A 72,089-nucleotide genomic window follows, 5' to 3' on the forward strand; every position below is an offset into this window, starting at 1 on the left:
ACTCAATCAAAATAATCTGGCCGAACAGAATTAACGAATAATTAAAATAAGCTATAGAAATCACAATCAATTAATCAATAATCATGTCCACATTCAACCCCAATCATGCATTCATGGATCCCCTAAACCCTAGAAATTAAACTACTCACTCATATTAGCAATAAAGAAAGCAATTAATATTATTGAAAACATGCTCAAAACAAAATAATAAAGCAAAGTAAGAACTAACACCTAAATGAAGAACGGAAGAATGAACGAAAAATTAAAGCTTTGATTGAAAATAAAACCAAGTGTTTAACAATTTGAGAGCATAAAACTAAGCTAAGAATAAAACTAATTGTTGAAAATTAGATGTCTTCTAAAAATAATAGGGCTTAGTATTTATAATTTGCCCAAAATACAACTCAAAAAAAGAAATAAAACTCGCGAAAAAGCGCAGGAGGTTGGTGTCGCCCGATCGGGCAAACGGCCGCCTGATCGGGCATTCTGCTCGACAAACGGGGTCGATCGGGCGAAATTCCGCCTGATCGGGCAGACGGCCGCCCGATCGGGCATTCTGCTCGACAAACGGGGTCGATCGGGCGAAATTCCGCCCGATCTGGCGGATGAGAAATGCTCCATATGGCTTCCAGGATGGCTGCCCGATCCGGATTGGGCGAAGCAAGCCCGCCCGATCGGGCGCGCGTTGAAACTTGTAGAAGTATTTTTCTTCGACCTGTTTTCTCATTCCGCCCTCCACTCAAATGGCGATTTGCAAAATGCATCGTCCTTCACTCAAAGCACCAAGTCTAACTCTCGGGGCTTGAACATAGGCATCCTAGGCTCCCAAGGGTCGACCATAATCATCCCGAACCTACTCGGGATCCGTGTAGTGGGCTATATCATCGCGAAACGAGCCTAAAAAGGCTAATTTCTCATCAAACAGTCCTGAAACTCAAGGCACACTTACAACACATATTAGTACTAAAAACGGCTCCTAAGAGCTCATTTGATGTAGAAAAGTACCAAGGGACGGGGGTAAAAGCTCTATATAAAACACACATATCAAACTCCCCCAAGCTATATATTTGCTTGTCCCTAAGCAAAGAAATCATCCATGAATACAAAAATCAACTTCACCCCAAACATATTTCAAAACAATGGATACAATTCAATGTAAATTCAACGAGCATGCATCAATGTCAACCAATCAAATCTATCCAACCACAAATCCTCCCTAACAAATCGTCACGCAAAGCGAAGCACAAGTGCACAATGGAATTCAAGACTAGTGCTCACACACTCTTCATTCATTTATGTGGCGGGTAAAAGATGTACCCGTTCACTCTCCTCCCAACATATATGTGAACAATGCCCATTCAAACTCATAACACTCGTGTGTCTAAAAGAACATGCACTCAACCTAGTAGTCGACTCGAAATGTGTCATGTCATAACTTGCATTGATAAACAACTACTTTCATATTAATATGACTCTATGCACAAAGGTCGGAAGGTCTTCAAAGCTTGTAATGTTAGGCTTAGGTAGGGGTGCGGTAGATTTGGGTAAAATGTGAGCTTAAAGCCTTGGATTTGGGGAGCATAAATCCTAGCAAAACCCATGATCAACCACAAGTGATGACCACAACTCTCCCACTCAACACATGATGAACAATCAAATGAACTACACCATACCTTTTTCTTGCCTTTTTCATCTATAAAACCGATAACTCACAATGATGAGGAATTGAAATACTTGAATGACACAATGCTTTGAATTTTTCTGAAATAATGAAATTTTTCTTCTTTTTTGCTCAATTTCTTTTCTCATTTTTTTTATTTTTTTTTATTTTTGGAAAACCTTCACATCTTCACATCTTCTCATCTCTTTCACTCTTCATTAGATTTTTTTTTTCTTTTTCAAACAACAAACAAGATAAGAAGAACTCCCTTTTTTCAATACTCACTTTGTGTCAAAATGTAGCACACTACAACTCCCTCACCTCACTACTATTAGCTCCCCCAAGCTAGGCTTGGGACTAGTAACCAATGGGGCTTTCATGGGCTTGTAATATGGCTAGTCACTTAATAAAGGGCACAAGCAACAACATGGGTGGAAAAGAAGGGAACAAATGTATCTAATTTCATCTGAAGGCTACCTAAATAGAAAAAATGCCTTCGTCCTCCTCAATGTGCATGTATATGAGTCATAAAACATTACTAACAGTTGCAAACCAATACTCAAAATCAACGAGACGCCAGGAAGCTATCACACATTCCTAACCAAGTCAACTAGCCAAGCACCAAGTCCACAAATAGTTGGTCAAAGTTGACTCATGTCAAGGCATCAAAGTATTCAAATATCGAATCATGGCTAACATATCCACATTGCTCGTCATCAAATACCAAGAATCAAAACAATTTTCAATCAAGGGGCACAAGGAAGCATGATTTTGTATTCATCGGAACGTATTTTTTTTGTTTTTTTTAAAGCGGTAAAACTAACCTATAAAGCAGTAAACACACCAAACTAAGAAAATACACAAAATAACGAAAAGAAAACATGCCTAATATTTACAAGGAGATGAAACACCCCCCAAGCTAAATCAGACAATGTCCTTATTGGCTTAAGGGGTACCGAACCATCACCATCAAGATCATCATCACTGATGGCCCTGGCCATCATCATCATCCATATCACCACTACGACCACGATGACCGTTGGGCCCCTCTCCATACCCCCCGTAGTAGTGGGTGGGTGTGAAAGTGCCCATGGCACTAGGAACTCCATATCCCTCCGCGGGATAGCTGAACAAGGAAGGGTGCTGGGCATCCTGAGGCACATAGCCCTGCCTGACGAAATGAACATAGATAGGGAACATAGCTCGCTGGTGATCACTCTCAAAGTGATCAAATCTGATCTCTAGCCTATCCAAACTCTCCTCAATAGAGCGTCGCTCCCCCTCCGGAGCTGGGCCACTCTGCGGCCTCCCCTCTCTCTCACGACGGCCCCTCCGAAAGTAGGTACGGGGCTCGGGCTCAAACTGATGGGGCTCGGCTAGGGCTCGGGCTGAGGCTCCTGCTGGTGCTCTATGTGCTCCCCCACATATAAGTAGTGCGCCTGGCCGGGTCTAAAGAGGGTGCGGCCCTGTGGGTCAGAAAAGGTGAAAAGTCTATCCCTCCCAAACATCCAGTACATGGCACCCGGGCGGAATAACCCATGCTCGCCTTGAAGGCGGCGGAGATTAGCAAAATAACCCAAGTTCGGCAAATTACCACCCAACACCGGTGTCTGGTTGGCCTCAACAAAGTTTACCGTGGCAATGGCGATGTGAATTATTAACCCACCAATGGTAATGCGGGTCTTATGTGAACTAGTGGCCACCGAAAGGAGGTGCGAAGCCATGTGGTGGGCCAAATTCATCTTGTACCTCTCCTCTCCCTACAGCACATAACCACCAAGGATTTCTAATTCAGTGCTCCTAATGTTTTGTGGTTCATCCCTCCCAAAAATAGTGAATCCGAAGAACCTGAAAAACGCAATGGGGACGGGGTGTTGAACCTGGGAAGCATGAAAATGTTGCATACTAGGGGGTACATCATTCCCGGTTAATTTGCCCCACATAGCAAAGTTGTTATGGGCAGTCCCAGGTTTCCTTCTGGGTTCAGTTGATAGGCCAAAAACCGTACCAAAATCTCAAATACTTAAATGGACATCACGATTCATCAATCGAAAGTGCACAATAGTGACGTCCCTATAACCATTCCTATCTAACCGCAAAGAACTCGGAAATTCAAGTGTTAACCTCCTAAAGGTTTAACGCAGCATACTATACATGTCTTTCATGCCAACACCATAAAAAACCCTTTTAACATCATGCACTATTCCCATATAATTCAAGGATTTTTGACAGATAAAGCGTGTAGGAATGACCTCCCTCAATTTGAGGTGGGCGAGCCGATCCTGTTGCCACTCCGGATCGGATTCGAATTGCGTTGGCGGCGGTGGTGGTGTTGGTTTGGGAGCCCGGCTTGTGGATGCCTCTTGTTGGTTCCGTGCGGCTATGGTGCATGCCCTCTTAGGTCGATTTGCCAGTGTAGGAGGTGAAAATATGAATTTTTGGAATTTTTGGGTTTTTGGGGAAAATTGGGGTTTTTGTGGAGATTGGAGAAAGATGAAATTAAATGGGTGGAGGTTGTAGAGGGTGGTGAGAGGATGAATTTGATGTAAGGATTGATGAATTTGGTGGAGGAATGAGGGAGTTATGAAGGTTTGAAGGTTTTGGAGTTTGGGGTTTAATGGAGGAAAAGAGAGAATTGAAGAAGAAGATGAAAAATAGAATGAAGGAAGTAGGGGAATCCGTGTAATATGTTCCGTGAAATCGCAAATCGCCCGGTCGGGCAGGGCTTCGCAAGATCGGGCGAAATAAAAACCTTTTCGGAGAATTGATGCGAGCCCGATCGGGCACGATCGGGCGGTTGCAATTTGATGCCAAAACCCCTTCTTCAAACCAGATTTCATCCTCTAGCATTCCTGTGACGTCATCACTATCCGCCAGATCGGGCAGAAGTTTGCCCGATCGAGCTTTCTACTAGCCAAACAAGTTAATTGGGCCACTTCTGCCTGGTCGGGCGAAAATAAAACTGCTTTCTTCTTTTTGTGGGCACCCGATCGGGCAGAAGTTCGCCCGATCGGGCTTTCTACTCGCCAAACAGGTCGATCGGGCCACTTCCTCCCGGTCGGGCGAACTTGCATTTCTCTTCTTTTTTCGGTGCGCGCCCGATTGGGCGGTCCTCGCCCGGTCTTCACCGGGCGGTTTGCAAAGTACTCCGTTTGAGCTATTTTTCGCCTTTTCGAACTTGGAGCCTTAAGCCTGCACACCACTAAACACCCAAACAGTAAAATTCCCTCTTCTCACCCCTCCAATACCAAGAATTATACTAAAAACACACAAAAGAAAAGAAAAAGGGAAAAATTACACTACTAAAAGCGATAAAATACGGGTTGCCTCCTACAAAGCGCTGGTTTATTTCAAGGTGCCGTTCGACCTCATTACCTCAAATATGCACATCATGGGGCGGAAGGATTGAGGTGTTGAACCTCAACCACTCCTACAGTGGCCCATTCATGGTACAACTACAGACGTTGCCCATTGACCTTGAATCGCTCACCATTACAGTGTTAGGTTATGATACATATGAACAACATAAATCATGAGGAAAAACCTTAATGCCAGGAATCATATTAATTGCTAATAATCATATAATTAATCTAGGATGCATACACTTTGTAGCGTGCCCTCCCTACCTGCGCCTGAACCGAACAAGAACAAGTCTTTAGGACTCCAAGTGTCGTCTCTCCGTAGAAAGTCCACAACACGTCCGGATCCGCCTTAAGATTGACCAACTAGAATCGCCCTTAAGGTACTATTATTTTCGGCTAAATAGGGCAAGAGTTTTGAATGATTTTTTTTGCCTAAAAATCCTTGCTTTGAATACTTGAAATCTCGTGTGTAAATTTGTGACCCTAGGCACATATTTATAGTGTATGGAAAAGGATTTAGAATCCTATTAAAATACCAATTAATTTAATTATAATCCCTTTAGGACTCTATTAAATAAATTCTATCTACTAGGATTAGGATTTAATCATAGAACGAATTCTAATAGCTTTAGGATTCGTATCGCACACAACCGCACACGAGCACGAGCACCGCACAGCCCGCGCAAGCCTCGCGGCCCACGCGAGCTGCACAGCTCGCAGCCCACATAGCTCGCGCGCGCGCCATGCCTTGCTGGGCCTGGCCTTGCGCTGGGCCTGGCGGCTTTGGCGTGTGTGTTGGGCGCTTGGCTTGCTGGACGCAGGCCTGGCTTCGTGCTGGGCCTTCGTCTAGCAAGTCTCGTCCGATGCTAATTCGTACGATGCGCTTCCGATTAAATTCCCGATTCCGGAATTTATTTCTGATACGAACAATATTAAACATTTCCGATTCCGTAATTAATTTCTGTTTGGAACAAATATTTAATATTTCCGTTTCCAGAATTATTTTCCGATTCCAAAAATATTTCCGATACTGACAATATTTCCGTTTCCGGCAATATTTCCGATTCCGGAAATATTTCCATTTCCGATAATATTTTCCGATACGTACCATGTTTCCGTTTCCGGCAACATCTACGACTTGGATAATAATTTTATTTCCGATACGATCCATATTTCCGTTTCCGGCAATCATCGTTTCCGAAGTATTCATTTACTTGCCTTTGACTATCTCAGCTCCCACTGAAACCAAGATCCGTCGATTCCGAATATCCATAGATGGAGTATTTAATGCCATTAAATACTTGATCTGTTTACGTACTATTTGTGTGACCCTACGGGTTCAGTCAAGAGTAAGTTGTGGATTAATATCATTAATTCCACTTGAACTGAAGCGGCCTCTAGCTAGGCATTCAGCTCACTTGATCTCACTGAATTATTAACGTGTTAACTAATACTTAACCGCATTTATTAGACTTAACATTAAATGCATACTTGGACCAAGGGCATTATTTCCTTCAGTCTCCCACTTGTCCTTAGGGACAAGTGTGCATTTCCTAATTCCTTTGTCGCTCGATGCTTGCTCTTAAACATAAGGTAAGAGTTGTCATCCTTATTATGTCCAGAGGTGTTTCTCGGTTTTAGATTTCAACTGATCAAATAAACAGATAATCATAGCCTATGATTCATCTGAGCACGGCCATGCATTTTATAGTTTCTAGCTCTCCGAATGGCCTTGTACAACTTTTAAGCATCTCATCCCGATTTATGGGAGGACAATCCCAATCCTGCGATCTTGAGATTAGACTTCGTTTGATAGGTGATTACTTGAGCGTTGCCTTTATAGCCTCCTTTTATGGGGCGACGGTTGACAACGTCAAAGTAAGCAGTTCTCAAACAAGTAATCTAAAATCACTCAGGTATTGAGGATTAGTGTCTAATAATTTTAATGAAATTTACTTATGGCAGATTTTCATCTCTTACAGTAAAGTTTCATAGGTCTGTCCGATACTAGTCTTCCCAAAGTAAGTATCTATGCAAATGATTACGACATTGCCATGTCCACATAGTTCAAGAAACAGAACTACTAGTCATCTTGCATTCCAGTCGTCTAACGTTTTCTATGCGTCCATCTTTATAGAAAACTCCGACCAGGGACCATTTTCAATTTTTGACATTCAAGTTCACTTGATAGACATTTCTTAGTCACAGGAGTGGTCTTGACAGTCTATCTTGAATATATCGTCAAATTGAAAGGACTCATCATTTAATACTAAACCAAGATTAAATGGAATATGAAAATACATTTCACATATGATAAATGTTCAACCCTAATGTTTTACGACCATGGGCCTCAAACCCATCTTTAAAACAGTTCATGGGATTCAAAGCTATGCTTGATTTCCGGTGCTACAAGGTGAGTGTTGCTTCTGACTTGTTGCATAGGTTTAGTTATCATGCTTCGCCAATCTTAATATCTTTTTTATCGAATGTTCTTCGAGATATGATGATAAGATCTTCTGAGTATGTTTATTTTGTGATCCAGTCTTTCTTGCTACATTGGTGGTTCTACGCATTTCTCAATGAAGAACTATCAAGTCAGCAGACGCGGGATCTACCCAAGTTCAGTGAAGAACTCTTTAACATAAACAACCATGTTTTATTGCTTCTTAGGCAATAAGTACTTTTACTTCAACTGTATAGGTTGCTAGTGATGCTTTGGTTGGATTTACTTATCCAAGCAGTTCACAGATATGTGGAAGACTTTCCAGCTGTATCTTAGAACATAGACATTAATATTTAATTTCCCACGCAATAACTCATGGTCTCCAATCCATGTTGCCATTTCAAAACACGATGCTCTATAGCTCGTCCTTGCCAATGGTTAACTCCAAAGGGATCTTGCTTGATCCTTTGCCAGTGTTTATGCGTGTAGCATCAACTGTTTAGCATATCTTTATTTCCTTGAATCAAGAACTATTCCTATGTACCTTTTCAAGTACCATAAGATTTTCTTGATCTCAATCTAGTTGATCTTCACTTAGATCAATAGAGATTGGTATATGTTCGTCATGCCTGAAGTCATACGATACGTTTTTGGCGATCCTCATATTATATCATATATGATAAACTCTTTTGCAGAATAATTCTCAATTGAATTTTATCCATATAACTTTAGCTCATTCAATTTCAGTAGATACTGAATCCAGCTAAATTCTTTGACATATAATATAGGTTAAGAATCTCACTTAGATACTTTAATGTTTAACTTAGTAAATGCTTATACATAGTTCAAACATTCATTACTTAGATTTATTCATATGGATCGAATATCTCCAATGGAGTCTTTCGTGTTTGATTTAGTAAATGCCATTACTTAATCCAAAACAATATCATAAGATCTTTGTAAATAGATCTTAATACCCAGTATGTACTAAGTTTCGCCTTGGTCCATCAATGACGAATAATTTCAAACCTAAGTTATTAGCATTTGAATGTTATTTCATAATAGAGAGATATGTGTGTGATACACATAGGACCAATTAATTTTTTATATACTCCCACTAAACTTCTTATACATCTATAAGAATCATGTACATTTTATGAAACAAAATACTTATTAGCTTCACTAAAATACAATTTTAATTCCCAATTTGCTTGCTTAAATCTGTATTTAGATTTCATAAGCTAGCTTTTCTTTTCAAGTATTTATTTGGATCCACAAATCCTATGACATACCATGTGTTGTGGGATCTTTTACGGTGATGACTGGTCACGCGTTCCTCGGAGGTATCAAGTATGACCTGGCACGAAATTCAGGCAACCTGCAAAACAAGAATATTCCCGTAGGAATATTCCCTCTGATGCTTAAGTAAGTATAAGCTAGAGAGAGAAGTAATTTGTAGAGAGAAGGTAGAGCAATGATAGTTTTAGGTTGGTGGGAATGAATTGATTGCCTCCTTTCCTTGGGATCTGAGCCCTATTTATAGTGCTAGGGTTTTTTGGAAGCTGGTCCTGCTTTTATTCGACAGTTACTTAAGATCAAGACACATGTCTTGCGTAAATACTGGGGATTGAGTTGAGTCTGGCGGGCTTATTAAGTGCTTTGGCTTTTTGTAATCAGTGGAGATGGGTCCCTTCTGAGTAAGAGGGCCTAAAGACCTTCTGGAAGGCCTTTTTAATGGGCCATTACGGTTTACCTTAGGTGGCGTTTATTTTAGGCCACATCATTTGCCCCTCAAGGAGGATGCCCCTCGCCCATGTGGGGTAGGCTGCTTGTCCTGGGAACGTGCCACATGTGAGGGCTTTTTAGAGCTCAGTTTTTCCTTTAAAACCTTCAGAACTTCTTTTATTTTTCTTTTGTTACCACAGAGCAATTTTCCTAGAGAGAGAAAGTGAATTTCGTTGTGCCAAAGATCTGCTTGTGCTTGCGTTTGAGTGTTCTTGGATTCTTTGTTCGGTGTTCTTGAGGATTTAGAACATTTTGTCAAGACTTCTCATCAGTTTGATCATTTTCTGGTAAGTTCTCTATCAAAACTTCTTGTTTTCTGCATGCTTATGGGTCACCTTTCTTTTATCGTTTATAGTGTCCTGAGGAGGCGTCCTGGGGGTTATGACGCCCATCTCTTTCTTTCTTTTGCTAAAGTCAGACGTCCTGTTCCTTATACAGGACGGCATGGCTCGAATTAGGCAAACAACCAACGTGCGTGCAAGGGCTGCACCGCGAGAGGGGGACGATAGGGTTCCTTTTTCGAACCCGTCCCAAGGAGGTAGGAGTGGAGTCCGTTCCTCTCGTAATACAGGAGACGGGGCCGTAAGAACGACACATTCTCCTAGGAGAAGGAAGAACGTGGCTTGCCGTCCCCGTGTTCCACGCGAGGATTTTGAAGATGACTCCTCTAGATCTTCGGACGAGGAGTTTGCAAAAAACCTTCCTCCTATGGTCCGGGGGAAGGAGGATGTCAATTTGTTTCCTTCTGACATCTTTCCCAGCATGAAATGGCTGAGGTATCTGAGGGAGCAGGGACGTGACTTTGAGCGTTTTTCTGCTTCTGCCCCCAGGTTTTAGTCTTAGGAGCCCTCGACCCCATGATTCCGTGGACCAACTCTCTCAAGGGGAGGTAGCTGTCTATACTGCTGCCTTTAGATTGGGTCTTAGATTTCCTTTGCATCCCTTTGTGATGGACGTCTTGGAGGGGTATGATATTGGCCTTGCTCAATTGACGCCTAACTCTTGGGCAAACGTTTTTGGATTTATTGCCAAATGCGCTTTGAGCGGCATCACCCCTTCCTTTCCTGCTTTCCTTCGTCTTGTAGTTATTGCCCCTTCCTCTCGTTCTCCCAGGGATGGTTCACCCTTTACAGCCGTCGGGGATATGAGACGGTGGTGGGTAAGACTTCTAGTTGGGTTTGGTGGAGGAAGAAGTGGTATATTGTTCGAATGGAAGACCTCTCTCTTTCAAGGCGTCTTTCTAGGTGGAACCGTCGGCCCCGTTATTTATCTAAAGATGACGCCTTCCCTCGCCTTTCGTCAAGGGATTGGGGACTAGTAAATCCCTTGTTCCAGGCCGAGATGTATCGGCTGTCGTCAAAGAGCCATGCCTGGGTGCCTAATGCTTGGCTTCCCCATGTAGGCCAGTTCACCAATATAGTCTTTCTTTCGGCCGTTGGTCTTTGTTCCTATTTGAGTAGAGGTAGTTTTCCATAGACTTTCACTCAACATCGTTTTTCTTTTCTTTTCTTTTTTTTTTTTTTTTAACTAACCCTTGGTTCTGTAGATTCTGCCATGGATTGTTTATCCTCCGAGGACAAGGGCGTAATGGACGTACCCGCTTGGCTGTCCGAGGTATACACTGAGGACATTCTCAAGGCCGTGGAGGCCAAGAAAAAGGACTCCTCCAAGAAGTCCGACGAGGGTGCCTCTGGTGACGTCGCCAAGGTACTTTTTATTTTTTGCTTTTACTATGCCTCCGTATTCCTTTCAGATTTCGATTTGGTCGTTGACTTCTTACATTTTTTAGGAGCCCACTTCGTCAGCTACGAAGAAGCGTCCTGCATCTTCAACGGTTGCTCCTAAGCCAAAGAGGCCCTTCTTTAAGAAGATGGGTACAGCCGATGCTGCAGCAAAGCCGTCGGTATCAAAACTGTCTGCTCCTCTAGCTGGGGGAGAGGTTCTCCTTAACCAGGCGTCTATTCCTCCATCTGAACATAAGGAAGTCTCTCCCCATGTGGACACCGAAGGGGATTCCGCTGCCAGAGCGGCTGCTGACGAAGTAGCAGCTGAACAGGCTGAGGCTGCTGACGCCACCACCTCGTCCAAGGAGGACAAGGGTAAAGGAAAGGAAGCTGACGCTCCTTCTACTGATAATGCCTCCATGCCTCCTCCAGCTTCGCCGATTGGTTAGTGTTTCTATACTTTTAATCTGTTATGTCAAGTCGGTATTTGCATGATGTTTGATATCTTGACGTTTGGTTTAGTTGATATGTTCAAACGGATGCGGCGTGCCGAGGTGGCGAGCATCCCCCCTTCTGACGGTTTTAGCTCAGAGGCGAAGGATAAGATCCTTTCGGACGTGTATGCGGCCATTCTTGAGGAGTATGTGAGGTCACTCCCCGGGATTGACTTGGGGTTCTTTGGGTCCATTCAGTCCCTCGTACTTGATGTGAGACACTTATTCCTGGTTTTCTTTTTTCTCTTTTATTATTATTATTATTATTATTATTACTTTTTTGCTAACTCTATTTTGTTTTCGCCAGCTCTTCATCCGCTGTGCCGAGAGTAGGAACTACCGTTTCGATATGCATAATGAGATGCTCAAGCACAAGGACCAGATTGAGAATCATGAGCAGTATGCTGAGAAGACGGCCAGATTGATCAACTTGGACGCGGACAAGAATATTAAGACCGAAACGGAAGCTCTGAAGAAGGCTGAGGAGGACGCCCAGAATTATGAACAGAAATTGCTGGAGCATGAGGAGAGACTGGCCGTGCTGAGAAAGGAGTACTCCTCCGTCTCGAAGCCTGTGACCAATTTCTCATCCAAGGTGAACGTCCTGGAGGGTCAGCTCAAGGCCATGCAGGCGGAGATTGAAGCCGTGCGCAAGGAGGCCGCGAGCTCTTTCAAATTGGGCGAAGATTCCATTGTGGAGAGCGCCCAAAGGGCATGGGATCAATCTATGGATGGGAAGGACTTTTCCTGGTTCAAACGTCGTATCTCCTACCAGATGGCCGTTTCGACGGCTAGACGCCTAGGCTTAGATCCACTGAGTTCGTTAGCGACGGGGAGGAGGACATGAAGGAGGAAGAAGTGAATTCCCCTGAAGGACAAGACGTCCAGGACGGGAGTTCTATTGCCCCTCATCCTTGAGCAGCTTTTCATGTAGTTGGTTTGAATGACGCCGTGGGCGTTTGTAACAACTTTGATGCGTTTTGGCATTTATTTGATTTGGTTTGTTTGCGCCATGAGCGCATGTATAAACATTTTGTGCCTTCCTGCACTTGTTTTATTTTAATTCCATTTCAGTTCGTTACCGATTTCTTGGGAATTCTTTATGGGTCCATTTGATGGACGGGAACCTCAGTGTTTTAGGTGATCAGCCTAATTTGAGGCGTTAATCTAGGCCACTTCTCAGGCCGTCAATCGATTAGTATTTTTAGACACCTTCCAAGGAGGAGGTCTTATGTCTGAATGTTTGCTCTTGTTGAGTCTTCTTTTTTTTTTTTGGACGCCTTCCACGGAGGAGGCGTCATGTTGGATATCTGAACCCTTTGTGTTTATTAGCACTGGGTATCGTTTATTTAGTAGATATTGACGCCACTATTTAGAGATTGTTTTCTTGTGGGTTTCTTCACCCCTTAGTGTTTTTGAAGGGTTTAACTGAGACTTTGCATTCGTTAGGTAAGAAAATATTCATTTACTAAATTGCAAACTAAATTCACCGCGTCTTAGGCGGGCATTTACAGGCCGTTTTGTGGGCTCTAGTACAATAGCTAGGCCGTTTTGTAGGCTCTGGGTACAATAGTTAACCTAACGATATTCTATTTTTAGCCACTTTCTTCAATCTTGACCGTTTCTATTTGGACGGGTTTAGTCTCCTTGGCGACTTGCGGTTCATCTTCATGCTTTCTTTTGCCTCTGACTTCGACAAAATCTTGCTTCCATGCTGACGGGTTGAGGGTCGTCAGATAACAGTCCCTAGCCTGTTGCTGATCTCCATGTATGGTGCATATCACTCCATCATTGCACACAAACTTCAAAAGCATCAGGTGGGTGACGACTACAACTTTAATCTTGTTCAAGGTGGGTCGTCCCAAGATGACATTGTATGCAGTCAAGTCTTTAACAATCAGGAAGTCCACCTCCATCTTTCGTCCATTTTTCCTATCCCCAATTCGAACCGGCAGAGTGATGACGCCCACAGGGTGAATGATGCTCCCTCCGAAACCAATGATGGGATAGTGAATTCTTTCGATGGTTTTGGGATCATGCGCTAGGCGATTGAGGCATTCTAGACTCATTATGTTGGACGAGCTTCCCGTGTCTATTAGAATGCGTTTGACTCTCATGTTGGATATCTTGAATTCGACCACAAGAGGATCATCATGCGGAGTGGCTATTCGTGCACCATCTGACTCACATATCTCTATCCGTGGGAATGGATCCATGGGTGATTTTGCTGACAGCAGTACTTGTCCTAGGCGGCGAGCATAATCTTTCTGTCCCCTCATGGTGGGTCCTCCAGCGGTTGGTCCTCCAGATATGACGGCTACAAACCCTCCGTCGATGTGCTGTCCCTTGGTAGGTATGGCAGGTGACTTGTTCTTTTTGTATTGGTTTTTTCCAAAGCCATGAGCATTCTTCTGTAAGTAGTTCTTGAGGTGTCCTTTGGAGGCTAGGCCGTCTAAAGCCCTTTTCAAGCTTCTATAATTCTTAGTTTCATGTCCTATGTCTTCATGGAACTGGCAATATAACTTGGGATCCCGACTCTCAGTAGGAGATTTCATGGGGAAAGGCCGTTCAAGGTCAAACCTTGTCCCGACGTCTTTTAGTATTGTGAGGAGATCTGTGTTATACTCAAAATATTCCCTTTCCTGCGGACGTTCTCTCTTGTGCCCAGGAGAAGTGGTATCATGCTCTTTTGAGAGGGCCCAAGTGTCATTTACTCGTGGGGCTTTTCGGTCCACTTTATCTTTCTTTCCGGAGAAGTCTGTTGTTTCTCCAATCCTTCCTTCCTTTGACGCGCTGCATATTTCTATTACATGGATAAATGCTTCGGCCTCGTCCAAGACTTCGGCCATAGTCCTCACACTCTTCTTAACCAGATCAAACTTAAAGGATCCCTTCTTCAGTCCTCTGATAAAGTTATCAAAGGAGACGCCATCGGGCAAGTCTGGGATCTGTCCTGCTTCTAGGTTAAAACGCTTCACATAGCTTCTTAGGGACTCGTCTTTCCCCTGTTGGATCCGTCCAAAATGCATGCTTGTTTTCCTTTCTTCCTTGTGTGCCATGAACCTTGTGGAGAACAAAGTTTGTAGTTCGTTGAAAGAGGCAATTGATCCTGGGGGCAGCCGTTCAAACCACTTAGACGCTACTCCTTTGAGAGTGGCTGAGAAGTATTTGCACCAAGTGGCTTCATTGGTTCCTTGAACATACATGTGATGGCGGTATGCGACTAGGTGCATATCGGGATCGGTGGTCCCATCATAGGCTTCAATTGTAGGATTTTTTACCTTGGGTTCCTTCGGGGCGTTCATGATCTCATCGGAGAAGGGGGTACTCATGTGCCTTAGCGTCAGATTGTTAAACCCTTGCTGGATATGATAAGTTGGTTTACGGCGGTTGGATAGCAGGCGGGGGCGCATGCTTACTCTGTTGGGCGTCATCTGGGTCTGTCCTCGTGTAGCGGGGTAAAATGGTGGGTCTTCCATTACAGGGGTGGACCCGGTGTCTGATAGTTCAGATTCAGCTTCATAATGTTCATGACGCCTTGAGGCAGGCCGTAAGACGGCTGGTGGGCTTCCCCTAGACGATGGTCGTATGACCGGGTCCCTTCGAGGTAAGAAGGTAGGGGGGTCGCGGCCGTTTCCCGAGTGCTCAGGCACAGGGCTAACTCCCCTGCTATCTTGTGGACGAGAACCTTCTCCAGCCCTTCATACGTTGGATCTGAGTGGCATCCTGCTTATCCGATTGACGCCTAGGCTGAGGGGTCTCTGTGCAGCCGTCCTCTCAGCGCTGTAGATTAGCATATTTTTCCGAATTTCATCTTGCAATGTAGTGCTCATCTGTTGTCGAAAGGTTTGATTCATTTGCTGTTGGAATCCTACTAAGATCTCGCGTAAAGAGCCTACCGAGACCGGCAAGTATAGATTCTCATCTAGCACGGTGTCTCGGACGCTGGGGCTTAGATGGCCGCCTGGCGGAAACGCCTCGGTTATTGGTTCTTCTTCTACAACCACCTCAGCCTCCTGCACCCGACGTGGTGTGTTTCCTGCATTTGCGAGTCGATTGGCTTCTTCTATGTGCCGTTGGCTCCTTTTGAGGGGCCGCCTCTCTTCTCCCTCACCAGTGTACTCTCTGTCAGAGTGTAGTTCGGCCATGACACTGTACCTCCCCACAGACGGCGCCAAATGTTGTGGGATCTTTTACGGTGATGACTGGTCACGCGTTCCTCGGAGGTATCAAGTATGACCTGGCACGAACTTCTGGCAACCTGTAAAACAAGAATATTCCCGTAGGAATATTACCTCCGATGCTTAAGTAAGTATAAGCTAGAGAGAGAAGTAATTTGTAGAGAGAAGGCAGAGCAATGATAGTTTTAGGTTGGTGGGAATGAATTGATTGCCCCCTTTCCTTAGGATCTGAGCCGTATTTATAGTGCTAGGGTTTTTTGGAAGCTGGTCCTGCTTTTATTGGACAGTTTCTTGAGATCAAGACACGTGTCTTGCGTAAATACTGGGGATTGAGTTGAGTCTGGCGGGCTTATTTAGTGCTTTGGGCTTTTTGTAATCAGTGGAGATGGGTCCCTTCTGAGTAAGAGGGCCTAAAGACCTTCTGGAAGGCCTTTTTAATGGGCCATTACGGTTTAGCTTAGGTGGTGTTTATTTTAGGCCACATCACCATGTACATAGTTTCTTCCAACATTTGATTGAGGAATTCGTTTTTGTCATCCAATTGCCATATGTACCAATATGCAATCATTGCTTGAATTATAGACTTAAGCATTACGATTAGGAAAAATTACTTTAAATAATCCAACTTTTCGACCATTTTACGTCAATAACCCAACATTTGGATTATTATCTAATAATCCAACATTTGCCCCCCATTAACTTTAGTTGCACCCAACCGGTCACCAACCTAGAACAACAGGTTACCGAGCTACGTGGCATTGTACTATTTGTCCATTATAATATTTATATTTCCCTTTAAAATTTCCCAATTTTTTGTACCTTACCCCTCTTCCTGTTTCTCTAACTAATTGTCAGAAAAAATGGATGAATTCACCATTAAATCTTAAACGCAGCAACAACATCATCATCATCTTCATCGTCGTTATCATCGATATTCAATTAACTAAAATCGCATCCCCAAAAAATTATTATTCTGAAAATAAACAAAAATTAAATCAGAAGAACATTGAATAAATTCTTAATTACCTGAACAACATTTTTGGTAGAATCAGAAGGAATCTGCCATGAAAATTCGAAATTGGAAGATTTTGGGTTGGCAGTAACACACCTAGGATTAACTAGTGGGCAACCTCTAATTTTCCTGCAATAACAAATCAAACTTTAGCAAAAAAAAATAACTTTAATACTTTTCAAATTATAAAAATGGGATAGAGAGAATAAATTAAAAATTACCCATTTTCCAACTCAATTGTCAAGTTTTTGGACTGAGAGAAAAGAGTGGTAGGAGAGACAAAAGGGGTTCGTGATTGCGAATTTAGTGAAGGCAGCGCAAAAGAGGATAATGGAAATGAAAGAGGGAAGGTGAGAGAAAGAGAAGGGCTGAGTAAATTGGTTAGAATAGAGCGTTTGGTGGTGGTGGTGGGGATAAGCTGGGGAGGAAGAAGATGAGTTATCGGATACAATATTAACCTTGTTAATCGGTTTCAGGTCATATGGGTTCAACTAAAGTTAACAGGGGGTAAAGGTTGGATTATTAGATAATAATCCAAATGTTGGGTTATTGATGGAAAATCGCCGAAAGTTTGGATTATTTAAAGTAATTTTTCCTTACGATTATGCATGAGGTTTCAACACAATCCACGCCGTTAATTTGCTTGTAACCTTTAGCAAGTAATCTAGCTTTTTGTGTGAACACAATTCCATGTATGATGGTTTTCATCCTTAAAACCAATTTGCAACCAATAGGTGTTAACATATTCTTGCAAATCAACAAAATTTCAATTTTGTCATCAAAACATTGAGTATGTTTTTATGGCCTTTAACCAATTAAACATTAAGTCTATATATGGCCTCTAACCATTTTAGGAAATCTAGGTTTCGTCATAGCTTTCTTACAAGTCACAAACTTATTAATCTACATGATAATAGTTTGACTGAAAGTTGTAGGTTTCTTCACTATCTAATAGAAGAATCGCATAGCTTCAGTGACCTGAACTCCATGATTCTTCACTATCTAATAGAAGAATCTCATATATAGTTTCAGTGACTTGAACTCTATGCCTACTTGGGTATAGAACATCGATCAAACAATGGAATATCAACAGCCACTTGAAAGTCCTTTGAATATTTTGTTCTCCTTGAAGCACTTGTAAAGTCTTCTAAGAGATGTCTATTCTTTAAAAGTCACTTCTAAAGTCCTTAAAGAATACGTGTTCGGATTTTCTAAAGAACTTCGAAAAGCCTTTGGAATGTCCATTTATGTTTGTTGTTCGCCTCGAAAACTTTCGAGGTCTATTTTCTCCCACTTGTCATTTTGGAAACGAATCTCCAAAAGGACATCATTTCGAGCAAACAAACATTATGGTCTCAAAAAATTCGTGGTAGAAACAATACCCTTGTGTCTCATTTGAATAAATCACAATGAAACATATATCTATACTTGGGCCTTAGTTTGTTGAATAACAAACACTAAGCTCCCACAAAGTTTAGCAACTCTTTAGATATATAACTATGAAAAGATATTCTGAAATTACTTTCTAATAGCTTTGACGAATTTGGTTTAGTTTGGTGGTAGTTGAGCATTTTGTTTTAGAAATTATAGGAAAAGTCTTTATGATTCATCATTGATCGAATCAAGTACTAATTGACTTTGATCATTCCAACGTAGATATTTCATATCTTATGGAGTTCGATCGTGAAATTACAACGCACAATCATTGATGATCATATTTGGTCTTAAAGTAATCATCGTCATGATCTAACCTAGATCTTTATGATTTCTTGCCAAGTGGATTTTATACTTCTGAATCTTTGAACTAGCCAAACAGATTCAAATTTATATCACTCAAATCTAGGTGAAATAATAAAGTCATAAAATCTTTCTTTAGCTTTGTACTCTATTGTCTAGGCGTTCTAACAATAGTTCATATCTTTTGTTACTTTCAACAAGTAAGACTAGCTTGTCTTGAATTGATCTAGAAATCAATCAACTTACAAAAGTCCATCGAAATAGAGCTTATGAATGTTAACTTGTTGATATGCTCTAAGCAACAATGACAAAGATTAGTGGAACTCAAATCAAGGGGTTGATTTGAACCTAGGAAAGTTTTTATTGTTAAAGAGTTGTTTGTTCTTAATCAAGCATATTGACTCAGACCATAAATGACCATTTTATTCAAATAAACAAACAAACAAGCATTGTTTTCGTTCTTCTGAATGTGAGTCTTTCTGTGTTTGAAGCAGAAATTTAGGTATGCTGATTATGGAACAAAATATCCATTAAGTTTCATCCTTTGAAAGGACTTAAAACAAACTAGATGACCCTAAAACTAATGTAGCATTGCCATGCTTCATTTCCCACTTGCAGGTCATTAGTGTAGCCTAGCTTCCATCATTTGAGTTATTACCAAAGTAAGAACCTCAAGCGGTATATGATACCAAGGAAGTTTGATTGCTAGGACACTTTTCTTTAAACATAAACTTATAGGTAGAAATGGAATCGTAAATTCCTTTCATTTGTTCCTTGTTTTCCTATTTCTTGTACCCTTTCTTATAGTCTTAAGAATTGAATTCTTTAGTTTCGACTTTTATACATTGTTTAGACATGTCCAATGTCAATTCAACAAAGTTATTACCATTTAATTTATGTTGAATGTTTTGTTTCAACTAGATGATCTTACCAGAAGCTTCTAAAGTTTTCTAAGCATCGATCTATTCGAATGTCTAGGGTCTAGACTCATTCGAGAATTAAATGGAAAAAAAATTTAGGTTGTTAACCATTGGTAAAGCTGAGCGTTTAAACTCAATGCTTTATGATCTCAAAACTACATTGTATTTGGAATATACAAGCACCAATCGGTTTGCCATTCGACTTTGATACTCGAAAACAACCATGAAAGTCGCTAAAAGAAACGTACATTTTAAATTGCTCATTTTCTCTCATTTCCGTGAATCGTTCTTGGATTCACTACCAATCGAGGAAATTTACTGTTACCTTTCCAAAAGGATTTACTGCAGTGCAAGATATTTAATTATAAACAATAATTAAAACATACATTGAAGCATGCAAAGTCTAAACATTTATCATGAGTAATAACTTGAAAATTAAAGCATTCATGCAATTTAAACAAGTCATTAGCATTTTATTCGAATTTCTTGTTCCGGCAGGTGTGAATAAAATAATTCCAAGACCCTAAAATCATTGAAGAATTAAGCACATTATGTATTTTGACTCAATTCTAAAATATTTTAGGTAAGCAAAAGCCTTTTGCTAATAGCCTAGAAACTACTCTTGGTTGATAGGTACGTCTAAGAACTTACTAGGTAAACCTATTAATTTTGCCACGACATAAAAGGACTCCTTACTTATATCGTTGAGTTTCACCAAAACTAACATGTACTCACAATTATTTGTGTACCTTACCCCTTTAGGATCAATAAGTAACACCTCGCTGAGCGTAAAACTATTACTAGATTGATGTAAAGGTTATCCAAGTAAGTGTTATTTTGGCATGGCACCTTTTAACTCAATTTTTAAACTTTGGAACTTAAGGCTCTTACTATGTTGGTTAGATTTTAAGTGAACTAAAATCCTTAATCATGCAACATAATCCAGCCACAATCTTATGCATAATTAAGACATATTTAAAGCAATAAATAACTTAAAGCATGCATAAGATAAATGTGATTTAGTATGGCCTGACTTCATCTTGAAGCTTTAACTTCAAAGTCCGTCTTGAAAATGGATTGGAAACTCCGTCTTGTATTTCACCATGGGAGGCACCATTTTCTTCAAATAGGATAAGCTATAATTAAACTAATTACAACTATTTGATGGTACGCAGACCATATTTGAATTGAAAAACAAACTTTGGTGCATTAGACCAATTACATTCAAATTAATGGTACGCAGACCATATTTTCTATCCTATTTGGGCCATACTAGTCACTTCATAACCTGCAAAACAGTACATATACAATATATACCATTCACCCATTCATTATCATGAATAGCCCACATAGCTGGTTAGTAAAACACATTGTTATGCATCACATAAATATTTACAGCAATTAATCAAGGGCACCAATAATCTACCAATTATCACTAGTAGAAAAAACCCCTGTTGCAGCCCCCTTGTTGCAGCATACATGTATTAATACGCTTTAACAACCAGTCGGTCAACGCGGGTCAAACTCTTTAAACAGTTGTTGCAGCGTACAAATTAATTGCCCCCTGCAAAAATGTTTGTTCCAACGTACATTGTAAAAGCCCCCTGCAATAGCCCTTTCTGTTGCAGCGTACGTTGTAAAAGCCCCCTGCAATAGGTCGTTGTCAAAAAAATTCAATGCAATGGATATTTGGTTAATTCACACCAACATAATCTCAAAAGGCAAGAGACCAAATTTTCAAAGTCCCGCGCTCAGCTCCGTTCTTCAATTCTTCCCTCAGCTTTCCCTGCTGGTGGGTCTCGTCGGTGGTTCTCTCCCTCTAGCTTCCTCGTTGGTGGTTCTCTTTTCTCGACGATGGTTCTCCCCATCTAGCCTCCTCGTCGGTGGTTCTCTTTTCTCGTCGGTGGTTCTCGCCATCTAGCTTCTCCGTCGCTGAACCAGCTAGCTTGCTCGGCCGGTGGTTCAGCTCGTGTCCTGTTCTTCGTCAATCTTTTCACCGCGGTAAGTAATTATCTTCCCTGTCCCTTCTTGATTTTCGTTTTAAGAATTAGGGTTAATTAGGGTTTGTTCAATTTGTTTTTTTTGTTTTTGGTGATATTAAGTGTTGTTTAAGGTAGGAAGGGGCTAATTAATGATATTAAGTGTTGTTATTGTACAGTGTCGAGTCTGAAATATATCATCTGACTTTGTATACTACTGTAAGATATTGAAACCCCTATGTTCATGGGTTCCCATTACTGTTCAAAGCTTACTCTCTTTCTATTATCAATTTTGGTCGAAGTCAACTACAGCTCAATCTTCGCTGCTATTTGCGAATATGGTACTCGCAAGCTCAACAAATTGTATAGCTATAGCTTAACTTCCCCTGTTCAGAATTTCTGCCATGGCGTTTTCAACGAACATGGGTACTTTTTCGATTGATTTTTTTTGCTGATTTTGGTTGTGGGTTTTGTTGGTTGTGATTGATTATCAACTTGAATTGTTGTTATTGTTGGAGGATTAAATATGAGCTAAATTTCTCTTGCAAAAATGCTGTTGGGTGTTTTTATTTTTATTTTTAAATGTATACATGGATGTGGTCTATATTCTGAATTAAGTTTAATTTAAACAATGGGTTAATGTTAACCCCCTTCGTCAATCTATTCTTTGATGTTTTATTGATAAAGAAAACATATTTATCTGCTTACTAGCCGGAAGGCATGCTTTCATTTGTCAAGAGGAAGGTTTACAGGCCATTTATATACAGTAACCTATAACATATTAGGCCTCATAAGTCTACTTGGTAATAATCTGAAATGTTTAACATAATTATTACGAGTAAACTTTAAGAAAAACTTTTTTAGTAGAATACTAATATGTTGAGGCAACCTAAAAGAGAAACTTAATAATTACCTTGGATAGATCAAGATGTTGAGTGGAGATTTTCTAAGATTACAGCATATGTAGTGAACTTGTGTTGTGCATTTGAAAGCGAATAGAAGTTGAGATGACTTGATCCCCTAAGCCAAAGGCTATAACTTATGATAGTGTGGTTAATTGAAGGATCTCTCAAAAAGGATCCTACTTAGAGTTTAAGGGTTATGCTTTCTGATAAATAGGATTTAAGTCATGTTTGCACAGAATCAAGGGATTCTGAACAAAGGTTATAATCAATTACCAATCATTAAAGGTTATAATCAATTAGCAATCATTTAATTCATATTGCTATTTGACCTAAGGAAACATCCAAGTAGTTGAGTGTTGATATTGATATTTATATAAACACTGTATGATTGTAGTGAACCTCTTCATTAAGCTTGAAAAGAACTTGGACTAGACTCTAGAGTTCCCGATTAGAGCGATGGTTTTGAGGTTTTCTTGTGAGTTGTGAGGGATCATGAGGCAGGGTTTTGATACCTAAGATTCTTCTAGAAATGATTTGAGGACAATTGGTGTTAGGACGCTCAGCGTATATGGATGTTCGGTACTAGCTCAGATATTTCTTTTGAGGATTCATGGAGTGATTGATGGTAACTAAAAGTGGACACTAGTAGAAAAAACACTTGTTGCAGCGGGCTTTTAGACCCCTGTTGCAGCGTACATCGTATGCTGCAACTGGGGGGCCTGCAACAAGTCTGGACTTGTTGCAGCGTACAATGTTCGCTGCAAAAAAGTACTTTTTGCAGCGTACATACATATGTACGCTGCAACAAGTGTCAAAAATTTGTCCAAAATCTTGACTTGTTGCAGCGTACAAATTCATGTACGCTGCAACAAGTGCCAAAATTTGGCCAAAATCTTGACTTGTTGCAGCGTACAAAATCATGTACGCTGCAATAAACCCCCCCTGTTGCAGGGTACATCTATTTGTACGCTGCAACAAGTGTGAAATTTTGTTAAATTTTACACCCTTGTTGCAGCGTACACATATATACGTACGCTGCAACAAAGCACTTTTGGCGGGAAAATTTTAATTTTGTTTAGGATACCCAGAATGCCTTGCACCAAATATAGAAACCTGTCACAACAATAATAAAATATCGCAACCTGTATAACAAATATAAAAACAATAATTGTTGTTTTGTATACATGAAACCAAAGTGCACGTACATTTAAATATATGTTCCAATTTCATTGTACGCATACATTTTAATATAAAAGATTGTTCTATAACATCTAAACCAACTCGATCAAGCGCGATCTGGTAAAAAACTTAGCCCATTGCTCACGAACCACATCAATTTCCTCACTCGCATAAGGCGCATTCCTCAGAGTATAGACCTTTACAAAAACAAAATTTTCAATTAAGCATTAAATTAAATGCAAATTTAATATCACATTTTAACATTCAAGCACTAATGACAATGTCCTAATAGTCTAGAATACGAGTCAAGAGTAAGGAAAATGTCATTTTAGCCTAAATATGACCTATAACGATCCAATGAGCCTTAAATGTGCATAAGTATATTGAAATGAGTTTAAAAAAGTTCAAACTATTCATATTAATCATGTAATAAGAATAAAATGAGTCCTTAGGTTCGTTAGTTCAAAGTTGGGAGCGTAAATGTCATTTAAGCTCTAAATATGACCTATAGCAATCTAATGAGCCTTAAATGTGCATAAATAGATTGGAATTAGTTTAAGAAAGTTAAAACTATGCATATTAATCATGTAATAAGAATCAAATGAGTCCGTAGGTTCTTTAGTTCAAAGTTGGGAGCGTAAATGTCATTTAAGCTCTAAATATGACCTATAGAGATCTAATGAGCCTTAAATGTGCATAAATAGATTGGAATTAGTTTAAGAAAGTTCAAACTATGCATATTAATCATGTAATAAGAATCAAATGAGTCCTTAGGTTCTTTAGTTCAAAGTTGGGAGCGTAAATGTCATTTAAGCTCTAAATATGACCTATAGAGATCTAATGAGCCTTAAATGTGCATAAATAGATTGGAATTAGTTTAAGAAAGTTAAAACTATTCATATTAATTATGTAATAAGAATCAAATGAGTCCTTAGGTTCTTTAGTTCAAAGTTGGGAGCGGAAATGTCATTTTAGCTCTAAATATGACCAATAACGACCCAATGAGCCTTAAATGTGCATACATGATGGGAATGAGTTTTAGAAAGTTAATTATATGCATATTAATCATTTAATAAGAATCAAATGAGTCCTTAGGTTTTTTAGTTCAAAGTTGGGAGCGTAAATGTCATTTTAGCTCTAAATATGACCTATAACGATCCAATGAGCCTTAAATGTGCATAAATAGTTTGGAATGAGTTTTATAAAGTTAATACTATGTATATTAAATATGTAATAAGAATAAAATGAGTCCTTAGGTTCGTTAGTTCAAAGTTGGGAGCGTAAATGTCATTTAAGCTCTAAATATGACCTATAGCGATCTAATGAGCCTTAAATGTGCATAAATATATTGGAATTAGTTTAAGAAAGTAAATAATATGCATATTAATCATGTAATAAGAATCAAATGAGTCCTTAGGTTCTTCAGTTCAAAGTTGGGAGTGGAAATGTCGTTTTAGTTCTAAATATGACCTATAACGACCCAATGAGCCTTAAATGTGCATACATAGATTAGATTGAGTTTTATAAAGTTAATACCATGCATATTAATCATGTAATAAGAATAAAATGAGTCCTTAGGTTCTTTAGTTCAAAGTTGGGAGCGGACATGTCGTTTAAGCTCTAAATATGACCTATAGCGATCTAATGAGCCTTAAATGTGCATACATAGATTAGAATGAGTTTTATAAAGTTAATACTATGCATATTAATCATGTAATAAGAATAAAATGAGTCATTAGGTTCGTTAGTTCAAAGTTGGGAGCGAAAAATGTCATTTTAGCCTAATTATGACCTATACTGGCCAAACAAGTCTCAAATGTGCATAAATAGATTGGATTGAGTCTTGGAAAGTTAAAGCTAATCATATAAATCATGTAGTAAGTTTGAAATGAGTTCTTAGGTTCATTAATTCAAAGTTGGGAGCGAAAATGTCATTTTAGCCTAAATATGACCTATATTGCCAAACAAGTCTCAAATGTACATAAATAGATTGGATTGAGTCTTGGAAAGTTACAACTAATCATATGCCTATTTCCACCCATCCAAGAACAACCTATGCCTATTTCCAAAAAAGAAAAAGGGAGGGAAAGAAAAAGAAAGATAATACAAGAGCATGTTAAAGACCAAAAAATAAAAACAAGTAGAAACTTAGCCGATTTTCATATTAGCTTTATGACTTATTTTTTCCCCACATGGAATCCTTCTTCAGCTAATTCCATTAATTAATTAAATGAGAAAACAAATTAAATAATTAACCAACACCAAAGTACATGCAAGAAACAAAATTAGATGTCTTACTTTTTTCCTCAACCGGCTTTTCCTTGCTGCCTCACGGTTCTAAGCAAGCCTTCGTAGAGTCTATAATAATAAATCTTTAAAGATGTTACAAAAATGAAGCTACAAGATGTCAAATAGCATGAAAAGAGAAGAGTGAACAACTTCTAACCTTATGATCAGTCTCCTTCGATCTGTCACTCGAATGATAATGACATTGCTTCTGCCCCCACCGTCTCTGAGCTTCCATCGTCACGAAATACAACCAGGCCTTTATTGAGTTTGTCGTCCCAAGATTCAAGTTCAGCCTCTCTCCAAATGCTAGCTCCATTCCCTGAAACTGCCAAAATGCTAGCTCCTACAAATGGCTGCCCCCAACTAGGTGACACATACTTCTTCAGGGAAGACAGGGACATTAGTGTTCCTGTAAAGATAACAATACAATATTTAGGTAAGATAACAGCTGGAATTACCAAAATGGCCTGCAATATATATATATGGGGATTTTGAACTACATATTGGAAATCTACAAGTAAAGAATTTGGAAACAGATGCAGAGATTGTACTTTTATATCACAAAAGAAGATTAGTACGTAAACCTGGAAAATCTAGATTGGTCAAATAGACAGAACAAATTAGGCTACCATTCTTTGCTTAGAGTGATTAAATACAAAACTCTGCCCTTACAAATTAGACCACCTACACTAGGCCCATTTAAATTCCTACTACCCAACACAGCAACTGTCTCCAAACTCCAAAGTCTAACTGTTCTGCATAGCAGAATTATACACAATTCACAAACATACCATGCGATAACCGGCAGTTAGCACCATATCGACATCGTTGTTGAAGGAAGAACTTGCATATCTGCACTTTGTGGTCTACCATCAGTACATAAAGATAAAGAAAATAAAAGGCAGTTAATTTTCTTCCTCTACATCTCAATTATCTAGGATTTTCAAGAGAGTAGAGTAATACAGAGATACATGAGCACTCGTGCAGTCATGCTTAGTGATTGCAGTTATATTCTAATACTTGTATATATCATATACGTCAGTGTTAAAATTATCATTTGCCTTTAGTTTTATGGTTACTCCAATCTAGATTGCAAGCAAGAAATATGAAGTATTTAGGTTTAATTCTAAACCCACTGGTTAAAAGTATTTCAGCTTTGTTAGGAGTCCAGCTTGTGAAGCACATATAAAATCAGACTAAACTCCCATCTGTATCCAGCATTCCAGCCAGAAAAACTGGGAATCCTAAGACTCCTAAGGACACTTCCCTCCCTAAGGCCAAAGAAACAGAACCAAAACTTCGCGAAACCCTATAGGATCTTGCCTGAAACTTCTCTGCTCCAAGATTTTTCCCTTAAACGAAAATCAAAACGAAAATCAAAACGAAAATCAAAAACGAAAATCAAAACGAAAATCAAAACGAAAATCAAAAACGAAAATAAAAAAACAATAATCAAAACGAAAATCAAAAACTAAAATTGAACCCTAATCTGAAAACGAAAATAAAAAACGAAAATAAAAATTGAACACACCATAGCAAAACCACCGGAACCACGACGCCGAGCAACCGCCGGAACCACGACGCGACGGGGAGATGCTGAACCCCCGGCCGACCAAGAATATAACCTTTCAGTGACAGGCCGCGCGAGAATTGAACGGGATGGGGGAGATGAGGCGAGAACACCACACACCGGCGAAGACAGCGACGCAGGGCTGAGCAACGCTTGGGTTCGACGGCGACGTAGGGCTGAGTTCGACGGCGACGCAGGGCTGAGTTCGACGGCTGAGTTCGACGGTTTGTTTGGATATTTGTTTAAGGGAAAAAGCTTGGAGCAGAGAAAGAACAACGTACGTTTGAGCCCGCTCGTTTGAGCGCGGTTTGTTGCATATGAAAGTAAAAATTTTTGAAACGCGGACTTGTTGCAGCGGGCAATAACATGTACGCTGCAATAAAGTCGGGTTGTTGCTGCGGGCTTTTATTTTGTACGCTGCAACAAACACATTTTCTGCGAACAACTAAAATGTACGCTGCGATAACCCTTTAAAGGGTTTGACCCACGTTGACCGACTGGTTGTTGAAGCGTATTTATACATGTACGCTGCAACAAGGGGGCTGCAACAGGGGTTTTTTCTACTAGTGGGAAGGTGTTGTTTTGAGGAAATGTACTGGAGTTGCAAACCTTGGATCCCTGAAATGGAAAAGTATTGAGAAACTATATAAGCGATGTTGAAAGACATCCTGAAAGGTGATGTGAGACATTCTAAGCTCTCTAGTACATAGAGATGGTACTAGGGTTCTTGGACACTTCAATTTCTTGGGCTAGATCCAGAGGTCAGACAACGAAAAACGAAATATAACAATATGTCAGGTCATAAGAGTGAGATATAGGCACAGTAAAAGAATTGCCTATTGATGCAACTACTGGCAACGTGACATGAGTCTGTCCCATGTTTGCGACTTTGTGGTATAAACTCATGTAGTGCGCGATAACACTTGAAGTTTAAGGACATTGAAAGGAAATGCTAAGCAAAAACTTCCTTACAGGCAATCCAGGATGTGTTTTTTTGTTACAGGCGATCCAGACGTGTTCAAGAACAACGAGTTTAGGTTGCTTAACTGCTTAAGCCATGAGAGTGGTAAGTGCTGACACATCCATGTTAAAATCTTTCTGAGAAAGGAGAAAGGCATTACTTAGGTGAATTATTCTACTTATAGAAATTGGAAGAACAAATCGAAGTGTCCAAAATCCAAATACTCACATAAAATAAAACATCCAAAACCTAGGTATCTATGATTTGTTCCTGTCTATCCACTGTAGTTAAAATACAGGAAAAACCCCACAACACTTGTACTTTGATTAATGATAAAATGCAGCTTATACGTTTAGTTTCTTTGAATTGTAAAAATGATCCCTAGAGTTCCCCCAAACACTTCAGTAGGACACACATGTCTCTTTTGGCTGCTTAATTGGTGGTCCTGATGTCCTATTGAAGCGTTATGAGGCTATGATGAAATTAAAAGACTGCAATTTTACTTGCCAATATTTTTTTTTCACACTTATACTTACAAATCTAAAATCTCTTTTATGTCCAAGTTGGAGCTACTCTGGTTGCTATTTGTATCTTGTTGGAAATCAAGGTCGGATGTTCAGTAATCTAACCTGCATAGGGCATACTTATTCATATTCCCCAAAGCCATTTTCCTTGTGAGTTCCTTTTTTTTTGCCTATGCATTGAGTTAATATTGATGGTTAAGTGCAAAGCAGAATCAAAGTTGATATTGTTTGTGGTTAATATGCCTTTTTTGTTGGATATTCATAGGTTGACATTACATATGGTTTTTATTTCTTGCTGTGCAACTGCATTCCTTTAAATGAAGTATGGGTCAATTGGCCATGAGAAGTGAAGTAAGAGAGGGACTGGAGACAGAAAAAGGGTGGATAACGGAACACTACCTTCAGGATTATATTCTGCACATTCATATTTCTCCAAAGCCATATTCTTGACTAGGTTCATGTTATGCATTTGTACATAGTCTATCTTTGGTTACGTTTTCTCGTTTTACCTTAAATTCTCAGGATCTTTCAGTTACTCCAGAATAATAGCAAAAATGTTACAGTATAAATTTGCAATAGAGAGCTTTATTTATTGTCAAGCAACACAGTTAGGTGCCCTCAAGAGTTCCCTTGAACACTTCAATGGACACACCAATTATATAGGCCCTATCCAGGGGTGGCTTTTGTCTGCTGAAGTGTTTGGGGGAACTTTAGGTGGTGCTTGACACTGTAGCACGATGTTTATTAGATAAAAACACTTAATATTTATAACTTTTTTGGGCTGCAGACTTGGGGGAGACTTTATGCTCCCTGAACTTTGGTAGTTGAGTCAAGGGAATCGAATATGGTCCAGCTCGCAAGCAGACAAATTTTTCTGAGCTCCTCAAGTATAAACATCTAGTATGTTCTATGAGAATTTTTTTGAATAATATTGTTGTTGAGTTTTGCCTGCTGTTTATGCTCGTATTTCTTTCAACAGGCTAAGAAATCAAAGCATGATGAAAAAGAAGCAAAGAAACTGCAGGACAATGTATAATCTTTGCAGCTAAGACTTTCTGACATAGAGCATATCTGCAGAAATCTCCAAGAGAAGGTACTGTTGCTACTCTCTCTCTCAAGAGATATCTGCAGTCTGCTTGGTCAACTTGTCCTAAGTTGACATTGTTTGCAGTAATCGATCAAAAGTTTATAAATATAAACTAAATAACTTCCATATTTGGTTGGTTGCTTTTTTATTCTGTTCTGTGAGATATTGGTGCATTCCCGTTGTGTATTAGCTAGCAATTGACCCCCTTATGTGATTATATCATAATTCATGGAAGTAACCTAATACCTATAAAAATACCTGCATTGTGTTGCTTCATTGTACTCCGACTAGCTTGTTTTATGATGATTGTTTCAAGATGATCTTGCATGGAGTATGTGATGATTGAGAACTTCATACTTATTTCTTATTTTAGTTTGTTGGCTTCAACTTACTAAAATTTATGTATTTTAAGGTTTTTGCTACAATTTTCCTATTCTTCTTATCCAAATAAACAACTTGCTGATGCTCACGTGTCTTAAAAAATCACCATGATACAGAAGCTGATTTCTTGATCCGAAAGGAGTAAATCCATCTGTAACTTGGTTCATTAGCTGCTTTTGACTTTGTTCTGCATGTACTTGGTTGTCTTTACCTGTGGTTTATATAAGTGAATCAACCTGCCAATTTCCTGTTCTAACCTTATCTATATGTGTGTTTTTTTTGGGTGGGAATTTATTAGTTTATGCAGATGGAAGATCTGTCTTGACATTCTATAAAACCAATGGAGTCCCATATATGATGTTGCTGCTATCCTAACGTCAATTCAGGTAACAAGTTAGCCTTAAGGAATTTCTTGGGATTTTAAGCACATATTTATAATTAGTATCTCTTGTTTATAGTAGTAATTAGTATCTTCTTTTACATGATTGTGATTCACTGAAGAGTTCATTTTGATCCATGTTGAGAAAGAGCAAAAAAGTGTGTTGAAATGGTTTTATTCAATAAATATTTAAAGAGCTATAGGAGAGTTTCATCTTTTGAATCCTCGTTCTATCTACTGCTTTAAGGAACTCCAAGTATAGAGAGGTGTTCTTTTATTCTTAATACATGATTAATATGCATAGTTTTAACTTTCTAAAATTCATTCCAATCCATTTATATACATTTAAGGCTCATTGGGTTGTTATAGGTCATGTTTTGATCTAAAATGACATTTACGCTCCCAACTTTGAACTAAAGAAACTAAGGACTCATTTTATTCTTATTACATGATTATTATGCATAGTTATAATTTTCTAAAACTCAATCCAATCTATGTAAGCACTTTTAAGGCTCATTGAGTCGTTAGAGGTCATATTTAGAGCTAAAACGACATTTTCACTCCTAACTTTAAACTAAAGGTCCTAAGGACTCATTTTATTCTTATTACATGATTAATATGCATAGTTTTAACTTTCTAAAACTTATTCCAATCTATGTATGCACATTTAAGGCTCATTGAGTCGTTATAGGTCATATTTACTTTTAACTAAAGAACGTAAGGACTATTTGATTCTTATTACATGATTAATATGCATAGCTTTAACTTTCTAAAACTCATTTGAATCTATTTATGCACATTTAAGGCTCATTGGATCGTTATAGGTCATATTTAGAGCTAAAACGACATTTTCGCTCCCAACTTTGAACTAAAGATCCTAAGGACTCATTTTATTCTTATTACATGATTAATGTGCATAGTTTTAACTTTCTAAAACTCATTCCAATCTATGTAAGCACATTTAAGGATAATTGGGTCGTTACAGGTCATATTTAGAGCTAAAATGACATTTCCGCTCCCCAACTTTGAACTAAAGAACCTAGGTACTCATTTTATTCTTATTACATGATTAACATGCTTAGTTTGAAGTTTCAAAAACTCATTTCAATCTACTTATGCACATTTAAGGCTTGTTTGGTCGTTATAGGTCATATTTAGGCTTAAATGAGCATTTTCACTTCCAAATTTTAAATAAAGTACCTAAGGACTCATTTTAAACTTACTAAGTGTTTTATATGCTTAGTTTTGACTTTCTAAGACTCATACCAATCTATTTATGCACATTTAAAGCTCATTGGGTCGTTATAGGTCATATTTAGCATAAAATGACATTTTCGCTCCCAACTTTGAACTAAAGAACTTAAGGACTTATTTTAAACTTATTACATGATTAGTATGTTCAGTTTTAAGTTTCCAAGACTTATTCCAATCTACTTATGCACATTTAAGGATTGTTTGGTCGTTATAGGTCATATTTAGGCTTAAATGAGACATTTTCGCTCCCAAATTTGAACTAGAGAACCTAAGAACTCATTTTATACTTATTATACATTTAATATGCATAGTTTTAACTTTATAAGACTCATTCGAATCTATTAATGCACATTTAAGGCTAATTGGTTCGCTATAAGTCATATTTAGGCTAAAATGATATTTTCGCTCCCAAATTTGAACTAAAGAACCTAAGGACTTATTTTAAACCTTTTACATGATTAATATGCTTAGTTTGAAGTTTCCAAGACTTATTCCAATCTATTTATGCACATTTAAGGTTTGTTTGGTCGTTATTGGCCATATTTAGGCTAAAATGAGCATTTTCTCTCCCAAATTTGAAATAAAGAACCTAAGGACTCATTTTAAACTTATTAATGTTTTACATGCTTAGGTATAACTTTCTATGACTCATTCCAATCTATTTATGCACATTTAAGGCTCATTGGGTCGTTATAGGTCATATTTAGCCAAAAATGACATTTTCGCTCCCAACTTTGAACTAAAGAACCTAAGGACTCATTTTAAACTTAGTACATGGTTATTATGTTTATTTTTAAGTTTCCAAGACTTATTCCAATAAACTTATACATATCAAATTTTTGTTTTTGTAAGGTCTATACTCCGAGGACTGCGCCTTATGCTATTGAGGAAATTGATGTGGTTCGTCAGCAATGGGCGAATTTTTTTTACCAGCAAGTATTTATTATTGACCTGAGGAAGCTTGATCGAGTTGGTTTAGATGTATAGAACAATCTTTTATGTTAAAATGCATGCGTACGTTGAAATTGGAACGTATGTATGTTTAAATGTATTAGTACGTGCACTTTGGTTTTGGAATATATACAAAACTATAGTTATTGTTTATATATTTGTTATACAGGTTGCGATATTATATTATTGTTATGACAGGTTTCTATATTTGGTGCAAATTCCCTAAACAAAATTAGAATTTTCCCGCCAAAAGTGCTTTGTTACAGCGTACATATTTATGTGTACGCTGCAACAAAGGTGTAAATTTTGGCAAATTTTCAGACTTGTTGCAGCGTACAAATAGATGTACCCTGCAACAAGTGGAGTTTTTTGCAGCGTACACTTCTTTTTACGCTGCAACAAGTCAATATTTTCTCCAAAATTTTGACACTTGTTGTAGCGTACATGCATATGTACGCTGCAAAAAAAGTACTTTTTGCAGCGAACATTGTACGCTGCAACAAGTTCAGACTTGTTGCAGGCCCCCCAGTTGCAGCATACGATGTACGCTGCAACAGGGGTCTAAAAGCCCGCTGCAATAAGGGTTTTTTCTACTACTGTATATTCAATCCTTATTAATTCTAATCAAGTTGTTTTAACCTTAAAGGATTTGTAGACCTAATCAAGAGTTTATGACTAAAAATTCTCCCACTTAAACCAATAACTTTATATGCTTTACTAATTTTAAACATAAAAATGTATTTCTAGTCTAACCGGAAACATACAAGTTTAATTAAAATTTAAAGCTCATATAAAATTATAATCGAATCCATTAATTTATTTTCAGTTGAATTAAACGAATGTAAATTAATTCAAGGTTTAATTTTAGTAAAATAATTAGTATAAATTAAAATTTATAATAATTATAATAATCAAAATTAAATCCCGAGAAAACAATTTAAATTATTAATTTTAAAATTAATTAAAATTATTTCCGAACTGAAAATTCAAAATTAAAACCATAACGTGTCAATAGTCGCAAGACGAGGCACTTGGGCTTGCGCCCAAGCCCCATCGAGCCACGAGGCCGCATTTCCCCTCGACTGACCGTTGCACAAGGCACGAGTAGCAGCAGCCACGCGCAAACGCAGCAAGCCAAGCCACGCTTGCGCTTAGCCTGCTCGTCCGCATCGCATCGCAGCAGCTCTCCCTCGCGAGGCATCGCTCGCTGCACGCGAGCCATCACTCGCTGCGCGAGCCAGCGCTCGCTGGCGTAGGGCAGTGCGCGCTGTGGCGCAGCTCGCTTGCTGCCCACACGCGACTGCTCGGTGTGAGGGGGTCGAAAAAGCACGAGGCTAATGCGTGACCTCGTCCCTCGTGGGTGTGACGATTCTTTTTATTCAATCAAGTGTAATTGGATTTCCTGTGAGTTTACACCCAATTGACTAGTAATATAGGAGTCGCCATTCAGTTTTTAACGACAATGAGAAAAACTGACAAAACCCAGTTATCGTGACAAAAAGGGAGTGCAATTATGTTTGACCACGACGGCCGTAGGTTCCCTTGTGATCCCTGGTGTGGGGATCTCTCAACATACACCCGCAAGGTAGAGATTGAGGGTTTGGGGGACTGTAACTACCGAGAGGAGTACTCGCTCGTCGATAACTCCAGAGGCAGGATATCCTTACTGGCTCAGCATAAATAATTGAAGGGACATGCGTTAACTATTAAACTAATCTGAGTTGATTTTAGCAATATGCAACATATAATACTAGATCGATCGCGATTCTCTGATTTAAATAGCATTAAGGGACCTAGCATGATAATCCAATTTCCCTAAAATATTATATTTGTTAGGCGTGGTAGAACAATCAGATTTAGTTAGTTTAACAGTTCATAAAAAGGGCGAGGAAAGCAATTAAATCATCGAAAAGGGACACATTACGACGCACCCTTGAGAGGTGTGTCACGATTCTCAGAAAACTAACCACTTTGACTTTGCTATTTCTCCTTTTTATTTAACGAATCTCGAATTATGGGACAGGATACGTTCTGTTCGATTTATGGATCGATTGCGACAGAACGCGTGAACAATTTCGCAGCGTGAGGCTTAGGCTAAGGGTTGGAGTCAATACTCAGAATATGAATTGTGTGTGTGTCCTTTTCACGTCGAATTTGGGGCTGTATTTATTGGGAAGAGTTTGTGGAAAGATAGAATTGCAGAGTTCTAATCCACAAAGAATTAGGAAAAAACACGTACCCAGGTAATTCCAGCGCCCAGGCCTGGGCGCCGAAGATTTCGGCGCCCAGAGCCAGGCGTTGAAAATAGGGTCTGGGCTGTTTTCTTAGTCAGATTCAGATTCCTGAAATCCGTAGTGTTTGAGATTTAATCGAGTCTTTTGGTGCGTATCAATTTCATGACGGAATGCGTCTGGGCCCGTTACGAACTCTAGGCTCGTTAGGATTTTAATTAATGGGAAGGCATCATAGCCCCCAATTGCTATGATGTCTTCCCATTAATGATGCTTTTTAGATTTCGATTTTAGATGCCCGTGTCATATGTCTGAGTAGGGTGAGCCTTGGTTAAGTGCCAAGTCCTATTGACAATGTCTGATTTTTTTTTTTTTAAAAAAAAGGGGATTAGCAAGCATTTGAATTACCATGATTTGGTTCCCTGAGTTCGAAGGAACGATGGGGTGATGTCGTAGAACAATCCTCTTTATTGCAAGCTTACTGCCTTTACTACTTGTCGGCGACTATGACTGTGTCTAGGGGTGAAAGAAGGTCTTTAAGCGAACGACTATGTCTAGTTGTGAAAGAAGGTCTTTAAGTGAGTTAGTTCGCTTTAGGGAGGGTCAAGTCGAGTATTTTAGAGGTCATGGACGCTTGCGCTAGCCCCCATTCAATTGAGGCAAAGCGGTCTTTTGAGTCTTGGCTAAGTGCCTAGGAGTGTGAGTGCTCCTTCTGGCAAGGGTACGTGCCCTTATTATTTTTCCATGTGTGCTCATTTTGGCATCTTGATGATTTGGATTCTTCTTCGTGCTTTCAATTTTTCTTTCGACTTGGATTGCAAGTAATTAAATTTCGATAAGGGACTTCTATTTTTATTCTTGTTTTTCTATAGGCTTTAATATTGGTTGGACCGAATCATGGATTGCCTACGTATCCGCCTTAAATAGATTTAATTTAGAATCAGGTCTTGCGTAGTTCTTAGCCTAGAAAATGGTTTCTTAGAATGCCGATTTTAAACAAGTACGTTCTGAGGTGGGATCGTAATGTTTGAAATAGGATGAGATAAGTGAAGTTCATCATTATTTTAATCTGCTGCTTTGCCGTAAGACAAAAATTTGTTTTATTATTATTTTTTAAATACATGTATTTTTTTTTGTGGTACGTATGTCTGAATACGTGTTGTACCCCCCAAGTGTTCGTTATTGTTCCGTGTATGAGCGGATAACATGACGAGCACTTCTAGACAAATTTTAGCAAGCAGAGAGAATCAGCGCCCAAGCTTGGGCGTTAAAGATTTCGGCGCCCAGCTGTGGGCGCTGAAAATTATTTCTGGGCGGATCTTTTTTGGTGCGCTAAATGCTCCTTTTTCTTTTTAGACTAACTTTAGAGGCGCTTTGCAAAGTTTGCTTTTTTATTATTTATTATTTTTTGTACTTTTCATTTATTTTCTTTTTTTATTTGTGACTCAAGACGGTTTGAAAGATGGGTTGAATGAGATAGGATAATTTGTATAGGTATTGGTCGAGCATGAGGATTACATCTGCTAGGACTCAGAATTTGCAGCCTCAAACTAGTGTCATGAGTTTACATCAACCAAGGCCAATGAGTAGCATGGGGACGGCTCAAGGGTATATCAACAGGATGTATTCAAACGGGTTATATGGTCATTATGCTAACGGTGGTGCAGGAGCAGGTTTTGGAAATAACGGGTATGACGCACGTGTCAATGGCCGTGTGTGGTTTGCGGTTGACAAGAAGTTCAAGAACAAGAGTCGAGGTAATGGTTTCTTGGGTTATGGCAATGAGAACATGGATGGGTCAAATTAGCTGAACAGGGACCCCAGAGCGAAGGCGTCTAAGAGCATAAGGATTAGAAAGGGTAGATATCGTAGAATCTTATGATTTGGATTGGTTGACTCGATTCTGTTCCTTTGTTTACTTGGGTAAATGTTGCACTTTGGGATGTACGGGCTAAGTATTTCATGGCTCTTTTCTCTTTTTTTCTTTTTGCTTGGGATTTCTCCCCAACATAAATCCTTCAATCAATTTTTTGTTTGGGCTAAAAGGTAAATGGTTGTGGTCTTTGAGTCACGAGGCGAGACTGAGTGAGCCTCGTTTGGTAGGCCTATAGAGGGCCTTTAACTTAAGTAGGCCTAGGGTGGACCTTTAGCTTTAGTGGGCCTAGGGTGGACCTTATAAATTGTCTTACTTTGCAAGCGTATTTAGTCGTTTCTTAAAATGTGCAAATAGCGTTGATTCAAAATGTTGTTTTTACCTTATTGAAATTTAACGAAAGAATTCCATCGAAAATAATTGTTTGCTTCTTTTCAGATTCCAATTTTCGGGATTTAATTGGAAGTTGTGATTTAGACTCGAACTTTCATTAATTTTTCTGATTATAACCCGTGTTGGAATACAAGGAGGTGGCCTAGACTCAAAATAATGACGTGGCGTAAGCCTATAATACTTGACCAAGCAACTTTCAGGTTTAGATTTATTGGACCATAACTCTCGTTGGTTGACACTTTAGATTTTAACCCTTGGGTGTTCATTTGTCATGCGCCATTTGCTTAATATTGGCAAGGTAGTCAGTTGGGGAGATCGAATTTTTATTTTTGCAAGACTAGAATCATTAGTGCGGCTTCCCTCTTAGTGTGTATTGCTTTACCCCAATGGTAGCCCTATGGCATGCAGATTTGGGTATTTTCATGGTTGGTCATGTTGCATTCATGGAAAATCTTTTAGTCCGTACTTAGTAGTATTTCAAGGAGCGAGTGGCTCAAGAGGACTATGATAGTCGTGACCCAATGTGATCATAAGCCTCGAGGCCATTAATAATTTTTTGCCAATGGTATTGATACCTTAGGTTCACTTTGGGGGTTGTGCGACCATGAGGAATGATTTCCAGAATGTGACTGTTTCCATTTTGCAAATACTATAGTATATTCTTTTATTGGTGAGAGAGTATTGAGGCCGTAGACTCTTAGCAAGGGATGATAATTACATATGGGTGCTTATTGATTTAAATGTGAGGAAGGGAGACTCAATATGGTTTAACCTTTTAACTTGCAGAACGACACCGAGCATTAGGACTGATTCTATGGATAAGACAACTAAGACTTAGGATTTGGATTGTACTTTGGCATAGCCTAGTCTAGACTCGGATTTACTTTTTATTCGAACATTATTTTTCCTTAAAAACTTCCTTTGGACATTATTTTTGAATACTTTGCCCATGTGAAATTCATAATTATTAGCATGTTCGGTTTTGATACCGAGCATTGTCGTCGTAGAAGGCCTAACAACGACACAAAGAGTTATTTATTTTTTATAAGTCGCTTCTAGAATCGAGTGCTATTTCATACGCCCTCGTAGCAATTTTTTTTCACGAAAAGTTTTTTTTTTGCTACGTATTTTCTTCATGCGTGGGCACCGAGGCTGTTGTGCCTGACCAAAAGACCAGGCAGCAATTTCAGCGCCCATCTATGGGCGTGAGAAATTTCGGCGCCCAGCCAGGGGCGTTGAAAATGGTTCCCTGGCTGGTTCTCGTTTTCTGTTTGTGTCTACTTTTGTTTATGCGACTTCGATTTGCGTGCTTGCCTAATAACCTCCTTTACGCGTTGTGCAGCGTTTGTGGGATTCGTTACAGGCCATCCCGAGCGTCGCTTATTTTTGTGGGGATCATTCGGGTTTGCAGAACACGTATTTCGGTATAACTCTTTGGCAAATTAGTCTATGAATGTTTGGGCAATTTTTAAGGTCGTTGGTTTTCTAGCACTATTTGTCTAGCATTATTCGTACACACAATCATAACATAGTCACATAGTTCGCTATACATAACTACATTACAAACATGGATTTGAAAATTAAATATGTCACGTAGTTTATGATAGGCTTCTATGGGTAGTATTTGCGCCTGGTTTGGTACCGCTTCTATCGTAGATCCAACACATGCCCCGGTCGAGGTAGTGTCTTCAACAGACGAATTTCGCTCAAGAGGCCAACCCACAAGTGCAAGCCAAGGGGGCATGCAGGCGAGAGGGACCTAATGAGCGAGCGATTGGGTTCAGGATAGGTGTACTACCTGCACAAGTACCGAGTGGGCAACATGCGCGACGTATGCACCCCCCTATTGGCGAAAAAAGGTATCCTTAGTCCCAACTCCCGAGGGAGCCGAGATTCGTTATGCGGTTCTGCCCGTTCACATTAATATGCTGATTTTCAGGTCGTCCCAACTTCATGGGGAAATAAACGCGGGGTAGGATCGTTTCACCCTTCGGCTATTTTGATTACCTACAAGCACGAGTATTTCCTTCACTATCCCCAGCAGAGTCGCCACTGTGAGGGGGTCGAAAAAGCACGAGGCTAATGCGTGACCTCGTCCCTCGTGGGTGTGACGATTCTTTTTATTCAATCAAGTGTAATTGGATTTCCTGTGAGTTTACACCCAATTGACTAGTAATATAGGAGTCGCCATTCAGTTTTTAACGACAATGAGAAAAACTGACAAAACCCGGTTATCGTGACATAAAGGGAGTGCAATTATGTTTGACCACGACGGCCGTAGGTTCCCTTGTGATCCCTGGTGTGAGGATCTCTCAACATACACCCGCAAGGTAGAGATTGAGGGTTCGGGGGACTGTAACTACCGAGAGGAGTACTCGCTCGTCGATAACTCCAGAGGCAGGATATCCTTACTAGCTCAGCATAAATAATTGAAGGGACATGCGTTAACTATTAAACTAATCTGAGTTGATTTTAGCAATATGCAACATATAATACTAGATCGATCGCGATTATCTGATTTAAATAGCATTAAGGGACCTAGCATGATAATCCAATTTCCCAAAAATATTATATTTGTTAGGCGTGGTAGAAAAATCAGATTTAGTTAGTTTAACAGTTCATAAAAAGGGCGAGGAAAGCAATTAAATCATCGAAAAGGGACACATTACGACGCACCCTTGAGAGGTGCGTCACGGTTCTCAGAAAACTAACCACTTTGACTTTGCTATTTCTCCTTTTTATTTAACGAATCTCGAATTATGGGACAGGATACGTTCTGTTTGATTTATGGATCGATTGCGACAGAACGCGTGAACAATTTCGCAGCGTGAGGCTTAGGCTAAGGGTTGGAGTCAATACTCAGACTATGAATTGTGTGTGTGTCCTTTTGACGTCGAATTTGGGGCTGTATTTATAGGGAAGAGTTCGTGGAAAGATAGAATTGCAGAGTTCTAATCCACAAAGAATTAGGAAAAAACACGTACCCAGGTAATTCCAGGGCCCAGGCCTGGGCGCCGAAGATTTCGGCGCCCAGAGCCAGGAGTTGAAAATCCGTAGTGTTTGAGATTTAATCGAGTCTTTTGGTGCGTATCCATTTCATGACGGAATGCGTCTGGGCCCGTTACAAACTCTAGGCTCGTTAGGATTTTAATTAATACGTAACTCTTATTTCCGAATCATATTAGGAACAGGATTCTCGCAGTTTTCTATCTCATTTAGGATTTATGTTGGAGTGCAACACCTAATTCTGACAGGTTTCTATCTTTTATGACTTGCCACTTTTAGAAGCTACCCATTTACGGCAGTTAATATTTTTAGCAGGTTTCCATAAATAGCGGGTTTCTATAAATAGCAGGTTTCGGGTGAAACGAGAAGGGTGATTGAGATTCGTTATTTTATAGGAGATGCGTTGTCAAGTGGAGATTTATGTTTTCATCATCGAACCTTTCCCTTTCGGGAATGGGGACAAAAGTAGGTGTCTACACTCGCAGTGCCTTGACCATAACCCATCGCTCATCGCATAGCACACACGGCCAGCACCTTTGCCTCTCGCGCGCACCATGCTATGTTACTCGCTGCATTCGTAACGCATGGGCGACGAGCTCCCTTGCTCGTCGTCGCGTGCCCGCACTATACAACACCCCTTAAGGGTAACACGTAGCGTCCTTTGATTTGTGTGTGCAACATTTATGAGCGTTTTTCATAAAAATTTAAAATTTTTAATTCAAAATTAATGACAAATTAATAAATCATATTAATTTCATAATTTTAGGGAGAAAAATCGAAGATTTATTAATCAATTAATTTCCGATTAACATGGATTCAAATCTAGGTCATAAAAATTTAAAATTTATCACAAATTAACAATTTTTATGGTGTGTTTTAATCATGGATACTTACTTAAATTATTAATTAATTATGAAAATCAAATCAATTCTAAATTATTCGAATTTCAACAAATTAATCATAATTACAAATTAGGTTGTATAATTAACAAGTCTAGGCATTCAAATTTGTTAAACATATACAGTAGGTCAATAAAAAATTCAAGATTTATCAACAAGAATCGCAAATATTCAATTTAACATCTTAAATTTACAAACTTTTGCGTTCGAAAAACTAAAACCTCCAAAAAGTCATAGTTAGGCTTCGAATTTGGGTATTCTGGGTTCGGCCAAAAATAGTTTTTTTGTCAAAATTTTAAAATGCCTTTTACATGCGGAATTGACACAAAAATCACTCGATTTTTTTTGTCAAAATTTTAGAATGCCTTTTACATGCGGAATTGACACAAAAATCACTCGATTTCTTTTGTCAAAATTTTAGAATGCCTTTTACATGCGGAATTGACACAAAAATCACTCGATTTGGATGAGTAACGAATAAACTGTCGAAAAACTGCGTACATATAATTAAATAAACGCAATTTGCAATTAATTAACAATTACGAAAATTAATCACCCCTTTTTAATTCTTTGCAAATTTGTAAATTTTAACCATGTTAAGCAATTTATAGATTATGCAAATAATAATAGGCTCGTGATACCACTGTTAGGTTATGATACATATGAACAACATAAATCATGCGGAAAAACCTTAATGCCAGGAATCATATTTATTGCACAAAATCATATAATTAATCTAGGATGCATACACTTTGTAGCGTGCCCTCCCTAGCTGCGCACGAACCGAACAAGAACAAGTCTTTAGGACTCCAAGTGTCGTCCCTCCGTAGAAAGTCCGCAGCACGCCCGGATCCGCCTTAAGATTGACCAACTAGAATCGCCCTTAAGGTACTATTATTTTCGGCTAAATAGGGCAAGAGTTTTGAATGATTTTTTTGCTTAAAAATCCTTGCTTTGAATACTTGAAATCTCGTGTATAAATTGGTTACCCTAGGCACATATTTATAGAGTATGGAAAAGGATTTAGAATCCTATTAGAATACCAATTAGTTTAATTAGAATCCCTTTAGGACTCTATTAAATAAATTCTATCTACTAGGATTAGGATTTAATCATAGAAGGATTTCTAATAGCTTTAGGATTCGTATCGCACACAACCGCACACGAGCACGAGCACCACACAGTCCGCGCAAGCCTCGCGGCCCACGCGAGCTGCACAACTCGCAGCCCACATTGCTCGCGCGCGCGCCATGCCTTGCTGGGCCAGGCCTTGCGCTGGGCCTGGCGAGGCTTTGGCGTGTGTGTTGGGCGCTGGGCTTGCTGGACGCGGGCCTGACTTCGTGTTGGGCCTTCGTCTAGCAAGCCTCGTCCGATGCTAATTCGTACGATGCGCTTCCGATTAAATTCCCGATTCCGGAATTTATTTCTGATACGAACAATATTTTACATTTCCGATTCCGGAATTAATTTCCGTTTCGAACAAATATTTAATATTTCCGTTTTCGGAATTATTTTCCGATTCCGATAATATTTCCGATTCTGACAATATTTCCGTTTCCGGCAATATTTCCGATTCCGGCAATATTTCCATTTCCGATAATATTTTCCGATACGTACCATGTTTCCGTTTCCGACAACATCTACGACTTGGATAATATTTATATTTCCGATACGATCCATATTTCCGTTTCCGGCAATATCATCGTTTCCTGAGTATTTATTTACTTGCCTTTGGCGCTCTCAGCTCCCACTGAAACCAAGATCCGTCGATTCCGAATATCCATAGATGGAGTATTTAATGCCATTAAATACTTGCTCCGTTTACGTACTATTTGTGTGACCCTACGGGTTCAGTCAAGAGTAAGTTGTGGATTAATATCATTAATTCCACTTGAACTGAAGCGGCCTCTAGCTAGGCATTCAGCTCACTTGATCTCACTGAATTATTAACTTGTTAATTAATACTGAACGCATTTATTAGACTTAACATTAAATGCATACGTGGGCCAAGGGTATTATTTCCTTCATACAGTTCTCTACTTCAACGGACCCAAACTTGCTAACCATGGTCACGGTGAACGGCCCAGACCATCTAGACTTAAGTTTTCCAGGAAATAACTTAAGTCTAGAATTAGACAATAGAACCTTGTCGCCCACCGCGAACTCCCTATGAAGAATGTGACTATCGTGCCATCGCTTCGTCTTTTCCTTGTAGATACTGGCACTATCATAGGCTTGCAATCTAAACTCATCTAGCTCACTCAACTGTATTAGTCGCTTTTCACCGGCTAGCTAGCGTCCATGTTGAGTTGCTTGATCGCCCAGTAAGCCTTATACTCAAATTCTACCGGCAAGTGGCAACCATACACCAACCGATACTGGGAAGTACCAATAGGTGTCTTGAAAGCAGTTTTATACGCCCACAGAGTATCATCAAGCTTGTCGCTCCAATCCTTCCTAGACTTTTCCACCACTTTCTCAAGTATAGATTTGATCTCTCGGTTGGAGACCTCAACTTGCCCACTCGTCTGAGGGTGGTAGGCTAGTCCTGTACGATGGTAGACCTCATATTTGCGCAGGAGCGCATCCAGATGCTTCTCATAGAAGTGTGAACCCCCATACAGATCAAAGCCCTTGGTACTCCAAATCTGGGGAAGATGATTTTCTTGAATAGGGAGATGATTGTCTTAGCATCATTAGTAGGCGAGGCAACGGCTTCTACCCACTTGGACACATAATCTACAGCAACAAGGATATACAGATTACCCTTGAACGATGGGAATGGTCTCATGTAGTCTATCCCCCACACATAAAAAATCTCTACCTCAAGAATCCCATTCTGTGGCATCGCATGCCTCCTCGAGATAGTGTCGGCCCTCTGGCACGCATCACAAGCCATAATAAAACCCTGTGCATCCTTGAACATAGTAGGCCAGTAGAAACCGCACTGCGACAACTTAGCATTAGTCTTCGAAGGTCCATGGTGACCTCCATAAGCTGAAGAATGACACCTATTGATAATACCATGGACTTCCCATTCTGGAACACATCGCTTATACAACCCTTCAGCAGTTTCACGGAACAAATAAGGATCATCCCAAAAGTAGAACCGAACATCATGTAGGAACTTCTTCTTCTGTTGATATGTAAGATTGGACGGAAGAATACCCCCTACAATGTAGTTCGCATAGTCTGCGAACCATGGTGAGTGACTGGAAAGTGCAAGTGATTATCCGGAAATGAATCACCGATTGGTGTAGACACTTTACCATCATCATACCTCAATCTAGACAAGTGGTCTGCAACCACGTTCTCAGCCCCTTTCTTATCGCGGATCTCTAGATCAAACTCATGTAGCAGTAGTATCCATCGATTAAGCCTAGGCTTGGCTTCCTTTTTAGAGAACAGATACTTAAGGGCCGCATGGTCAGTATAGACTATCATCTTGGACCCAATCAGATAAGTGAGAAACTTGTCCAAGGCATAGACTATGGCTAGAAGCTCCTTCTCCGTAGTAGCACAATTAACCTGAGCTTCATCTAAGGTCTTGCTATCATAGTAGATAGCATGCAAGACCTTTTCCTTTCTCTGAGCCAAAACTGCCCCAACGGCGTAGTCACTTGCATCACACATTATCTCGAACGGGATGTAACACCCTAATAATTCCTTGCTTTTTATAAAACATTTTCCGACTTAAAACACAGGAATTACCAAGATATTACCGCCACCGTGATAACGGCTAAGGATATTTACCAGAATTACGCAGCGAAATTAACTAACTTTCAAAACAAATTAAATAGTTAATGGTCATTAAAACAAACTGGAACCATCAAGGCCCAAAACCAATGTAATAAATATTTCAAAATCCATTAACTATAAATAGTAGCAATAGTAGTAACGATAGTCATGACTATAAAAAGAGTTTATAAAATACGGAAGATTAAACTCTCAACACGAATCCCATGATAACTTCTCCCGCAAGTTATCTCTACAAACCTACTTTATTAAAATTCTACTCCCCAACAACGCAAATGCAATTGATGGATCATCAAAGGGTCATTAAGGCAAAGGCCATGACCAGAAGACATGAAGCACGAAGTCAGCAAAAGCTGAGTACGAACAAGCTAGAATAACATTCTATCCTAACATTCTTCACTCGACGAATTAATAATCCACATGCAAAAGCCATTCAATAAACAAATAAACATGGAGACAAGACTCAACAACTAACACAACTCTCGACTCATAGTTTAATAAGAAAGTAGCATCGAACGGGTAAAATAAAGTATCCTCAAAAGGAAAGAAAAGGGTGATGGGAGCCCACCATACACCAAATAATAACAAGTCGGACTCCTACCGACAGTCAGACCATACCGACGGAATTCCAATGCACAACGGCCAAAACGAAAGAATGAAACAACGTCTTGTATCATCCAAGGAGTACAGGTTCTCCGACCAGACTCTCGCCATTGTTCATACTCAAGGTATATACGTTCTAAGAGTTTTGAAGCTCATTCGGGTTACACTTTACGTTAATTAGTATGTTATGATCAAGGCGACTCAAGACTCTACACAAGACATAACATGCAAGCAATTAAGCAATTAAACAATTCAACAATGACACTTCATTTTTAATCCTTTATGACTTGTGATCACACATACACTCAAGTGAAATTACTCCCATTGTTCCTTCTCAAAAACACTGTTTGAGATAACCCGACATTGCCTATTAACAAGCGGGGTGTGCCCTTAGCACGAATTGTCCTTAGTTCAATTCACATAGAATCTCTAAACATATTCTACCCCTTGGTAGAATAGACAATGCACTCTGGCAATATTCAATAGGCTCAACATATGCTAGACATCCTGTACTATAGCATAATAATAATAATAACTTGCATGCGCAATACTCATTAATGCAAACCAACTTGAATAACATGTTTGACATAATTCAACGATTATAAAAGTCCATAACATGATAGTTCAACATAATCTATAAAGCATAATTCAATTCATAACATGCTCGTTCACATAGATTCAATAATAATAATAATCACATGCTTGTCTACACATCAAACATGAATTCCCAATATATAAGTTCACATGATTCGCATTCAATACACTTCACAAAGTCCTCAAGTGATGGGTGGTCACCCTAGTCTTGTACGTACCTGGAATACCTAAGTACGGGGGCCACTGTGTAAATCATGACTCACTAGAAATCAACTCTTATAAACACAAAGGAGAAACTTCATTATTATTCATGTTTACTAAATTTCCAGCAACTATATAAGAAACTAAAACCCTTAGTTTAAATAGAAATTAATCGTTATTCATTAAATTAATAGTCTCAAATAGTCAATTCAAGTCCTAGTATAAAATCATTGACTTTTTAGTTTTAAAACCATTAAAAACCAACTTTTTAAAGCTTATAAACAATCTGAAAATTTAAGTTGATTCCCATAATTTAAATCGTCATTAAATTATGTGAATCAATCGCCTAATCAATTAGAATTAAAACCCTAATAATAGGTCATCATAAAAACCGTGTTTTGACCTTAAAAATTGACACTTTATTAATTCATTAAATATGAAATAATTTCAATCATCAAAATCAATCTCTTTAATTTAAATACGACAATAATAAAAACGGTGTTCATAACCGTTCCAATCAATTTAAATAACCCAAATAATTAAATAATCATAATAATTAAAACAATTTAAAAACTGAAAATTAAAGTTTAAAAAGTATACAATTGATTATCACCAATAAACAATGCACACACACACAACAATTGATGTGTTGTGTACGTGGGGCGTCGAGCAACAACACTAACAGCACCACGCCGCACAGCAGCACGTGGGCAGCAGCGCAGCGACGCAACGAGGGGCGAGAGAGGGAGTGAGCGTTGGGCGTTGGGGCACTCAACACAATAGCAGCGAGCACGAGGCTCTGCGGGCTGCGGGGCGAGACGAAGAAGGAGTGCGGGCACGTGCAGCGCAAGGCCACACAGCAGCAGGTACGCGAGTGCTACGCTGCGGCTGCGAGGTAAGGCGAGGGCGACGGGTGCGCGCACGAGGCTAGGCACACTTGTGACTTGGGCTGCAAGCAAGAGGGACGGACGAAAGGGGTGTGAGGGTGCCGCAAGGAGAGAAAAAAAGAGGAGAGAGAGGGAGTGCTGAAAATTTTTGTGAGGGTTTAATGAGAGGGTGTATTTATATTTTTCGCTCCCACATGGGCTAGGTTTTGGTAGTTTGTGTTGGGCTTATTTCCGGGCTCAATTAAAATTAATCCTTGCAAGCCTTGTTGGGTTTGATCATGGAAATTCAACTGGGCTTTAATTAAATTAAATTCGTTTTCAAAATATGACCCAACAAATCCCGATTAAATAAATTCGTTGAATCTATTTAAAAAAATACGGTTTTCGTAATTAATTAATAATTAAATTAATTAAAAATAAAATGCATTTGATTCTCATTAAATTGAATTAAATTTATAAAAATACTTTATAAATACGACTAAATACTTTATAAATATAATAAAATATATTTATAATTATAGAAAAATACGAGGTATTACAGTCTACCCTTCTTAAAAGAAGTTTCGCCCCAAAACTTGGGAACGAAAATCACAATTTCAAAATCTATACTTGAGACTTTATGAGACTTTAGTGCGTTTTCTTCGTAAAAAGTTTTAGTTGTTGTACTCTTTAAGTAATTCAACATGACAATAAACAGTGAAACTTCACTGAAAACAACAAATTAGACATATCGTAAGGGGCAAATTCTACCGCACTCTACCCCCCTTAAAGAAAACGAGTTACGGCCCCGTAACTCAACTAACCTCGGGAAAACGCTCGGGATATTTCTTTCTTATTTCTTCCTCGGCTTCCCAGGTAGCTTCCTCGGATTCTAGGTTAGACCACAACACTTTGACAATCTTAACATCCTTAGTCCGTGTACTACGCACTTTACTATCAAGGATTTTGACAGGTCTTTCCTCAAATGTCAAACTTTGGTCTAACTCTATGGTCTCCGGTTGCAGTACATGAGAATTGTCCGGGACATACTTTCTCAACTGAGATACATGAAACACATTGTGCACTCTATGCAAGTCCATGGGCAAGGCTAATCTATACGCTACTTTCCCTATCCGTTCTAGGATCTCATATGGGCCTATATACTTTGGTCTTAGCTTTCCTTTCTTCCCAAATCTCATTACACCCTTTATTGGTAAAACCTTTAGCAACACTTTGTCGCCTATTTGGAACTCTTCATCCCTACGCTTTAAGTCTACGTAGCTCTTTTGGCGATCTTGCGCGGCTTGGATTTTGGATTGAATAGTCCTAACCTGATTCATACTGTCCTCTATCATTTGGGGACCTAGTACAACGGTTTCACTGATGTCATTCCAACATAATGGATTTCGGCATTTTCGCCCATACAAGGCTTCGAATGGTGCCATTCCAATACTAGCATGATAGCTATTGTTGTATGAAAACTCAATTAGATCTAGGCTATCTTCCCATCCACCTGAAAATCAATCACACAAGCTCTTAGCATATCCTCTAAGGTTTGGATAGTCCTTTCGGTTTGTCCATTTGTGGCTGGGTGAAATGTTGTACTCATTTACAATGTCGTACCAAAGTTCTTCTACACACTCTTCTAGAAATTCGAAAGGAACCTAGAATCCCTATCTGATACGATATCCTTAGGAACTCCATGTAATCTCACTACATGTTTGATGTAAGATTTGGCAAGTTGTTCCATTTTCAAGGTTTCTTTCATTGGTATGAACACTGCCGACTTAGTCAACCTATCCACTACTACCCAAATACTGTCATTTCCACTTTTCGACTTGGGTAAACAAGTGACAAAGTCCATTAAGATACAGTCCCACTTCCAACTCGGAATCTCTAAAAGGTTGGACCTTTCTTTGAGGTCTCCTATGCTCAATCTTAACCTTTTGACAAGTCAAACATCTTGCCACAAATTCAGCCACTTCATTCTTCCTTCTTGGCCACCAATAGACCTTTTTCAGATCCTTATACAGCTTGTCACCTCCCGAGTGAACAGAATATGGTGTATTGTGACCTTCTCTCATCAACTTTTCCTTTAGTTCACTACACTTTTGAGGCACGCACCATCGTCCTTTGTACCTCAAACTTCCATCATCGTGGATCTTAAAATCCATCTCTTTTCCTTGCGAAATCTTTTCCTTGATCCACTCTAACTTAACATCACCAGCCTGATTCTCCCTGATTTCATCAAATATCGACAGCTGGATGGTTAAGGAATTCATCATTCCCTCAAGACATTCACCAATCACTATTTCTATATTCAATCGCTGCATATCCTTACACAACTCGTTAGCAACTACTAACGCATTCACACTATGACTTGATTTCCTACTCAAGGCATCTGCAACTACATTGGCTTTTCCCTCATGGTACTGAATATCCAGTTCATAATCCTTGATTAACTCCAACCACCTTCGTTGGCGCATATTCAAATCCTTCTGTGTGAAAATGTACTTCAAACTCTTATGATCCGTGAATATCCTACATTTCACACCATACAGATAGTGTCTCCATATCTTCAATGCAAACACTATGGCGGCTAGCTCTAAATCATGGGTAGGGTAATTGGATGTTAGGTTATGATACATATAAATCATATATAAATCATGCGGAAAAACCATAAAGCCAGGAATCCAAATTAATTGCCACATAACAGTTAGCATAATTTAGGATACAAACACTTTGTAGCGTGCCCTCCCTAGCTGCGCCCGAACCGAACAAGAACAAGTCTAGGACTCCAAATGTCGTCCCTCCGTAGATAGTCCATAGCACGTTCGGATCCGCCTTAGATTTAATTAACTAGAATTGCATCTAAGGTATTATGAATATTCGAATATTTGAGGCAAATATTATTGTTAGTTTTAATCCTTAAAACTAGGTGAATAATTGAAATTATGTGTTCATAAATTGTGAATGCCATCACATATGTATAGGGTAGGAATAATGGAATTAGAAGTCTACTAGGATTCAAGTATTCTAAATCTATTAGAATTAAAGTTTACTTAAAACTAGTAACTTTAGGAAATTAATCTTTTAATCTAATCCTAATTGCTTAAGGATTCGATGCATGCACAAACTTCAACACACACACAAGCACGACCCACAAGAGAGCAGGCCATGCCCGCGCGTGTGGAGAAGCCCGCAGCAGGCTCGCAACCCACACGCTGCTCGCAGCCCAAGCGCTGCTCGCGGCCCGCGTGTTTGCTCGCAGCCATGGGCGCGCTGGGCCTGGCCTTGCGTTGGGCCTTGCGTACCTTTGGCTGCTCGCTGCTCATGCCTTGCGCGCTGGGGTTGCTAGGCGTGGGCCTGGCTTCGTGCTGGGCCTTCGTCTAGCAAGCTCGTCCGATGTTTATTTCGTACGACGCGCTTCCGATTAATTTTCCGATTTCGCAATTCATTTCCGATTCGAACAATATTTAATATTTACGATTCCAGAATTAATTTCAGTTTCGAACAAATATTGAATATTTCCGATTCCGGAATTATTTTCCAATTCCGATAATATTTCCGATTCTGACAATATTTCCGTTTCCGGCAATATTTCCGATTCCGGCAATCTTTCCATTTCCGATAATGAAGGAAATAATGCCCTTGGTCCAAGTATGCATTCTATGTTAAGTCTAATAAATGCGGTTCAGTATTAATTAACAAGTTAATAATTCAGTGAGATCAAGTGAGCTGAATGCCTAGCTAGAGGCCGCTTCAGTTCAAGTGGAATTAATAATATTAATCCACAGCTTACTCTTGACTGAACCCGTAGGGTCACACAAATAGTACGTAAACGGATCAAGTATTTAATGGCATTAGATACTCCATCTATGGATATTCGGAATCGACGGATCTTGGTTTCAGTGGGAGCTAAGATCGTCACAGGCAAGAAAATGAAAACTCCGGAAACGATGATATTGCCGGAAACGGAAATATGGATCGTATCGGAAATATAAATATTATCCAAGTCGTAGATGTTGCCGGAAACGGAAACATGGTACGTATCGGAAAATATTATCGGAAATGGAAATATTGCCAGAATCGGAAATATTGCCGGAAACGGAAATATTGTCAGAATCAGAAATATTATCGGAATCGGAAAATAATTCCGGAAACGGAAATATTAAATATTTGTTCGAAACGGAAATTGATTCCGGAATCGGAAATATTAAATATTGTTCGTATCGGAAATGAATTACGGAACCGGGAATTTAATCGGAATCGTATCGTACGAATTAGTATCGGACGAGGCCTGCCGGACGAAGGCCCAGCACGAAGTCGGGCCATCGCCCAGCAAGCCAAACGCGCGCCCATCCAAGGCAGCGCCCAGGCCCACCGCACGGCAGGCCCAGCGCGCGCCAAGGCCATGGCCTCGCTGCGTGGGCTGCTGCTCGCACGCACACGCATGGGGCGGCCCATCGTGGCTGCCGTATGTGTGTGTGAGTTTGTGTTCATGCACGATTCCTAAAACTATTAGAATTAGTATATGATTGAAATCCTATTCCTAAAAGGATAAATTAATTAATTAGAGTTCTTGTAGGATTCTAAGTTTAATTAATTCGTATCCTACTAGGATTCCAATTCCCTTTCCATAACTCTATATATACGTGCCTAGGGTCACATATTTTCAGAATTAATTCAAGTATTCAAAGTGAGTTTTGAGAGAAAAATTCAGTCATATTTCTTACCTAAGAGTGCCGAAAATTCCAGTACCTTAAGGGCGATTCTAGTTGGTCAATCTTAAGGCGGATCCGGACGTGTTGTGGACTATCTACGGAGGGACGACACTTGGAGTCCTAAAGACTTGTTCTTGTTCGGTTCGGGCGCAGCTAGGGAAGGCACGCAACAAAGAGTATGCATCTAAATTATGCTATATGATTATGTGTAAATAATATGTATTCCTGGCTAAATGGTTGTTTCCGCATGATTTATGAATTGTCATATGTATCATAACCTAACAGTGGTATCACGAGCCCCTTATTATTTTCATAATCTAAATTGCATGAACATGGTTAAATATTACAAATTTGCAAGAATTAAAAGGGGTGATTAATTTTCGTAATTGTTAATTAATTGCAAATTGCGTTTATTTAATTATACGTACGCAGTTTTTCGGCAGTTTCTTCGTTACTCATCCAAATCGAGTGATTTTTGTGTCAATTCCGCATGTAAAAGGCATTCTAATATTTTGACAAAAATAATAATTTTCTGCCGAACCCAGAATTCTCAAATTCGAAGCCTAACTATGACTTTTCGAAGGTTTTAGTTTTTCGAATGCAAAATTTCGTAAATTTAAGATGTTAAATTAAATACTTGCGATTCTTGTTGATAAATCTTGAATTTTTGATTGACCTACTGTATATGTTTAACAAGTTTGAATGCCTAGCCTTGTTAATTATGCAATCTAATTTGTAATTATGATTAATTTGTTGAAAATTAGAATAATTTAGAATTAATTTGATTTTCATAATTAATTATAATTTAATTAGAAACCTATGATTAAAAACCACCATAAAAATTGTAAATTTATGATAAATTTTAAATTTTTATGACCTAGACTTGAATCCATGACAATCGGAAATCAATTGAATAATAAATTTTTGATTTTTCGCCCTAAAATTATGAAATTAATATTATTTATTAATTTGTCATTAATTTTAAATATAAATTTTAAATTTTTATGCGATTCGTTCATATAACTTGCACGCACAAAGCAATGGACGCACAAAGCAATGGATGCTTCGTGTTACCCTTAAGGGGTGTTGTATAGTGCGGGCATGCGACGACGAGCAAGGGAGCTCGTCGCCCGTGCGGCACGAATGCAATGAGCAAGGCATGGTGCACGAGCACAAGGCAGCAGCCCTGCCTTGTGTCGTGGGCCACGAGCTATGGACGAATGGGCATGGGCGAAAGGCAAGCCATGGCAGTCGCGTGTGGGCAGCAAGCGAGCTGCGCCACAACGCGCACTGCCTCGCGCAAGAGCGCGCGCCTCGCGCGCAGCGAGCGCAAGCTCGCGTGCTACGAGCGCTGCGCCCAGCATTGATCGCGCGCGATGGCTCGCGCGCAGAGCGAGCGATGTCGCGCGCATAGCGAGTAATGGCTCGCGCGCACAGCGAGCGATGGAGCGCGCGCAGCGTGCGCTGGCGAGCGCGCACAGCGAGCGATGGCTCGCGTGCGTCGAGCGCTGGCGCGCGCGCAGCAAGCACCACAGCGTGCGATGGCTTGCGATGGAGATGCAGCAGCTATGCGACGAGCGCATGGGCTGCGCGCACATGGCCAGCAATGGTTGTGTGCGTGCGGCCCATGGGCGTGCAATGCGTATTGTGTTTGCGTTGCGATTAGATCGTTTTGAATGTTTAATTTGAAATTTTTCAGTTTACGTAATTTTAATTAATTTTAAAATTAAATAATTTAAATTATTTTCTTGGATTTTAATTTTGAATATTGTAATTATAATAAATTTTATTTATTCTAATTATTTTACTAAAATTAAAATCATGAATTAATTTAAATACGACTGAAATTAAAGTAAACCTTTTGGATTCAATTATAAATTTATATGAGCTTTAAATTTTAGTTAAATTTGTATGTTTCCGGTTAGATTAGAAATACATTTTTATGTTTAAAATTAGTAAAGCATATGAATTTATTGGTTTAAGTGGGAGCCCTTTTAGTCATAAACTCTTGATTAGGTCTACAAATCCTTAAGGTTAAAACAACTTGATTAGAATTAATAAGGACTGAATAATTGGTACATTATTGGTGCCCTTGATTAATTGCTGCAAATGTTTACGTGATGCATAATGTGTTTTACTAACTAGCTATGTGGGCCATTCATGATAATGAATGGGTGAATGGTATATATTGTATATGTACTATTTTGCAGGTTATTAAGTGACTAGTATGGCCCAAATAGGATAGAAAATATGGTCTGCGTACCATTAATTTGAATGTAATTGGTCTAAAGTACCAAAGTTATTTTTCAATTCAAATATGGTCTGCGTACCATCAAATAGTTGTAATTAGTTATAGCTTATCCTATTTGAAGAAAATGGTGCCTCCCACGGAGATTTTCAAGACGGACTTTGAAGTCAAAGCTTCAAGATGAAGTCGGGCCATACTAGATCACATTTATCTTATGCATGCTTTAAGTTATTTATTGCTTTAAATATGTCTTAATTATGCATGAGATTGTGGCTTGATTATGTTGCATGATTAAGGATTTTAGTTCACTTAAAATCTAACCAACATAGTAAGAGCCTTAAGTTCCAAACTTAAAAATTGAGTTAAAAGGTGTCATGCCAAAATATACACTTGCTTGGATATCCTTTACATCAATCTAGTAATAGTTTTCGCTCAGCGAGGTGTTACTTATTGGTCCTAAAGGGGCAAGGTACACAAATAATTGTGAGTACATGTTAGTTTTGGTGAAACTCAACGATATAAGTAAGGAGTCCTTTTATGTCGTGGCAAAATCGATAGGTTTACCTAATAAGTTCTTAGACGTACCTATCAACCAAGAATAGTTTCTAGACTATTAGCAAAAGCCTTTTGCTTACCTAAGATGTTCTAGGATTAAGTCGACAAACTGTGCTTAGTTCTTCAATGATTTTAGGATCTTGGAATCATTTTATTCACACCTGCCGGAACACATAATTCGAATAAAATGCTAATGACTTGTTTAAATTGCATGATTGCTTTCATTTTCAAGTTATTATTCATGATAAATGTTTAGACTTTGCATGCTTCAATGTATGTTTTGATTATTGTTTATAATTAAATATCTTGCACTGCAATAAATCCTTTTAGAAAGGTAACAGTAAATTTCCTCGATTGGTAGTGAATCCAAGAACGATTCACGGAAATGAGAGAAAGTGAGCAATTTAAAATGTACGTTTCTTATAGCGACTTTTATGGTTGTTTTCGAGTATCAAAATCGAATGGCAAACCGATTGGTGCTTGTGAATTCAAAATACAATGTAGTTTTGAGATCATAAAGCATTGAGTTTAAACGCTCAGCTTTACCAATGGTTAACAACCTAATATCTTTGTCCATTTAATTCTCGAATGAGTCTAGTCCCTAGACATTTGAATAGATTGATGCTTAGAGAACTTTAGAAGCTTCTGGTAAGATCATCTAGTTGAAACAAAATATTCAACATAAATTAAATGGTAAGAACCTTGTTGGGGTGACATTGGACATGTCTAACAAAGTATAAAAGTCAACACTAAAGAATTCAATTCTTAAGACTATAAGAAAGGGTACAAGAAATAGGAAAACGAGGAACAAATGAAAGGAATTTACGATTCCGTTTCTACCTATAAGTTTATGTTTAAAGAGAAGTGACCTAGTAATCAAACTTCCTTGGTATCATATACCGCTTGAGGTTCTTACTTCGGTAATAACTCAAACAATGGAAGCTAGGATACACTAATGACCTACAAGTGGGAAATGAAGCATGGCAATGCTACATTAGTTGTAGGGTCATCTAGTTTGTTTTAAGTCCTTTCAAAGGCTGGAACTTAATGGCTATTTTGTTCCATAATCAACATACCTAAATTTCTGTTTTCAAACACAGAAAGACTCACATTCAAAAAAAAAAAAAAAACAATGTTTGTTTGTTTATTTGAATGAAATGGTCAATTACAGGTTGAGTCAATATGCTTGATTAAAACAAACAACTCTTTAAAGAACTTTACTAGGTTCAAATCAACCCCTTGATTTGAGTTCCACTAATCTTTGGCATTGTTGCTTAGACCATATCAACAAATTAACATTCAAAAGCTCTATTTTGATGGACTTTTGAAAGTTGATTGATTTCTAGATCAATTTAAGACAAGCTAGTCTTACTTGTTGAAAGTAACAAAAGATATGAACTATTGTTAGAACGCCTAGACAATAGAGTTCAAAGCTAAAGAAAGGTTTTATGACTTTATTATTTCACACAGATTTGAGTGAATATAGGTTTATTTACTCAATGTGATATAAGTTTGAATCTGTTTGGCTAGTTCAAAGATTCAGAAGTATAAATCCCACTTGGTAAGAAATCATAAAGATCTAGGTTAGATCATGTTGATGATTACTTAAATCAAGAATGATCATCAATGATTGTGTAGTAAAATTCACAATCTAGCTCCATAAGATATGGCATATCTAAGTTGGAATGATCGAAGTCGATTAGTACTTGATTCGATCAATGATGGATCATAAAGACTTTTCCTTTAATTTCTAAAACAAAATGCTCAACTACCACCAAACTAAACTAAAATCGTCAAAGCTATAGAAAAGTAATTTCAGGATATCTTTTCAATTAAATATATCTAAAGAGTTGCTAAACTCAGTGGGAGCTTAGTGTTTGTTATTAAACAAACTAAGGCCCAAGTCTAGATATATGTTTCATTATGATTTATTCAAATGAGACACAAGGGTATTGTTTCTACCACGAATTTTTGAGAACATAATGTTTGTTTGCTCGAAATAATGTCCTTTTGGAGATTCGTTTCCAAAATGACAAGTGGGAGAAAATAGATCTCGAAAGTCTTCGAGGCGAACAACAAACATAAACGGACATTCCGGAGGCTTTTTCGAAGTGCTTCAGAAAAACCGAACTTATTCTTTAAGGACTTTAGAAGTGGCTTTAAAGAATAGACATCTCTTAGAAGACTTTACAAGTGCTTCAAGGAGAACAGAATATTCAAAGGACTTTCAAGTGGCTATTGATATTCTATTGTTTGATGTTCTATACCCAAGTAGGCATAGAATTCAAGTCACTGAAACTATGAGATTCTTCTATTAGATAGTGAAGAAACATAGAGATCAGGTCAATGAAACTATGAGATTCTTCTATATTCGAGTGAAGAAACCTACAACTTGCAGTCAAACTATTATCATGTAGATTAATGAGTTTGTGACTTGTAAGAAAGCTATGACGAAACCCAGATTCCCTAAAATGGTTAGAGGCCATATATAGACTCAAATGTTTTAAATGGTTAGAGGCCATAAAACATACTCAATGTTTTGATGACAAAATTGAAATTTTGTTGATTTGCAAGAATAGTTTCACACCTATTGGTTGCAAGTTTGTTTTAAGGATAAAAACCATCAAACATGGAATTGTGTTCACACACAAAGCTAGATTAGTTTCTAAAGGTTACAAGCAAATTCATGGCATGGATTGTGTTGAAACCTCATGCAAAATCGTAATGCTTAAGTCTATAATTCAAGCAATGATTGCATATTGGTACATATGGCAATTGGATGACAAAACGTATTCCTCAATCAAATGTTGGAATAAACTATGTACATGGTATGTCATAGGATTTGTGGATCCAAATAAATGCTTGAAAAGAAAAGCTAGTTTATAAAATCTAAGTACAGATTTAAGCAAGCAATTGGGAATTGGAATTGTATTTTAGTGAAGCTAATAAGTATTTTAGTTTCATAAAATGTACAGGATTCTTATAGACATATAAGAAGTTTAGTGGGAGTACATAAAACTTAATTGGTCCTATGTGTATCACACAGATATCTCTCTATTGTGAAATAACATTCAAATGCTAAATACTTAGATTTGAGATTATTCATCAATGACGGACCAAGGCGAAACTTAGTACATACTGGGTATTAAGATCTATTTACAAAGATCTTATGATATTGTTTTGGATTAAGTAAATGGCATTTACTAAATCAAACACGAAAGACTCCATTGGAGATATTCGACCCATATGAATAAATCTAAGTAAAGGATGTTTGAACTATGTATAAGCATTTACTAAGTTAAACATCAAAGAATCTGAGTAAGATTCTTAACCTATATTATATGTCAAAGAATTTAGCTGGATTTAGTATCTACCGAAACTAGATGAGGTAAAGTTACATGAATAGAATTCAATTGGGAATTATTCTGCAAAAGAATTTATCATGTATGATATAATATGAGGATCGCCAAAGATGTATCGTATGGCTTTAGGCATAACGAACAACATACCAGTCTCTATTGTTCTAAGTAAAGATCAACTAGATTGAGATCAAGAAAAACTTATGGTACCTGTAAAGGTACATAAGATTAGTTCTTGATTCAAGGAAATAAAGATATGCTAAAAATTGATGCTACACGCATAAACACTGGCAAAGGATCAAGCAAGATCCCTTTGGAGTTAACCATTGGCAAGGACGAGCTACAGAGCATCGTGTTTTGAAATGGCAACATGGATTGGAAACCATGAGTTGTTGCGTGGGAAATTAATTATTAATTTCTATGTTCTAAGATATAGCTGGAAAGACTTCCACATATATGTGAACTGCTTGGATAAGCAAATCCAAACAAAGCATCACTAGCAACCTAAACAGTTGAAGTAAAAGCACTTATTGCCTAAGAAGCAATAAAACAGAGTTGTTTATATTAATGAGTTCTTCATTGAACTTGGGTGGATCACATGTCTGCTAACTTGATGATTCTTCATTGCAAAATGCGTAGAACCACTGTCGAAGTAAGAAAGACTAGATCACATAATAAACAAACTCAAAAGATCTTATCATCATATCTCGAAAAACATTCGATGAAAAGGATATTAAGATTGGCAAAGCATGATAACTAAACCTATGCAACAAGTGAGAAGCAACACTCACATTGTAGCACTGGAAATCAAGCATAGCTTTGAAATTCCATGAACTGTTTTAGAATATGGGTTTGAGGCACATGGTTGTAAAACATTGGGGTTGAACATTTATCATATATGAAATGTATTTTCATATTCCATTTAATCTTGGTTTAGTATTAAATGATGAGTCCCTTCAATTTGACGATATATTCAAGATAGACTGTCAGGACCAGTCTTATGACTAAGAAATGTCTATCAAGTGAACTTGAATGTCAAAGGTTGAAAATGGTCCCTGGTCGGAGTTTTCTATAAAATCGGACGCATAGAAGACGTTAGACGACTAGAATGCAAGATGACTAGTAGTTCTGTTTCTTGAACTATGTGGACATGGCAATGTCATAATCATTTGCATAGATACTTACTTTGGGAAGACTAGTATCGGACAGACCTATGACACTTTACTGTAAGAGATGAAAATCTGTCATAAGTAAATTTCATTAAAATAATTAGACACTAAATCCTCAATACCTGAGTGATTTGAGATTACTTGTTTGAGAACTGGTTGCTTTGACGTTGACCAACCGTCGCACCGTAAAAGGAGGATATAAAGGCAACGCTCAGGTAATCACCTATCAAACGAAGTCTAATCTCAAGATCGCAAGATTGGGATTGTCCTCCCATAAATCGGGATGAAATGCTTAAAAGTGGTACAAGGCCACTCGGAGAGCTAGAAACTGTGAAATGCATGGCCGTGCTCGGATGAATCATAGGCTATGATTATCTGTTTATTTGATCAGTTGAACTCTGAAACCGAGGAACACCTCTGGACATAATAAGGATGACAACTCTTACCTTATGTTCAAGAGCAAGCTTAATAATAAGAAGGTTAAGAATCTTATTCTTTAAGGACTTTAGAGGTGGCTTTAAAGAATAGACATCTCTTAGAAGACTTTACAAGTGCTTCAAGGAGAACAGAATATTCAAAGGACTTTCAAGTGGCTATTGATATTCTATTGTTTGATGTTCTATACCCAAGTAGGCATAGAATTCAAGTCACTGAAACTATGAGATTCTTCTATTAGATAGTGAAGAAACATAGAGATCAGGTCAATGAAACTATGAGATTCTTCTATATTCGAGTGAAGAAACCTACAACTTGCAGTCAAACTATTATCATGTAGATTAATGAGTTTGTGACTTGTAAGAAAGCTATGACGAAACCCAGATTCCCTAAAATGGTTAGAGGCCATATATAGACTCAAATGTTTTAAATGGTTAGAGGCCATAAAACATACTCAATGTTTTGATGACAAAATTGAAATTTTGTTGATTTGCAAGAATAGTTTCACACCTATTGGTTGCAAGTTTGTTTTAAGGATAAAAACCATCAAACATGGAATTGTGTTCACACACAAAGCTAGATTAGTTGCTAAAGGTTACAAGCAAATTCATGGCATGGATTATGTTGAAACCTCATGCAAAATCGTAATGCTTAAGTCTATAATTCAAGCAATGATTGCATATTGGTACATATGGCAATTGGATGACAAAACGTATTCCTCAATCAAATGTTGGAATAAACTATGTACATGGTATGTCATAGGATTTGTGGATCCAAATAAATGCTTGAAAAGAAAAGCTAGTTTATAAAATCTAAGTACAGATTTAAGCAAGCAATTGGGAATTGGAATTGTATTTTAGTGAAGCTAATAAGTATTTTAGTTTCATAAAATGTACAGGATTCTTATAGACATATAAGAAGTTTAGTGGGAGTACATAAAACTTAATTGGTCCTATGTGTATCACACAGATATCTCTCTATTGTGAAATAACATTCAAATGCTAAATACTTAGATTTGAGATTATTCATCAATGACGGACCAAGGCGAAACTTAGTACATACTGGGTATTAAGATCTATTTACAAAGATCTTATGATATTGTTTTGGATTAAGTAAATGGCATTTACTAAATCAAACACGAAAGTCTCCATTGGAGATATTCGACCCATGTGAATAAATCTAAGTAAAGGATGTTTGAACTATGTATAAGCATTTACTAAGTTAAACATCAAAGAATCTGAGTAAGATTCTTAACCTATATTATATGTCAAAGAATCTGAGTAAGATTCTTAACCTTCCACATATCCTTGGTCCAAGTATGCATTCTATCTCTTGGTCCCTAAGGGCATTATTTCCTTCAGTCTCCCACTTGTCCTTAGGGACAAGTGTGCATTTCCTAATTCCTTTGTCGCTCGATGCTTGCTCTTGAACATAAGGTAAGAGTTGTCATCCTTATTATGTCCAGAGGTGTTCCTCGGTTTCAGAGTTCAATTGATCAAATAAACAGATAATCATAGCCTATGATTCATCCGAGCACGGCCATGCATTTCACAGTTTCTAGCTCTCCGAGTGGCCTTGTACCACTTTTAAGCATTTCATCCCGATTTATGGGAGGACAATCCCAATCTTGCGATCTTGAGATTAGACTTCGTTTGATAGGTGATTACCTGAGCGTTGCCTTTATATCCTCCTTTTACGGTGCGACGGTTGGTCAACGTCAAAGCAACCAGTTCTCAAACAAGTAATCTCAAATCACTCAGGTATTGAGGATTTAGTGTCTAATTATTTTAATGAAATTTACTTATGACAGATTTTCATCTCTTACAGTAAAGTGTCATAGGTCTGTCCGATACTAGTCTTCCCAAAGTAAGTATCTATGCAAATGATTATGACATTGCCATGTCCACATAGTTCAAGAAACAGAACTACTAGTCATCTTGCATTCTAGTCGTCTAACGTCTTCTATGCGTCCGATTTTATAGAAAACTCCGACCAGGGACCATTTTCAACCTTTGACATTCAAGTTCACTTGATAGACATTTCTTAGTCATAGGACTGGTCCTGACAGTCTATCTTGAATATATCGTCAAATTGAAGGGACTCATCATTTAATACTAAACCAAGATTAAATGGAATATGAAAATATATTTCATATATGATAAATGTTCAACCCCAATGTTTTACAACCATGTGCCTCAAACCCATATTTTAAAACAGTTCATGGAATTTCAAAGCTATGCTTGATTTCCAGTGCTACAATGTGAGTGTTGCTTCTCACTTGTTGCATAGGTTTAGTTATCATGCTTTGCCAATCTTAATATCCTTTTCATCGAATGTTTTTCGAGATATGATGATAAGATCTTTTGAGTTTGTTTATTATGTGATCTAGTCTTTCTTACTTCGACAGTGGTTCTACGCATTTTGCAATGAAGAATCATCAAGTTAGCAGACATGTGATCCACCCAAGTTCAATGAAGAACTCATTAATATAAACAACTCTATTTTATTGCTTCTTAGGCAATAAGTGCTTTTACTTCAACTGTTTAGGTTGCTAGTGATGCTTTGTTTGGATTTGCTTATCCAAGCAGTTCACATATATGTGGAAGTCTTTCCAGCTATATCTTAGAACATAGAAATTAATAATTAATTTCCCACGCAACAACTCATGGTTTCCAATCCATGTTGCCATTTCAAAACACGATGCTCTGTAGCTCGTCCTTGCCAATGGTTAACTCCAAAGGGATCTTGCTTGATCCTTTGCCAGTGTTTATGCGTGTAGCATCAATTTTTAGCATATCTTTATTTCCTTGAATCAAGAACTAATCCTATGTACCTTTTCAAGTACCATAAGTTTTTCTTGATCTCAATCTAGTTGATCTTTACCTAGACCAATAGAGACTGGTATGTTGTTCGTTATGCCTAAAGCCATACGATACATCTTTGGCGATCCTCATATTATATCATACATGATAAATTCTTTTGCAGAATAATTCCCAATTGAATTCTATTCATGTAACTTTACCTCATCTAGTTTCGGTAGATACTAAATCCAGCTAAATTCTTTGACATATAATATAGGTTAAGAATCTTACTCAGATTCTTTGATGTTTAACTTAGTAAATGCTTATACATAGTTCAAACATCCTTTACTTAGATTTATTCATATGGGTCGAATATCTCCAATGGAGTCTTTCGTGTTTGATTTAGTAAATGCCATTACTTAATCCAAAACATTAATATAAGATCTTTGTAAATAGATCTTAATACCCAGTATGTACTAAGTTTCGCCTTGGTCCATCATTGATGAATAATTTCAAACCTAAGTTAATAGCATTTGAATGTTATTTCACAATAGAGAGATATGTGTGTGATACACATAGGACCAATTAAGTTTCACGTACTCCCACTAAACTTCTTATATATCTATAAGAATTATGTACATTTTATGAAACTAAATACTTATTAGCTTCACTAAAATACACTTCCAATTCCCAATTGCTTGCTTAAATCTGTACTTAGATTACATGAGCTAGCTTTCCTTTTCAAGCATTTATTTGGATCCACAAATCCCATGACATGCCATGTACATAGTTATTCCAACATTTGATTGAGGAATAAGTTTTGTCATCCAATTGCCATATGTACCAATATGCAATCATTGCTTGATTTATAGACTTGAGCATTACGATTATGCATGAGGTTTCAACACAATCCATGCCATGAATTTGCTTGTAACCTTTAGCAACTAATCTAGCTTTGTGTGTGAACACAATTCCATGTTTGATGGTTTTTATACTTAAAACAAACTTGCAACCAATAGGTGTGAAACTATTCTTGCAAATCAACCAAATTTTAATTTTGTCATCAAAACATTGAGTATGTTTTATGGCCTCTAGCCATTTAAAACATTTGAGTCTATATATGGCCTCTAACCATTTTAGGGAATCTGGGTTTCGTCATAGCTTTCTTACAAGTCACAAACTCATTAATCTACATGATAATAGTTTGACTGCAAGTTGTAGGTTTCTTCACTATCTAAAAGATGAATCTCACAGTTTCATTGACCAGAACTCTATGTTTCTTTACTATCTAATAGAAGAATCTCATAGTTCCAGTGACTTGAACTTTATGCCTACTTGGGTATAGAACATCAAACAATAGAATATCAATAGCCACTTGAAAGTCCTTTGAATATTCTGTTTTCCTTGAAGCACTTGTAAAGTCTTCTAAGAGATGTCTATTTTTTAAAGCCACTTCTAAAGTCCTCAAAGAATAAGTGTTCGGATTTTCTAAAGAACTTCGAAAAGCCTCCGGAATCTCCGTTTTATGTTTGTTGTTTGCCTCGAAGACTTTCGAGGTCTATTTTCTTCCACTTGTCATTTTGGAAACGAATCTCCAAAAGGACATTATTTCGAGCAAACAAACATTATGTTCTCAAAAATTCGTGGTAGAAACAATACCCTTGTGTCTCATTTGAATAAATCACAATGAAACATATATCTATACTTGGGCCTTAGTTTGTTGAATAACAAACACTAAGCTCCCACTAAGTTTAGCAACTCTCTAGATATATATTATCGAAAAGATATTCTGAAATTACTTTTCTATAGCTTTGACGAATTTAGTTTAGTTTGGTGGTAGTTGAGCATTTTGTTTTAGAAATTAAAGGAAAAGTCTTTATGATCCATCATTGATCGAATCAAGTACTAATCGACTTCGATCATTCCAACTTAGATATGCCATATCTTATGGAGCTAGATTGTGAATTTTACTACACAATCATTGATGATCATTCTTGATTTAAGTAATCATCAACATGATCTAACCTAGATCTTTATGATTTCTTACCAAGTGGGATTTATACTTCTGAATCTTTGAACTAGCCAAACAGATTCAAACTTATATCACATTGAGTAAATAAACCTATATTCACTCAAATCTGTGTGAAATAATAAAGTCATAAAACCTTTCTTTAGCTTTGAACTCTATTGTCTAGGCGTTCTAACAATAGTTCATATCTTTTGTTACTTTCAACAAGTAAGACTAGTTGTCTTAAATTGATTTAGAAATCAAAGAACTTTCAAAAGTCCATCAAAATAGAGCTTTTGAATGTTAACTTGTTGACATGGTCTAAGCAACAATGCTAAAGGTTAGTGGAACTCAAATCAAGAGATTGATTTGAACCTAGTAAAGTTTCATTGTTAAAGATTTGTTTGTTTTCATCAAGCATATTGACTCAACCCGTAAATGACCATTTCATTCAAACAAACAAACATTGTTTTTGTTCTTCTGAATGTGAGTCTTTCTGTGTTTGAAAACAGAAATTTAGGTATACTGATTATGAAACAAAATAGCCATTAAGTTCCAGCCTTTGAAAGGACTTAAAACAAACTAGATGACCCTACAACTAATGTAGCATTGCTATGCTTCATTTCCCACTTGTAGGCCATTAGTGTAGCCTAGCTTCCATTGTTTGAGTTATTACCGAAGTAAGAACCTCAAGCGGTATATGATACCAAGGACGTTTGATTGCTAGGTCACTTCTCTCTAAACATAAACTTAAAGGTAGAAACGGAATTGTAAATTCCTTTCATCTGTTCCTTTGTTTTCCTATTTCTTGTACCCTTTCTTATAGTCTTAAGAATTGAATTCTTTAGTGTTGACTTTGATACTTTGTTAGACATGTCCAATGTCATTCCAACAAGGTTCTTACCATTTATGTTGAATATTCTGTTTCAACTAGATGATCTTACCAGAAGCTTCTAAAGTTCTCTAAGCATCGATCTATTCGAATGTCTTAGGGATTAGACTCATTCGAGAATTAAATGAACAAAGATGTTAGGTTGTTAACCATTGGTAAAGCTGAGCATTTAAGCTCAATGCTTTATGATCTCAAAACTACAGTGTATTTTGAATTCACAAGCACCAATTGGTTTTCCATTCGATTTTGATATTCGAAAACAACCATAAAAGTCGATATAAGAAACGTACATTTTAAATTGCTCACTTTCTCTCATTTCCGTGAATCGTTCTTGGATTCACTACCAATCGAGGAAATTTACTGTTACCTTTCTAAAAGGATTTATTGCAGTGCAAGATATTTAATTATAAACAATAATTAAAACATACATTGAAGCATGCAAAGTCTAAACATTTATCATGAATAATAACTTGAAAATTAAAGCAATCATGCAATTCAAACAAGTTATTAGCATTTTATTCGAATTTATTGTTCCGGCAGGTGTGAATAAAATGATTCCAAGATCCTAAAATCATTGAAGAATTAAGCACAGTTTGTCGACTCAATCCTAAAACATTTTAGGTAAGCAAAAGCCTTTTGCTAATAGTCTAGAAACTACTCTTGGTTGATAGGTACGTCTAAGAACTTATTAGGTAAACCTATCGATTTTGCCACGACATAAAAGGACTCCTTACTTATATCGTTGAGTTTCACCAAAACTAACATGTACTCACAATTATTTGTGTACCTTGCCCCTTTAGGACCAATAAGTAACACCTCGCTGAGCGAAAACTATTACTAGATTGATGTAAAGGATATCCAAGCAAGTGTATATTTTGGCATGGCACCTTTTAACTCAATTTTTAAGTTTGGAACTTAAGGCTCTTACTATGTTGGTTAGATTTTAAGTGAGCTAAAATCCTTAATCATGCAACATAATCAAGCTTTGATCTCATGCATTTTAAGACATATTTAAAAGCAAAAACATGCATAAGATAAATGTGATCTAGTATGGCCCGACTTCATCTTGAAGCTTTAACTTCAAAGTCCGTCTTGAAAATCTCCGTGGGAGGCACCATTTTCTTCAAATAGAATAAGCTATAATTAAAACTAATTACAACTATTTGATGGTACGCAGACCATATTTGAATTGAAAAACAACTTTGGTACTTTTGACCAATTACATTCAAATTAATGGTACGCATACCATATTTTCTATCCTATTTGGGCCATACTAGTCACCTTATAACCTGCAAAACAGTACATATACAATATATACCATTCACCCATTCATTATCATGAATGGCCCACATAGCTGGTTAGTAAAACACATTATGCATCACATAAACATTTGCAGCAATTAATCAAGGGCACCAATAATCTACAAATTATTCAGTCCTTATTAATTCTAATCAAGTTGTTTTAACCTTAAGGATTTGTAGACCTAATCAAGAGTATATGACTAAAAGGGCTCCCACTTAAACCAATAAATTCATATGCTTTACTAATTTTAAACATAAAAATGTATTTCTAGTCTAACCGGAAACATACAAATTTAATTAAAATTTAAAGCTCGTATAAATTTATAATTGAATCCATAAATTTAATTTAATTTCAATCGTATTTAAATTAATTCATGATTTTAATTTTAGTAAAATAATTAGAATAAATAAATTTTTATTATAATTACAATATTCAAAATTAAAATCCAAGAAAATAATTTAAATTATTAATTTTAAAATTAATTAAAATTACGTAAACTGAAAATTCCAAATTAAAATTTCAAAACGATCTAATCGCAACGCAACAACCCCACGCAACGCACGCCCATGGGCCACACGCACATGGCCAGCGACACGCACACAGCCATCGCTGGCCATGTGCGCGCAGCCCATGCGCTGCGTCGCATCGCTGCTGCTCCCCATCGCAAGGTGCGCGCCAGCGCTCGTCGCAACAAGCATGCTGCTGACCATCGCTGGGCGCAGCGCTCGTCGCACGTCGCAACAAGCACGCTGCTCGCCATCGCTGGGCGCAGCGCTCGTCGCTCGTCGCACGTCGCAACAAGCACGCTGCACGCCATCGCTGGGCGCAACGCTCGTCGCTCGTCGCAACAAGCACGCTGCACGCCATCGCTGGGCGCAGCGCTCGTCGCACGCACACTAGCGCTCGCTGCGCGCGAGGCTCCGCATGCTTGCGCGAGGCAGTGCGCGCTGTGGCGCAGCACGTTTGCTGCCCACACGCGACTGCTCGCTCCTTGCTCTCGCCTTTGCCCATGCGCCCATTGCTCACAGCCCACGACACAAGGCAGGGCTGCTGCCTTGTGCTCGTGCACCATGCCCTTGCTCGCTGCATTCGTACCGCATGGGCGACGAGCTCCCTTGCTCGTCGTCGCATGCCCGCACTATACAACACCCCTTAAGGGTAACACGTAGCGTCCATTGCTTTGTGCGTGCAAGTTATATGAGCGAATCGCATAAAAAATTAAAAATTTGTATTCAAAATTAATGACAAATTAATAAATAATATTAATTTCATAATTTTAGGGCGAAAAAATCGAAAATTTATTATTTAATTGATTTCCGATTAACATGGATTCAAGTCTAGGTCATAAAAATTTAAAATTTAACATAAATTTACAATTTTTATGGTGGTTTTTAATCATAGGTATCTAATTAAATTATAACTAATTATGAAAATCAAATTAATTCTAAATTATTCCAATTTTCAACAAATTAATCATAATTACAAATTAGATTGCATAATTAACAAGGCTAGGCATTCAAACTTGTTAAACATATACAGTAGGTCAATCAAAAATTCAAGATTTATCAACAAGAATCGCAAATATTTAATTTAACATCTTAAATTTACGAAATTTTGCATTCGAAAAACTAAAACCTCCGAAAAGTCATAGTTAGGCTTCGAATTTGAGAATTCTGGGTTCGGCCGAAAAGTATTTCTTTTGTCAAAATTTTAGAATGCATTTTACATGCGGAATTGACACAAAAATCACTCGATTTGGATGAGTAACGAAGAAACTGCCGAAAAACTGCGTACGTATAATTAAATAAACGCAATTTGCAATTAATTAACAATTACGAAAATTAATCACCCCTTTTTAATTCTTGCAAATTTGTAATATTTAACCATGTTTATGCAATTTAGATTATGAAAATAATAAGAGGCTCGTGATACCACTGTTAGGTTATGATACATATGACAATTCATAAATCATGCGGAAAAACCATAAAGCCAGGAAAGCATATTATATTCACATAATCATTTAGCATAGAATTGATGCATACATGTTGTAGCGTGCCTTCCCTAGCTGCGCCCGAACCGAACAAGAACAAGTCTTTAGGACTCCAAATGTCGTCCCTCCGTAGATAGTCCACAGTATGTCCAGATCCGCCTCAAGTTAGACCAACTAGAATCGCCCTTAAGGTTACTAGGAATTTCGGCTAGTGTTTGCAAGTGTATGGTTAATTTAATTTCAAAAACTTACCCTTTGAATACTTCAATCGTTCCTGCAATTAATGACCCTAGGCCCTTATTTATAGAGGTATGGAAAAGGAACTGAAATCTTATTAGGATACTAATTAGTTAAACTAGAATCCTAGTAGGACTCTAATTAATTAATTTTATCCTTTTAGGATTAGGAATTTAATCATCAAACAAATCCTATACAATTTAGGTTTCGTATGTGAACACAAACTCTACACGAGCATGACCCACGAGCGTGCAGGCCATGCCCGCGCACAGCCCACACGGCCGCTCGGCCCACGCGAGCCGCAAGCCCACGCGAGCAGCAGCACAGCTCGCAGCCCATCGCTGCGCGCGCTGCCATGGCCTGCTGGGCCTGGCCTTGCGCTGGGCCTGGCGTGGCCTTGGCTGTTCGTGTGGCGCGCTTGGCTTGCTGGGCGATGGCCTGGCTTCGTGCTGGGCCCTCGTCCGGCAGGCCTCGTCCGATGCTTATTCGTACGATACGCTTCCGATTAAATTCCCGGTTCCGGAATTCATTTCCGATACGAACAATATTTAATATTTCCGATTCCGGAATCAATTTCCGTTTCGAACAAATATTTAATATTTCCGTTTCCGGAATTATTTTCCGATTCCGATAATATTTCCGATTCTGACAATATTTCCGTTTCCGGCAATATTTCCGATTCCGGCAATATTTCCATTTCCGATAATATTTTCCGATACGTACCATGTTTCCGTTTCCGGCAACATCTACGACTTGGATAATATTTATATTTCCGATACGATCCATATTTCCGTTTCCGGCAATATCATCGTTTCCGGAGTATTCATTTCTTGCTTGTGACGATCTCAGCTCCCACTGAAACCAAGATCCTTCGATTCCGAATATCCATAGATAGAGTATTTAATGCCATTAAATACTTGATCCGTTTACGTACTATTTGTGTGACCCTACGGGTTCAGTCAAGAGTAAGCTGTGGATTAATATCATTAATTCCACTTGAACTGAAGCGGCCTCTAGCTAGGCATTCAGCTCACTTGATCTCACTGAATTATTAACTTGTTAATTAATACTGAACCGCACTTATTAGACTTAACATAGAATGTATACTTGGACCAAGGGCATTATTTCCTTCACGATCTACGCGGGGTTACATTTCTAGATGGTCCTTGATTCTCACCAGATACTTCTAAAGATCTCTGAGTTTCATCCTGAATGTCATCTTGAGCATTCTCTAGAGTTTGTTGTTCGACTCGAATTTCTTCGAGGTCTACTTTTCTCCCACTTGTAATTTTGGAAATGTGATCTCTTTCCAAAAAGATACCATCTCGAGCAACAAACACCTTGTTCTCAGATGTATTGTAGAAGTAATACCCCTTTGTTTCCTTTGGGTAGCCCACAAGGATGCATTTGTCAGATTTTGGTTGATGTTTGTCTGAAATTAATCGTTTGACGTATACTTCACAACCCCAAATCTTAAGAAAATACACTTTTGGAGGCTTTCCAAACCATAACTCATATGGAGTCTTTTCAACAGCTTTAGACGGAGCTCTATTTATAGTGAGTGCAGCTGTATTTAATGCATGTCCCCGAATTTCTATTGTAAGTTCGGCCTGACCCATCATTGATCTAACCATGTCTAGCAAGGTTCTATTCCTCCGTTCTGACACACCATTCCATTGAGGTGTTCCGGGAGGAGTCAATTCTGATAGAATTCCACATTCTTTCAGATGGTCATCAAATTCATAGCTCAGATATTCACCACCTCTATCAGACCGCAGTGCCTTAATCTTCTTGCCTAATTGATTCTCTTCTTCACTCTGTAATTCCTTGAATTTGTCAAAGGATTCAGACTTATGCTTCATTAGGTAGACATAACCATGTCTATTGAAGTCATCAGTGAAAGTGATAAAGTAGCTGAAACCACCTCTAGCATTTGTACTCATTGGTCCACATACATCTGTATGGATTAAACCCAATAGTTCAGTTGCTCTTTCTCCAACGTTAGAGAAAGGTTTCTTTGTCATTTTGCCAAGTAAACATGATTCGCACTTACCATAATCCTCTAAGTCAAATGGCTCTAGAATTCCTTTCTTTTGAAGTCTTTCTATGCGCTTTATGTTTATATGGCCTAATTGACAATGCCACAGATAGGTGAGATCTGAATCATTCTTTTTGGCCTTTTTGGTATTTATGTTATAAACTTGTTTGTCGTAATCTAATAAATAAAGTCCATTGACTAATCTAGCAGATCCATAAAACATCTCTTTAAAATAAAACGAGCAACTATTATCTTTTATTAAAAAGGAAAATCCTTTAGAATCTAAGAAAGAAACAGAAATGATGTTTTTAGTACGACTTGGAACATCGAAACATTCTTCCAGTTCCAAAACTAGCCCAGAGGGCAACGACAAATAATAAGTTCCTACAGCTAATGCAGCAATCCGTGCTCCATTTCCCACTTCTAGGTCGACTTCACCCTTGCTTAACCTTCTACTTCTTCTTAGTCCCTGCGAATTGGAACATAAGTGTGAGCCACAACCTGTATCTAATACCCAAGAAGTTGAATTAGCAAGTATACAGTCTATAACAAAAATACCTGAAGATGGAACGACTGTTCCGTTCTTCTGATCTTCCTTAAGCTTTGGACATTCTCTTTTGTAATGGCCAATTCCATCACAATAAAGACAGCTTAATGTGGACTTGTCCTGCTTTTCCCTCTTTCTTGACTCAGCCTTGCCCTTGGACTTTCCACCTTTCTTGAAGGATCTCCCTTTAGCCTTGAGTAAATATTTGGCTTCACAGTCGAGTACTATCTCAACCTTTCTGACAAGGTCAACAAACTCTGCAACTGTTTCTTCTCTTGGTTCACTTACGTATAGTTGCTTAAAGCGACCAAACCCATTGTGCAGTGAATTGAGCAAGATAGAGACTGCCATCCTTTCACTTATTGGTGTTCCTAGCAGACTTAGGCGATCAAAATATGAAAGCATAAGCTCTACATGGAACCTTAGTGGAACACCAATCCTTTGTTTAGTGCGAAGGAGCTGAACATGTGTTTCTTGGACCTCCATCCTAAAACATCTGTTATGAGAACTGATTGATTTAATCAACTCATGGACATTTAGGTCCTTGTCCTCCGTGTTTCGTAAGCATAATGAGAATAAAAGGTT

At 38.3% G+C, this 72,089-nt stretch overlaps 1 protein-coding gene and 1 long non-coding RNA gene across 2 annotated transcripts; one reads left to right on the forward strand and one right to left on the reverse strand.

Moving 5' to 3' along the window:
- Window positions 1-25,848: 25,848 nt before the first annotated feature.
- LOC110777525 (zinc finger CCCH domain-containing protein 18-like) lies at window positions 25,849-26,615 on the reverse strand. The gene is made up of 2 exons (XM_056826712.1): window positions 26,462-26,615; window positions 25,849-26,079 (listed from the first exon to the last, which is right to left on the reverse strand). The coding sequence occupies exons 1-2, from the start codon at window positions 26,541-26,543 to the stop codon at window positions 25,853-25,855; spliced, it is 309 nt and encodes a 102-aa protein (XP_056682690.1). The 5' UTR covers window positions 26,544-26,615; the 3' UTR covers window positions 25,849-25,852.
- A 3,092-nt stretch (window positions 26,616-29,707) lies between these two features.
- LOC130472336 (uncharacterized) lies at window positions 29,708-32,776 on the forward strand. The gene is made up of 3 exons (XR_008932445.1): window positions 29,708-29,818; window positions 30,492-30,579; window positions 32,679-32,776. It is a non-coding gene; the product is annotated as an uncharacterized lncRNA (long non-coding RNA).
- The last annotated feature ends 39,313 nt before the right edge of the window (window positions 32,777-72,089 follow it).

The sequence above is a fragment of the Spinacia oleracea genome, chromosome 4 (assembly GCF_020520425.1).
Source record: "Spinacia oleracea cultivar Varoflay chromosome 4, BTI_SOV_V1, whole genome shotgun sequence".
NCBI classification, from domain to species: Eukaryota; Viridiplantae; Streptophyta; class Magnoliopsida; order Caryophyllales; family Amaranthaceae; genus Spinacia; species Spinacia oleracea.

Bases quoted from the DNA above. Each gene is read 5' to 3' on its own strand.
- LOC110777525 (XM_056826712.1), bottom strand. From the start codon at position 26,543: ATGGTAGACCACAAAGTGCAGATATGCAAGTTCTTCCTTCAACAACGA. The intron at 26,080-26,461 runs GTATGTTTGTGA...TTATCTTTACAG, and splicing joins TAACTGCCGGTTATCGCATG to GAACACTAATGTCCCTGTCT.